This window comes from Chelonia mydas, chromosome 13 (genome assembly GCF_015237465.2).
Source record: "Chelonia mydas isolate rCheMyd1 chromosome 13, rCheMyd1.pri.v2, whole genome shotgun sequence".
Taxonomy (NCBI): domain Eukaryota; kingdom Metazoa; phylum Chordata; order Testudines; family Cheloniidae; genus Chelonia; species Chelonia mydas.
The window spans coordinates 12244521-12306246 of NC_051253.2; the positions used below are offsets into that span (position 1 = coordinate 12244521).

A 61726-nucleotide genomic window follows, 5' to 3' on the forward strand; every position below is an offset into this window, starting at 1 on the left:
CAGTGGTCAGATGATAATCCCTTTCAGCTGGTGATGACTTGGGCAGTATTCAAACCAGTGACCTAGTAATTTAAATGTTCATAAATAATTCATGCATGACTAACAAAAGAGAAATTGTAAGTACAATTATAAGTGTATACTTGCATGAAGATATTGTACTCTGCTCTGAAGTATTCTTTGTTGGTTTTAATATGACTAATGCAATGCAAACATGCTCTGAGCCAAGTTCTCCTTTCACTTATGCCAGAGCAATCCAGGGAAGTCAAAGGGGTTGTAGAGGTGTAAATAGGGTGACCAAACAGGAAGTGTGAAAAATTGGGACGGGGGTAAGGGGTAATAAGCGCCTATATAAGATACAGCCCCAAATATCAGGACTATCCCTATAAAATCGGGACATCTGGTCACTCTAGGTGTAAATGAGAGCTGAGTTTGTGCCACTGTATTATATATGCATATAAGTAATTGTGCATGCCAGTGGACGTCTTGTTGTTTTAGAAGTTCCTTTAGTGTTCTGTTAATATTTCCATTCTCAACCTATTCATGAGGAATTTAAAACTTGTCCATAAAATGTGCTCTGGAATAAGACTAGGCATACAGGGACCCAGTCTATGAACACGGTGTTTTGTTTTTTAAATTATTTAAATTGGTATTTCCAATAACAGGAGGGTGATAACATGGTTGTGTGAAGAACTGATTCTTTTCCACGCACTTTGCTGCTCTAAAATGCTGTCGACATGAGTATAGACATTTTGTTAAGCCAGTCAGCACCTCTGGACGGTTCACTTTTAAATGAAATCATCTGTCTTCCTGTGGTTGATATATTTGGGTTTTTTAAAAAAGCTTATACCATGTGTTTGTTCCTGGGGCAGGTAGGGGTTACAGTGTCCATTGCATATAGAGATTATACTACACATACAAAACAATGTGAAGGAAAATTTGTGGTTCTCTTGAAACGTACCATCTCTAGTGATAAAATATGGGGGATGTGGATTTTTAGGTCATTTAGTTTCATCTTATTGAAACACTATGACAGGGAAATACAAAAAAATTCTTAAGGTTTTTACACAGCATCTATACTTCTAGATTGGATGCCCCAATGTGATTGACTTGTAATCCAGTTCTGCATAACTAATCTATCTTTTCTGGTGTCTGGTAAAGCTGTGTTCATATATCCTCACAATCATTGGCATGCTGAATTTATCCAGTTGCTTGAGGAAGCCAGTAGAAAGCTGGCGCTCCCCAGACTGCAAGAAGATTAAATTATTAGAATCTTACTCCTACAAATGGGTGTGCATGGATGGATTCTTGCAACCACCCAGATTCCTGTTCACTTCAATGGGACTTTGAACTGGCATCAGTGTTCACCTGGACAGATCCCTTTGCAAGGTCCGGGCTTAAGGGACCAGACCTGCAAGTACTTAGAATAACTTTAATCATATGAGCAGTTCCACTAGTAAATGTTCCACTAGTGTAAATGAAATCAGTCCTCAGTGAGACTTCTCACATGTGTAATGTTGCTTATGCACTTACAAGATCAGGCCCTCAGAGCCTCCAACTGATTCCCATCATCTAAATCTGAAGATCTTTTTAATGCCTCAATAACAAAATATTGGTCAGATCTCTCTCTCTGTTTATGTATTTTGGTAAAGGCATACATGCAATCCATCTCTGTATGTGTGTGTTTTTGTCGGGGTTAATTCACTGTGCTACAGATCTGTAAAGAACAATTAAATTGGAAATTATAAAATTTCAAGGGGATTGGTCACCTTGCAAATGAGTATAAATAAAATACTAACTAACACAGGTGTTCTTCGTGTGCTTGTCAGGCTTTACAACTGCTAGGAGGAGAAGAGAAAAAGCAGAGCCATTTGCTAATCCTTCCCTTTTGTTGCTTAAGGGAAATTTCAGTATAAAGTAGCAATTTCCATATCATTTGAATGGCAGTTGCAACCCATTGATGTTTAAAACTAAAATGTGCAACTACTATAATCAGCGAAATGTATGCAAATGTCTCTTCCTTTAAATGTAGCTCTTTGCTCCTTTGCCATCTCAAAAATATCTTGGCATTAAGTTTAGAATGGAAAATTTATGAAGACACTTAAAAAAACCCAACCCCCCTTCTTTAGAAACACAGTTTGTTTAAATGTAAGCAATTCATGCAGTCACAAATGTCATTGGTTTAAATGAAGTGAAAGAACAGACCTCAACATATGCTATGGACTGTTTTATTGCTCTTTGAGGTAGGGTTTTTTTTTATATTCTGCTCACACTGCCCAATCCAATGACACCTTGATTAGGCCATGTGAGTGTTACTGTGATACCAGGTTTCAGAGTAGCAGCCGTGTTAGTCGGTATTCGCAAAAAGAAAAGGAGTACTTGTGGCACCTTAGAGACTAACCAGTTTATTTGAGCATAAGCTTTCCTGAGTTACAGCTCACTTCATCGGATGCATTCAGTGGAAAATACAGTGGGGAGAGCTCTATGTATATAAATCTCCCCACTGTATTTTCCACTGAATGCATCCGATGAAGTGAGCTGTAGCTCACGAAAGCTTATGCTCAAATAAATTGTTAGTCTCTAAAGTGCCACAAGTACTTCTTTTCTTTTTACTGTGATACCAGTAATTATTTAATAATAATAGAAATGAATAACAGACTGTCAATTTGGTTTTAAGCTAATACCGTGTTGCAGTTCCATATAGGACACTGGACAATAAGTTTGTAGGTACCAATGTCCACAGACACTGCCATTGCTTTGTGTTTTAAAACCGTTCCCCTGAGGGCTTTTTGTTTGTGAAAATGGCACAATGGTGTTGAATGCAGAGCTTAATTTATAATTCACATTACTGAGTTGAACAATGAAAACACAGTGGTGACACTTTCCCTGGCTTGGTCCTGCTGGCTTAACTAGAGCTGGTCAGAATGATTTTCTGACAGAAAATATCCTTTTTGCAAAATCAAATTTTCTTCAGGAAAATTTCAATTTTCCATCAGGGAAAATTGAATTATAGCTCCCAGACTGCCCTGCCTGGAGGGCTCTTGTCAGTTTCACTTTATGCCTGCAAGGAAAAGTGAAACTGAGGAAAATCTTCTGGGCAGGCATGGGGGAGCCACAGTCAGGCTGGGAGGCTGTAGGCCTCAGCTGTCTGGCAGCTAAGCTAGCAAGGAGAGCTCATTTTCAGAAGTGATTTACACATTTAGAGCACAGATACTCAATGGTATTTAGAAGTATAATTCTCAGTGAGGTCAATGGGAGTTAGGTACCTAAATACCTTTTAGGGTCTGGACCTTAGGATCCTAAGTCTCAGTGAAAGTCATCTCAGCGCTTTTCAATATTTTACCTGAAGTTTATACTACTCCGCTTCAAAAACCAAGAAGCTCACATTGTGCACAAAGTAACTAACCAGCAGCTGTGACATAAAGGTAAAGAGCAATGTGTGTATGACCTACCTGGTTCATGATGCAAATTATGTAAGGTGCAAAAAACAAATAAGCACAATAAAACATCATTCAAAGTTGTACTTTATCTGGGACTGCAAGGATTGCAGACAAAACTTAATATAAGTACTTATTGTTATATTCAGTAAACATAGATAATTCCCCTGGAAACCATGCATCCCAAAACTCCCATGTGGGCCCAATCCTGCTCCCCATCAAGCCAAGAGGAGTTTTTGCTATTGTCTTTGGTGGGAACAGGATCAACTTTTACATTCCTCGTGTGGGAAAGACAGTTTGGGGACCAGAGTACCAAGAATGCTTAAGGAGAAAATACACCATGTTCTGAAAACTATATCTAGAGTAATACGTCATCATAACCACTGTCTAATTAGTACATAGCATTAGGAAAAAATATAGGATGGAAGTAAGATCTTAGAGAGAGATAAATCCCATACTTTGCCATTTACACCTCCCAGGAGAATGCTGTGTTTACACTATTTATTTTAAATGTGAGAACTTTATGTCAGATCAAGCCATTAGCAACTCTCCAGGGAACACACAGTAAAACGCTCAGCAACGCTCTGGTCACTGTGAAGAAATACAGTTTCTACACTCTCACATTTCATCACAGGAAGAAAGCGACAAGAAGAAATTAGCAAGAGGCAGAGAGAGAGAAGAGAAACAGACAACCTAGCAGGAAAGGAAACAGCTGGGTTTCTCCAGCCTATTCATGTGTGACTGTAGATGACAAATCAGGAAAGCAAAACTGGCATGCACTCTGGGCGCTTGCACTCCCACAAAATCATACTGTGCTGTTAAGTCGTGACAAACATTGTGATGTGAATCATAAACAATGATGATCATTGCCTGAGGAAACTGATAGGAAGGATGGGCTCCAACCGCAACATTTAGATCCAGACTTTCCTAGTATTTCAAGTCTGTTTGGATCTGAGGTTTTGGGCTGGAACATTATAAGGATAGGAAATAGCCTAGGTGCAGTCACAAATTTCATAGCTTTCTCTAGAGTTTGAGGGTGTTGGTCCCTATCTGTAATTATTCTGCTACCACCAGCATTAAGCACATAGATTTTAACTTCTTTTTTAGGAGTTTTGAAGTATAAATGGGAGTACATTCTTGCTCACAAGCACGTGGTTAAATGGATCACTAAATTTAGGGACTCTGAGAGGTGGGAATTTTCCTCCAAGCCCCAGTGGTGAAGTTTATTCCCTTGGTCAAGATAGGTGGGAACATTCCATAGTCAGTTTTGTATGATTAGATTTCGTATGGTTAGATCTCCTCACCATTTTGGAATTGCTGACTAGTTGGTGCCTTGGAAAGAAGTTTAATTATTTAGTATAAATATACACTATGGGTCAAATTTTAAATATGGCTGCAACAGTGAGTCTGGAAAAACACACGTTTGCTTCTGTGAACAGGCTTACGTGTGCTAAACTACCAGTTTGTGTGCACAGTCACCCAGTTTGTGTGGGCAAATGCCCATTGGTTTATGCAAATGCAGGTTTTTGTGGGTGCATCTGTTGTCTCCAATTTTGAAAAGCTGGCCGCATGCAAATAAATGCACTGCATATATAAGTCCTTCTCTATCCTGCAGGCCTGACGAAGTTGGCCTTGTAATGATCCTTCCCGCTTCCACGCCTGTACCATCAAACACTGAAGAGGAAGAGAGGAGCACTTTGTAAGAAGGGGAGGGGAAGTGTCTTAAGTGGCGGTGAGCAAAAGGAGTGGTGATCTAGGCAACCCTGAGTATAAGGGGAGATGCCCATGAGACAATGGGCTGTGCTATGAAAGTGAAAAACTTTCATCTAGCTCATAATTAGATGTCAGATGCTGTTACCGTGGAAGCTAATGGCAGAACTCCTACTGTCAAGGTATCTCCTCATCATTTCAATTTGGTTTCCACCTTTGCCTAATGAATTCTAAGTGTAGTTTCAGAGTCCCCAGCCGTAGATGATAGAAGTGTGGAATGATCCGCTAGGGGGAAAGAAAAAGTAATTTGGTGCTGGGCAGATTACTAGGGATTCAGCTTGTGGAAATCATTAACAGGTGGCAGCGTGGACAGAAAAACCCACTAAAACTGTAAATGCACCACTTAGATGGTTTTGGAGCTAAGGGCTGGAACTTCCTTTTTCAAAGCTTCTATCAGGAGCTCCCAGTGGGAGATGACAATGTTCAGCCACCCAGCAGGACTGACTCTGAGGCCCACTGAAGTCATTTCTGTAGCTTAGAGACCTGAGACACCAAGGCTGGGGTGAATTTTTTACTGTTTACACAGACCCATACCTCTTTGCTATATGTTCCCTAGTAGCCACCCTGAATAGTGGCTCTGAATGTTCACCACTTCATTGACTTCAGCAGGGTCAGGATTTCATCCAGGAATCCCAACATGTCATTCCTATGTGCAGCTCCAATTGTTTCTATTTCCAGAAAAAGTCACTTTTTTTTTTTTCAGTTCATAAACCACTGACGAGGTTTTCACCATCAGGGTCCCAGCCTTCAGCAATAAATAGCCAAGAAATAATGGTTAATCACTAATAATGGATTATTAGTTCACGGCCTCCGGCGAACCTGAAATCATTAACAGTCTGCTCACTGTGCTAACGACTGATTTTTACTAGAGGGTATAATTTAATATATGGTAACTTTCATGCTTAATTATACTTCTTCTGGAGGAATTGATTTTTTTTCTGCATACATTTATTTAAGAATGTTGGAAGCTGAATGATTTTGTCTGCATGCTACACCAGGCTAAGCATTAAACCAGGATAATTTGTCTGAGATTTCAGTACAGAGATGGGTATTTGCTTCTTTGCTGTTTCGTTCAATAATTCCATCTTCAAGTGTTTGAAAAATAACTAATGGAGATGAATTACTGACATTTTTAAAGTGACAACATTTCATGCCTCATTGTGTCTCACCACGCCTTTCTGGGGGAGGTGAAAAACCAAGGTCCTGATGAATGGGGTCATTGTCCCATGGAACTTTGCATATGGACAAGGTTGTTAAACCAACGTCCTGGCAAAATTCCAATTTGGATCACTAGAGTTTACCCACCTAAACATCCCCACTACTTTCAGTTGGATACATTGTTCTTCATTTCCTGCCCTAGACTGTTGTGGAATGTTGCCAAACGCTGTGAAAAAATTACCATGACTCAGCCCAGAGTGGGCTGCATTTCAGTGCTGGGTGAAGCGATTGCTCTATGTATAGAATGGGGCTTTCAAAAGTGCTCAGCATTAGCCTCTGTTCCCACTGAAGTCAATGGAAATTTGACCGTTGACTTTAATGGGAGCAGAGTTAGGCCAGTGCTGAATGCTTTTGAAAATCCCACCTAGAGTTGATATGTAATGCTCGTAAAGCACTTTGGGGTCCATTTGGATGAAAGGGGTTATGCATGTACGATCCTTTTCATTGGCATCCCGAACCCATTCCTGTATCACTGAAAGCATATTATAACATTGTCAATCCTAATAATTTTTTAAGATGGCAGCTGATTGACGATGCTAATAAAAATAAATTTGATTTTCTCCATGTAAGCGCCAGTGTCCCCTTCGTGGAGATTAAAAATTTCCCTATATTGTTTTCAACTCCAAAGAGCAAGCAAAGGATAATCTCCTGCTTGAATACACTGATACTGTTTCAATCCACTAATAGGATTGCCATAGAATTTTGACTTCACAAGCAGTGGAAGAGGATAATCCTGTTTGTTCGGCCATCCAGAACACTGATGATCTGAGATAATCAGAGTAGAGGGGGGAGGCGGAAGGGGATATATGAACAGCTCTGTTCTCACCAACACCAGTTTGCCTTGATACCGTCTAATGGGATGAACCTCCTAAGGTGCCACAAGTACTCCTTTTCTCCTAGCTTTGTGGCATTTATTGCTCCCATGACTGCAGCTCTGTTTTACAGCACAGGCACAAGGGAAGCCATCCAAACATATCACAGCATCCCTCCCAATGCAAGCTGTTTAGAAACCCGTCAGTAGGGGAGAAAACTGGTTGAGTAACACTCAGATGTTGCAAAATGATTGGGTCTCTCTTGAGTAACTATAAATAGCTTTTTTTAAGGCCAGATTTAACAAATGTAAATATCCAGGACAGGACCAGTTCAGCACCCAACCAGCTGGCTATGTGCAGGATCAGACACCTTGATTTTCAGGCTCATGCTGAGTATTTGCACACGTAAGTTAGGTCTCTACAAATGTACATCTTCAGAAATCGGTCCCTTGCAACACTCTCTGTGGTGATTTTGGTGTGTGTGTTTTGAAATGCGCTCTCATGAGGTTTCTTGAGAAAGGGAGTTTCTTTTTCTGGTCATGCAATCATTAGGACTTTGACTCCTAATATTATATCCCAGTCACTTGGCATTTAACCTATTAGATAAGGTTACTGGGATATGCTACGGCTCCACTTCTGCTTGATCTATACTGTCATGCAAATTTAACAGTTGTTAGCTTTCCATCTCAGAAATGTTTGGTAACATTAACTCTTGCAGCTGACACACACTCTGTGGATTAACTTCAAATAACTGTGTCAGTCTGAGAGCTTTATCTTCTGACCTCTGAGCTGTCACAGTTCATAATGACAGGTTTATAGGGTTTGGCAGGCTGGCAACAACGGCTGTGCGGTAAGCCCTTTAGGTTTTGTAACTAAAGCACCGTAGCTGGAGACAGAGAAACTCTTCACCATGGTGACACTGACAAATATTGAACCCAGCAAATGATTCATGGGCCCCAGTATAATTCTTTCTTTAATGAATATTTCACAAGATACTAACTTTATTTTTAACTTCCAAATGTGAATGGACAGGGGAGAGAATCCAAAGAACAGCATGAGGCCATGTAACATTGATAAGCCCTAGTGGCTGTGAGCTTGTTTTAAAAAAATAAAAGGTTTTGCTCCCTATTCTGGGTCCCACACGTGGCTCTCATGGTTCTTTCATATCTTTTATGTGCACAATTAAAGAAATGGGCTTTGAAAAGTAACACTCTAGCTTTAGTTTTCTTCTTCCCCCTTTTTCATTCCAATACTGTCCTCTCAGGCTCGGTAAATCCTTCGTGACTCGTTGTACAGAGGGTGATGTCTTGTGCCAAAGCCCCAGTGCAGGGTGATGTGGCACATCAGTCCCTTTTGGATATTTGGTAGTACACTCTCCGTGCCCCAAGCTGAGGGGCAAGCCCTGCAGCCACTGTGAGCACCAGACTCTACAGCCTCGGTGCAATAGGGAGGTAGGAGGGTAACCTGGCTGTATCCGGTTTCTCAGACGTAATGGCTGGGGTCAGTCTACGAGAATGCTATTGGCCTGTCGATCCCACTGGCTGGAGTTCAGTCCCGTCATCAGTAGTTGCATTGGGGCCCATCTACTCTCTCCACCTGCCATCCTGCTGAAGCGGTTGCCTCATGGTTGGCTACCCTGACCTTCCTGCCACAGCCAGCTAACGGGGTGCTGCCTCCAGCCCACTCTGAGCATTGGTGGATGGACTGATCGGTCACTGTTTTGAACATGTCCTTTGGTATATGGGGCCTAACTCTGCTTTCCTAGCGCCCAAAGTTCCCAATAACACTGAAACATGAACAGTGCCATCTCCCAGCTCTCTCAGTGCCCAGTCAAAATCAGCCCCTGGGTGAAAAGCAGCTGACTAAAGCTGAGCCCAGGTAAGACTGAAGGGTTGCTGGTAGGAGAGTGCAATACTTTGAGGAACTTGCCTCTTCTATACCTTCTCCCACCCTTCTTTTGAGACCATCTGCCCTCAGCTTGTAGTCACTCCACAGCCTTGCGGTTCTTTGGACTCCTCAGTGCTATTGGGTGTCCAAATAGCAATGGCTGCAAACCCTCTCCCCCTCCCCACTGGCACCCCCCAAATCTTCCACGTACACCTGGCTATAAGATTGCAGCCTCATCCAATCAGATACAGACCGGGCCATCTGGGTCCATGCATTCAGGACTTCCAACATTATTGGTGCCGTTCACAGTGTTTAAGAATGGAACCACATGCCCCCCAAAAGGTTCAAATTGATACAAGCACAGTGGCCCCTCTACTTAGCAACACACATCACAAAACCATATCACTTGGGTGAACTGCCTTCTGCACAGGTTTCCCATTGACTATAGAGTCCACTTGGAGGCCTCTGGCCTGATAGTCAAAGTCCTCCAGGGTACTGGGCCTAGCTACCTGAGAGCTCACCCCTCTTTCTCCACAACCATGAACTCCCACTACATTCTGCTGGAACAATGCCATTGTTAACCACCAGGGGTCTTGTGCGTGCAGTAACCAGAACTGAGGCAGGAAGTACATCTCTAGCAGCTGACTGTGGAACTGACTCTTGAGATAATAATGACTACAGAGCTCAGCATTTTGAGGGCTAGATGTAAAACTCAGTTCTACAATTTAGCTTTCCCCCAATAATTTCTTCACACACAAACTTGAACAAGCCAGCAACTAAACATCCTGTAAACTAACCAAGCTATTCTTCCTTGAGGGTGGGAAAAAGAGAATCTTATTTCTATCTTAAAGTTTTATATGATTGCTCATCATTGCACCGTAGTGTCTGATGGTCTTCCATATAAAATCAATGGCAATTGTGAAGTCCCTAGTCAATTTTATGGAATCTCTGGCACTTTCTTTCCCCCTCTGCTCCTCCCCCGCCCCGCACCCCATTTTAAGTATTTCAGAAGTGCTCCAATACCACCCTGTAAGTAACTAGGTACAGTAAAATCCTACATTAGAAAAAATTCTTACGTGTGTTTCTATAATATTACCATAGTTTTCTGAAACTGTTTTCAAGTCCAATTTACTTTTCACTGTTTGTTGTTTTTACTTTCTGAATTTCTTTTCACTTGGACAATGGCCAGTCAGTTTCACTGCTCTTTATTATCAGTTTCTAGTCCATTTTCTGTGACACTCTTTGCCAGAGGAGGTTGTGAAGGCCAAGATTATAACAGGATTCAACAAAGAACTAGATAAATTCATGGGGGATAAGTCCATCAATGGCTATTAGCCAAGATGGGCAGGGAAGGTGTCCCTAGCTTTTGTTTGCCAGAAGCTAGGAATGGACAACAGGGGATGGATCACTTGATGATTACCTGTTTTGTTCATTCCCTCTGGGGCACTTGGCATTGGCCCCTGTCTGAAGTCAGGATACTGGGCTAGCTGGAACTTTGGTCTGACCCAGTATGGCTGTTCTTATGTTCTCTTTCTGGTTTTCATCCACTAGCACAATGCTGAAAATATTGTCTCCCAAAATGCTGCAAGTGCATATTTATTTGTTTAAATAAAAAATCTTTCTGAGTTTATTTGAAGTGTCATGGAAACATTTTTGTCAGTCCTAGGTTTTTGTTTGTTGGTTCATTTTATTAAAACTCTGGGACAGATTTGACCTGACTAACCCTTGAAGGAGCCATCATCTTGATTGCATGATAGCAGAGGTTTATTTTTCTTTCCAAAGTGTTCTTTGGATTTCCCTCACAGAAAATAGTGACTGAACCATGTAGATGTGGGCCATGGGTCCTCTGAATCATTGGAGGATAAGCTCAAAGGATATCTTGTGTGATTAATCTTGACAGCTTCAGTGGGACATCACTTGTGGACTTTGTTCCTCCCGCTCTTCTATGGACTGTGTTTAAAAACCCTGTATTTTTTATTGGTCAGTTACACAAAGCAGAGGGCTGCATGAGTGACCTCCTCCACTAGTACAAGGGGGTTAATGTTGGTCAAAGTTCAAATCAATCAAAAGGTCAAGCTTGTATAAGGGGCCATTATCAGAGCAATATATGATAGGTGAGAAGACAGCTCCAAAAACTCATTCTCAGAAGCTGAAATAGAACCAGCCAAGCTGCAGAAAAAGCTGCAACCATCTACAGACCTTTTTGGTGCTTGAAGTCCTTGGTGATAGGCGGAATTACCTGTGAGTTCAATAAGGGAGGACTGGCCCCTGATGTGTAAAGTTCTTGGCCTCTCTCCTGGAGAGAGATTACCGGTTAGTAATGGAGTTAAATCTAGGTGTCACTTCATTTGCCTGAATTTCTCTAAGGTTTTGAGGCAAGCAGTGGAATAGGCTTTTAAAGGGGTATGTGGCTTTTTTGTTGTGGCAGTTTCTCATTGAGGGATGTAGCTGAACATAGCTGTTGAGGTCATTCGCAGCATAGCACTGAATCTCTATTGTTGTCTTTGTTCATATGTAGAGCTAGGCAATTTATTTTTAATTTTTTTTTTTGGTCAAATGGTAAATTCACTGGAAAGCTCAGATTCAGAGCAACCAAAACTATTCACGAATTCAGGTTCAATTTGGTGAATAGTTTTGGATGCATAAAACTGAAGAAACCCCCTCTGAAAAAGTTGAAACAGTTCATTTTTGACATTTCTGAAACAAACTATTTCATTTTGAAATGTTGTTTCCAATCAATTTTTTTGTTTAGAAAATATCGATTTGAACCAACCCCAACAAAATATTTTTGGGTCTTGCTTCCACAAGAAAAAAATTTAAAAAATCAGGGTTGGTTTGAAACCAACCAATTTTGTTTGGATTTGTTTTGGTTAGGCCACCCAACCAAAAAACAATTTTTTGCTCATCGATATTCATATGGAATTAGTTATGAGAAAGAGATGCTCAAAACCTCCAGCAAATGAGGCAAAAAACATTGGAAACTGATTCAGCCTGAAAACCAGAGGTGGCAGGTGAGGGGAGAGGGGATTTGAATCCATTCTGAAATATACAGCACTGTTGTATTTAAGATGAATATGTAAGATGTTGTAGCATTGCCACACATTAAAAAAATAATGATTTAGAACCCAAGAAATCACAAGATTGGCTTTAAAATCATGAGATTTTTTTTCTTTAAATGTTGGGTGCTTTTTATTTGCCTTCTGGTTTTTGACTCTTTAGGCACCATGTTTTCCAGCTTTTCTCTACATCCATGAAGAGGGGTGGGGTTTTTTGCTCCCCTCGCCCTCTCCCCAAAAGGCAAGATTCTCACATTATCACACAACCCCAGGAGCTGGAACTGGCAAAGAAACACCAACTAGCACGGAACTCATGATAAAATGATGAGCCCTGGCAACACTGAGCTTTATACAGAAACACAGGGCCAGGGACTGAGGTCCCTTTTGTCTGTTCCTCCACTTCTCAATCTAGGCACTTAGCAGAACCCCTTGGCTACATAGTCTGAGCAAAAAGAAAAGGAGTACTTGTGGCACCTTAGAGACTAACCAATTTATTTGAGCATAAGCTTTCGTGAGCTACAGCTCACTTGCTCAAATAAATTGGTTAGTCTCTAAGGTGCCACAAGTACTCCTTTTCTTTTTGCGAATACAGACTAACACAGCTGTTACTCTGAAAATAGTCTGAGCACTTAGGCAGTTGAACTGTGTCCTTCAGGTCAATGCAGGTGTGCTTAATTAAGGACTGATTAACATCTGAGGCCCCCTAGGGACTAATCTGCATAGGGAGAACTGCTTTACAGGAGGGATTAGGAGGAGAGCAATAAAGGCTTTTATCAATCTATTTTCCTTTATTAGTGGGGTTGAAGGCAAGAATTCCCAAGAGTCTGCCCCACCCAATCCACAGAACTGGAACCAATGAAAAACCTTTCCGGGAGATGGGCGAAGACAGAATTTCCCCTGTCCAGACGTGCAGGCTATCCCTTTGTGCACAAATACATAGGGACGAATGGGCTTTGGACAAAGGTTAGGCCCTGATGTCACCAGGAGCTGCAGGTGTTTCTGCACCTCTCGGGTTTGGGTCTTGCAGCCATTATGGGATTAACTCTACAGTCCACCTGAGAATGGCTTGTGGTGGTGGTGGTGTTTGTTAAAGAGGACTTTCTTATGGTATAGTCAGGTCTTTGAGAAATGATGGAGGGCATCACCAAGGCATTAGAAATCCCATTAGGCACCTGGCTGTGCTTTCATACACTTGCAGGTGGTGGACTTTTTTATTTTAATCAGGGGAAATAGTCCCAAAGGGCCAAATACGTAAAGAACCCGTGGACTGATCTGTCCAAATTCCCTATTATTGACACAGCAAGGAAGTTTTTAATATTCTGAAATATAAGATTAGATTTCTTATATTTTACACATGTTCGTAATTTATCCAGGACCAAACCGCCAATCTGACTGAGGGCCAGATTCTGCAACTTTAACTCCCATGGAGTAGTGCCTTACTTGGCACGTAATCCTACCGGCTGATTGCTGTGGGAATACTCATCAAGTACGGCAATAGTCAACATGAGCCAAGGTGGCAGACTCGGCTCCAGCCCTTGCTATTCATTTAAAGTCCTTGCATTTTAATTTGAGTTTTGCCTGAGGAAGGACCAGCTGCACCCCGCAGATCCGTGCGTGGAGCCTCACTCATGTGAAAGGGAGCCAATTGCCTCCCTTGTAAGGCGTACCCCCTGCAGGGCCGCTGATCCGCCACAGGGGAACAGGTGGGAGTGGGGTTGGGTCAAAGGATTTCCAATTCTGTGGGAAATATACTCCAGCTTGGGGTTGTATTACCTTCTGGACGGGGTTCCCTTCCCCCCTCCAGGGTGGTTTCCTGCACAGCGGCCCTACATCAGCGTGCATTGCATTTAACAAGCAGCAATAATAGTTCATAACAATATCAAGCTCTCTGGCTACCCAGCTCTGCAAAAATGCCCGCTCCCACATGGTGCATTCCAGGCGCCGACGGGTTTTCCGCCTCACACTGTCTTTGCTGCTTCTCAGAATGGTCTGTGATACTTTGTGCAAAGGACGCTGTAGTAAAGTGGTCATGCTAGGGCTAGCTGGGCTAACCGAAGAGTTCCATGCTCCACCCCTCCCTTTACTTCCAGTTTAATCGGTTTACTGCCATCCCGCCTACTCTGTTCTGATGCAGTTAAATACAGCAAGTTCCCAGCCTGCAGTCTTGTGAGTAGACCTCTTTTTATTATACTGAGCAGTCTCTTTACAAAAGGAGCAAATATGTTTGATCGTCATGAGAGCGTGTGGTATTCTGTTTACTGGCTCCGGTTCTCTTGTACAGTCAAGCTGTGCTCAGCACAGGAACTAAAAGGTATGGCCTTTATCTCACCTTTGCACTTCCCATATACTGGGGCCTCAGAGCTGTTCTAAGCTTGCACTTGATTGCCTGTGACGCGCTTTCTCTGAGGGCTAGGTCTCCTTCCCCAGCAGCGTATTGCAGCCGAGAATTGGGCCCCTCTTTTTCTAAGCTCTGATTCATGTAACCACATGGATTGGCTTTTTTAAAAGCAATGCACTTCTTTGCAAAATCATCAGTCGCCAGATATCTCCTAAATAGCTGTACTTTAGTCAGAGGTTAAATCTGTGTCAAAACAGTCACTGATAAGAATTTGTATTACTCTTTAAAACCTCCCCAGGTTCCTTCAGCTTTTTCCACTGATAACTTCTCTCATGAAAGTTTTATAGTTTGCAGAGGGCTTGACACCAGCTCAGTCCCTGATCTACTGATTAATGTTTTTAATGATTAACAGTTGCAATGTCTCTGCACTTCCAAGTGACATGGATCACATCTGCCAGACAAGTAATAGCCCAGTGTATTAATACAGTCATAAGCATTGAATTCTAGTGGATTGAATTCTAGCCTGAGCTGTAACGTCTGGATCCAAATCCAAATTTTCCCAAAGTCTAGAGGTATTCAGCTCCCAGGCTTTGGTTTGGGCCCAACCATAAACTCATAGGAACAGAGACTCATGGGACTTTGGGGGAATTCCAGGATCTTGCACTTTGGCAGGAATCCCGGAGGATAGAAAGAATGGAAAGGTTCAAATATGGGTGTGTGGCTTCCTTTTTTAATTGCTCTTCAGTCCTAGCCTTGGTTGCCTTAACTGTTGGAGGGTCATGCTCTAAATTAGTACTGGATGCTCATTTTGGAGGGAAATTGCAGTGAAGAATGCTTTAAAAATGCTCAAGAGATCAATTAGATTAAATAGATTAATAGATTTACAGAGATTTAAGGCCAAAAGGGACCATTATAATCATCTAGTCTGGCCTCCTGCACAACACAGGGCAGCAGCTATCGGGTGATAGACTGAATAAAAAGCGTGCTTTCTTTTGTTTTTAAAAGCACTGAAAGCTGCATAGTGCAGTGTGTGAGTATGCTAGGCTGGAGACCTGCATTACAACTCTGATGTTAGCTGAAGACAGGTTTCAGAGTAGCAGCCGTGTTAGTCTGTATCCGCAAAAAGAAAAGGAGGACTTGTGGCACCTTGGAGACTAACACATTTATTTGAGTATAAGCTTTCGTGAGCTACAGCTCACTTCATCGGAAAGTGAGCTGTAGCTCACGAAAGCTTATGCTCAAATAAATTGGTTAGTCTCTAAGGTGCCACAAGTACTCCTTTTCTGTTAGCTGAAGAGTAATTCATCATTTCCAACTCATTCCGGATCATCATTACCAGCACTGACCAGAGATAGGGAATGCAAACACTGGTTATTTTATTTTTACTGTTTATTACTTGTATTGCTTAAGAATCCCAGTCATGGACCAGGACTCACTGTGTGAGGTGCTGTACAAACACAGACCAAAAAGACATTTCCTCCCCCAGGAGCTTACTATCTAAGTAATGCAGGGGGAGGGAGGATGGGTATTAAGCTTCTGTTTGTTTCCTTTTTTGGACACAGGAGAGGCCCTGGGAAGTACCATAAGATCACATACATTCATTACTTACAAAATAATCTCGAGAAGGTTTTTAGTGCTGACATCACATATGAAAAGCTGCGTCCTCACTGCACTCATTTAACCTTGTGATGTTGAAGTTTCATTTCTTTTTCCCCATTTTGTGGCTGGTAAGTGAAAGCAGATGATAGCCTCAGTCTAAACTTTAGCTGCTGTTGGTTCCATGTCACTGGCTGGCTTGATTAGCAATAAATTCTTGTCAGGGCAAGACAAGCCCAGAGAGTGTTGCAGATCAGGACTGAAATGCACAAGTGTAGATACGAAGCTTTAAATCCCTGATCAACATTAGATAAAGCCAACTGAAAGTGTGATGCTTGCTATATACTATCTACTTGTCATTTGGCTAGCGTCAAAAACACATGGAGTGGCTGGTTTTGTCCATTAGTTGTATTTAACTATAGTATAGTTGAGTTCCTCTGCTCTCCTCTTAAGACTGACATAAACACTGTATTTTAAATACCCTTTAAAAACTGTGTAGGTAACACGTTAAAGTAGAATAATTACAACACTACTACGGTAATGAACAAAAATATATGTATATTGTGTATATATATTATAATAAATTATATGTATAATATGTATATTATATAGAAAGAAAAGAGAGATTGATAGGCTTTTCAAGACCTAGGAGGACTAACATCATTCATAATACTAAATGATACTGTGCACTCCTGTAGTGGTAATTAGTAGTTCACAGTTGCTGCCTGAGTAAGAAGGAAGCTTTGAGATTACCACAGCTTTATGATTAATATATGCTATGTATCCTGGCATTTTAATCAGCTGATGGAACTCAGCTCTGCATAGAAACTGATGCCAGGATACGATCCTTTGTGTCTGACTGAGCCTAAAACATGAGGATGATTTTAGATAAAATATTTACAAGACATTACAGTCTTGGATTGTAGAAATCATGCCTCAGTAAGCCAATTTCTCTTCCTTTTACTGTATCCGTGGATCATGCTTTCTCATGTAAAAATAAGTACTCAAATTACTACTTCAAAACTGCTAGCTTTGGAATGTCCTTTTATGTCAATTTCAGATCAGCGATTTATTTAAGCTCCATTTTTCTGGGCACACTGAGGATCTCGCCTCGAGGCATCCAAAGAGGCTGTTAGCGGATTTGTTGCCAATCTCAGACAATGTTTGTAGTTATAGTTTCCAGCAGGGTGAGCTATCTTGCCCCACAGTCTGGAAAAAGGAGGAACAGAGAGGTGAAATACAGCTGCTTCTGAGGACAAATGAGGAGCAAGTGGCCCAGTGCTACCTCAGCCAATCCCCAGGCACTTCAGCTCACCAGTGTACTCACAGTCCTTTCTCATGGTGATGCTAGTTTCTGAGCTTTCCATTTCTGGGTCTGGCTAGGGAAGGAGCTTGGATGCTGAAAACCTAAGCCAAATGTAAACTACAAGGGCAGCTGGCTCCGCTTGTACACAGGCTTTATTTCTGAGAGGAGTCAGCTTGCCATGTGTATATGGTGATGACTTTTCCTGCTTTTCTTTTTCTAAGAGTTCATTAGAACAAGCCAGAAAATGGGGGACATTTTGTGAACCTTGTCTAGATTGTTAAGGCCAGAAGGGACCATCATCACACCTTGTAGTCTCACCTCCTGTACATCACGGGCCCTGGAATTTCATACAGTTACTGAGCCCCATCGCTTATGTTATGAAAGCGATTATATGACACAGTTATCTGTGATAGCAGGGGACTGAATTCATTGACCCAGGGGGTCCCTTCCAGTCCTCTGTTCTTGTATCTTTGACTAAACCCTATTTTTGATACCCCAAAATTGTCCTTTTTCATCAAAAATATTTGCATGTTGCCATTTTTCGACCCGTTTGGCATTGTAGGAATGCTGGCAGTTGTATTACAGGAACATACAATTCCTGAAATGTTTCTCATTGCTGGTAACAGGCTGATGAGAATCAAGAAGGTATGCATCCGATGAAGTGAGCTGTAGCTCACGAAAGCTCATGCTCAAATAAACTGGTTAGTCTCTAAGGTGCCACAAGTACTCCTTTTCTTTTTACGAATACAGACTAACACGGCTGTTACTCTGAAAGAAGGTTACAGTATTCTGTCTCCAGTCTGTGTTTTTGAAACGGTAGGTGCAGCCACAAGTAGGATCGAATCTGATCCCCACCAGTTCATTTTTGACATAACATATTCCTTTGCCTCATCAGGCTAAAAATGAAAATGAGAGAATCTTAAAGGTAAACCGCAAAGGATTTTGAAAAACTTAGGCCGGTGCCATCATTCCCCTTCCCCTTCATTATGATGTATAGGGAGGGCGTGACATTTGTAAGGGATTTTTTTCCTGCTTGTTTTTTAACTTAGAAATATCAGGAATGGTAACTTGTTTTTTTGTGTGTGTTTTTATTTTGTTTTGTGGTTTATTTTGCTTTTTGCTGGTGGCGTTGTTGGGGATCTTATTGTTATCGCTCATATCATAATTGAACGGGAACGTGTATTTGGCTCTTTAACCAAGATGACTTTTCTCCAACGTGTTAAGCAGTCATTGAAGTGTTTGACTAAAAATCCCTTCATCTGCTCCCTTTCACTCTCCTGGTTTTTATCATTTTCTTAATACTTTAGTTACTTGAAGCCTGCAGCTGAGATAGGACCTGAATGTAAAAAACAAACAGGGAAAACCAAAAATACCTCAGGTTCTTTATATATTATAACAAAGAGAAAAATAAAGTAAGGCAAACGGCTTTTCCCCTTTCCCCCTGCCTCCTTTGTCAGTCACCTTCAGGTAGCTAATAAGAGTCCAAACTGGAAAGTGTCAGGAACTCAAACCACTTATTTCCTATGTGGCAGGCATGGCACACAGATGGTGAGGAGGGGCTGCAAACGACTAAGTAGATAATAAACATTTATTATTATTATTATTTATATTATGGTAATAGTTAGGTGCCTCAGTACCTCACTGTGCTAGGCGCTGTGTAAACATAGAACAAAAGGACAGTCCCTACCCCAAGGATCTTACAATCCTACAGTCTATTTTCCTTGCACCGCCATCCTTTTTCTACAAGACACATGCAATGCAGGTTCCATCTGCCCCACAGCCCGGGAGAACCCAGGCTCTAAAAATATCCTGCAGAGCCCCAAGGCAAAAATCCACTCGTGTAAATGATTTAGTGAGACTCCCCTGAAGTCGGAAACATCTGCTGCCAGTCTACAGTGGCCAGGGTAAGTCAATGGAAGTTGCTACAGATTCACACTGAGAGAACAGAGGTCAGAATTAGGTCCAAAAGCCACTGTGTGGCCTGTCTAAAATGGCAGAGTTGAAAACATCCTAAAGCTTATCTTCCAAAAGACCTACAGCTAATTGAAAAGGGGCATGATGAGTCTTAAATAGCAGTCAAAGGTCTGCTAATTGTTAATCAGTTAATGCCAATTGAGATGCATTAATGAGAGTTACTTGATACAAGTTGCCTCAACTGAGACAGCTTATCATCCTCAACTGAGACAGCTGGTCTTGGCTAATGTACTTCAGCAATGCTCCAGGAAATGCCTTGTTTGGTCAAGGAAGTAGATATGCCATTTTCACTCTGTTGAACAAGATTTACTCAAAGTATAGATCTGAGTCATTTCAGCAGGAAGCAGTTCCCTCCATCTTTGGTATAAAGCAATTATTTTGTCCATGTGGCATGCGGGGTTCTGGCTGCACTGTAAGAAATGTAGAGTGCAAGAAAATAAATCCACATAGACATCTGCTGTCCTGCATGCTCATAAACTAAGAAGGGCCCATCGCAGCTCTGCAGCTTTAATAAGGCGGCAGCATCATTTCCCATTGTCACAAGGCTGGAGCAAGCTCGTCAGTAACGGAGCTGGTTGAAGAAATTTCAGTGGAACAGTTTCTGTCAGGCAAAACTGCTTTGCCAGAGTCAAGATACATCACGGGAGCATGTTGATTTTTGACAAGAGTTTTCTAAGAAAAGTTTTCAAACTGATTCCAATTGAAATGGAGTATTTCATTTCGACTGTCTCATTTGATTTTACATTTTTAACTTTTTAACAATTGCAATTGATTTTAATAGTATATATTATTGATGTGTTGTATTTATATATAGTCTATAATAATTAATATTTGATGTTATCATGTTTGGGCATTTTTGAAATGAAACATTTCAATAAGGTCATTTCAGTGTTTCTGAAATGAAATATTTTGGAATTTCCATTTCTCTGTAAATTTCAACATTTTGTCCCGAATTTAGGATGAAAGGAAATTTTGAAATGTCAGAATTTCCCGCAGGACGGGAATTGTGTTTTCTGACTAGCTCTAGTAATACAGATCTGAGGGGCTGCTCCTTGGGGCAAGTCTACTCTACAAAATTAAGTCGATCTAAGTTACGTCGACTTGCAGCCACCGCAGTAATTAAATCGCGTTTGCATGTCCACACTATGCTCCTTGTGTCGGCGGTGCATGCCCTCCCCAGGAGCACTTGCACTGATCTGACTATCAGTGTACAATATTGTGGGACAGCTTCTGAAAGGCAGCAACAGCCGATGTAAGCAACGCAGTGTCTGCATGGACACTGATTTGACCTAACTACATCGACCTAAGCGCTACGCCTCTTGTGGAGGTGGAGTTATTAAGTCGGCGTATTTGGCGACTTACATCAGCGGGAGCTACATGCTAGTGTAGATGCTTACAGAGTTAGGTCAACATAAGCTGCCTTATGTCCATCTAGCTATGTTGTGTAGACCAGGTCTTAGTAGGGGATAGTTTTTGCCCTAGGAGTTCCCAGATGTAAGAGAGGGGTGTGGAGGGCCATGCCAAAGATGCACCACTGGGAGAATTCTGTCTAATTTTAGGACTCCATTATGAGCTCTCTTTTTTTATCTTACCTATCCTGTGCTTTTTGGGGTTTTCCCATAAGACTCCTAGGATTCAGGAATAAAACACCCGGCTGCTTACAGGAATATGAGAAGCATTTTGGTAACTGCACCAAAGCCCTGGAATTTCAAATATGCGCTATGGTGATTCCACTTTATTCCTTTTTCTTTTTTATCAAAATATATAAACAGCAGCTGTTTCTTTTCCTGATTGAAGGAGCCACTTCAGTGAGCAAACTCAGAGAAAGCCCCTTCTGCACTTAATCATATGCTATCTAGCACACCAGCACAAAAGCATTTTCATTTTAAACACTGAATGAAAATATTATTTTAAAAAGTTTTCTTAAAAACTGTTCCTCAGAATGTGTGCGCACACGAGCACGGAATGTCTACACTATGGAGACTACCCCAGCAAAAGCTAGGCCATTATAACCCTGTGCCGTAGATGCCACCTATATCAACAGCAGGAGTTTTTCCGCTGGTGTAGGAACACGACCACCCCAGAACTAAGGGAATGTTTACTCTACAGACACTATGCCGGCACCTCCCCAAGCAATGGTAGCTAGGTTGACAGAAGCATTCTTCCATCAGCCTAGCTGCATTTACACTGAGGGAAAGGTAGCTCTGTTGATGGAAGCCCTCTTCTGTTGACATAGCTGCGTCTACACTGGGAGTTACATCAGCATCGCGACATGTTTTTTTCACACCCCTGCAGACATAGCTATGGCGATTTCCATTGCAGACCAAGCCACACACCCGAACATTACTCTCCATTGCACAAACCAGCATCTCCCTTTGGTGATAAGCTATCTGCCCAGCGTGGCTGAACGTTGTCCAGGGCATTATAATGAAACGTCAAAGCTTGAACGTCAAAGGTTGATCGATTGAATTTAGGCCACTCCCTTATTCTGTAACCACCCAGAACATACTGGGCTGGACCTTCAGCTTGACTAGGCTAAGGTGGCTCTACACCACCTTTTCCCCTCCCCCATTCCTGGGGCTGGCCTAGGCTGAGCAGGATGTGTATGAACAGTTGCAATGCTGACCTAAGTTAGCCTGGAGTAAGTTCAAAGGCTCAGGATCATCATAGTGCAGGATGCTCTGGCTCCACTCTGAGGAGCTCCTTCTACACCGAGAGGCAATGGGTGGGTAATATGGGTCATTTCCCATGTGACCCAGGACTCTCCAGCTACTCCTTTAGGGTAGTTTTAAATAGAGCAGGTCTGGAATATTTGGACAAAACCGTTTTTCATTGGAAAGGTCCAGGATGGAATTTCTGGCCATACACACAGAAAGAGAGAGCAAGAGACCCCCAGAAAGCCAACTGGTCAAGGCACTCACTAGGATGTGGGACACCCAAGCTCAAGTGCCTGCTTCAAATCAGGCTAAGCAGGGACTTGAGCTGTAGTTCCCCCACATCCCAGTTGAGTGCCCTAACCACCAAGCCACAGAGTCAGAAATGGAATGTGTGTTTTCTCACCAGCCCTAGATTTAAGACCCCTCCACACCACTGAAGTGGCATAAAGGGGGAACAATCTGTGTGGAGCCAGATATCTGCTGCATTGTTGATGGTGGGGTGGAGAGAACGGATGTGGGATTGGTGCTCTCTTTGATTCCCAGGTGCCTGGGCAATGTGGAAGCTGCACAGACTGGCCTGTACACTGTACAGTGTGGTGCAGTGGAACCAGCCTTCATCTCTTATAAGCACTATGTAGCATGATTTCATTTCACCCCAGAGCAGGGGAGGGAGATGGTGTTCCTTCTGATATAATGATGTATTTCTCTGGAGAAGATGGTCTTTTAAATAGTCCATTAAGGTTTTTACAGAATTAGCACATGGTTTTTTTTGTTCCCTTCTTGGCTGCCTACTCCCGTCCATCTGCCAACTGCGTAATCTACCACCTCTTATCTCCAGCACATTTTGCTTCACCTCCTGCTCATTTTCATTTTATTGCCTGGCTAATCTCATCCTCTTGCTTTTCTTCTAACTGCTCTTTTTCCTCCCCATCTTCTGGAATTGAAACCCCTTTCACTTTTGTTTGCGTAACTCAAAATTCCTTCACTTCACTTTCCCTCTGTGATGCGTCTCCAAACTCCTGCTCTGGCTGCACATTGCAGTTTATCGGGTACAAAGGTCTATCATCATCTTCCTTCCCACTTTACCTAGACTCGTGGGAGTCTTCTCGTGCTGTCTTCATCCTTCACACTAATGCCCTGATCCTTAGGTCCAGCTGAGCTCAGCATGGTGCGTGACCCATTGTGGGGGAGGTGGCTGTATGCCTCTGATCTCCAGGGGAATCTACAGCTGCTCACATAGGAGAACTTTGTGCCTGCATCAGGGCCAATAAGAGAATTCTTATTAGTGGAGATGGCCCCAAAACAAAATCCCAGACTAGATCATCTCCAAACTCTGGAGAAGTTTGAAGCCAGATCTCAGCTTGCAACTTGGATCCAGTTGTACTGATGACTTTATTCAGTGTTTCAACATTACCACCAGGATTACTGCTTCTTTAATATTTAAAGAACCAGGAGCACCTGATCAGAATCAAGGCCCCATTGTTCCTCACACTTAACAGGATTCTCTCAGTGCTCAGGACAGAGTCACCACCCGCAGAAAAGCATCCATTCTGGAAGAGGCCTCCTTATCAGCTGTGTGACAGTAAAGGGTTTCTTCTGCAAATGGTGGCTCTGCAGAGCGGGAACATGCGGCCTGGCATAATGAGGAAAAAACAAAGTGCAAAGAGTGGCAGGACTGAAATATAACGGAGGCCTGGTTTGCACTAGGATTTTTCAGACCGATCTTTCCCAACGGGTCTGGATCCATTAGGGATAGCTGCAGCGGTATAGATAAGGCTCAGACAAGGACAGATGTTTTACCACCATGCCATCTAATCCAGTCCAGAGCCTGTCTGAGTCTTGTATATATGACAGCTTCCACCAAACATTATCAGTGACCGGGAATCGGTACCTCTCATAATGTTGTCTCAGGTTCTGATCCAAAGCCCATTGAAGTCAATGGGAGTCTTCATTGACCTCAGTGGGCTTTGATTCAGACCCTTAAATTACACCCTGCAGTTTCTGGATGGACCATTTCCTTGTCTCACTTAGCAGCCCTGTTTGTAACACCACTGAGCGGTGATGGATTTATCATATCTTTCGTGCAAAACTTGCTGTAAATAGTCAGCTTACTGACCCTGGATATCCCCTGTACAGACCTTTCCATTAAGAAGAGACCCATATCTCTCAAACAAAGAGACTGCCACTCCATCTGTTCTCAGAATTGGCACAGGATACCTTGCATCCATCACAGATACTGCCTTTCCAATTTGCTGGGTTGAGAATAAAATGTGTCAAGCTGGAAAATTCTGTATTAATGATCCCCAGAAGAGGCCTGATTCTGTTTGCCTTACTCACGTGAGTAACTCCATTTGTATGAGTAAGTTGGGCAGGATTTGTACCTGAGACAGCAGAAATCGATAGAATACATCCAAGCACCAGAATCCTTGTTTAACTGGCGCATCTGTCAGACTACGTACTGCACAGGGTCATTATTGCTATATTGTTATTTGTGTCAGAGTAGCAGCCGTGTTAGTCTGTATTCGCAAAAAGAAAAGGCGTACTTGTGGCACCTTAGAGACTAACCAATTTATTTGAGCATAAGCTTTCGTGAGATGAATGCATCTGATGAAGTGAGCTGTAGCTCACAAAAACTTATGCTCAAATAAATTTGTTAGTCTCTACGGTGCCACAAGTCCTCCTTTTCTTCTTGTTATTTGTGTTGCACTAGCACCCAGAAGACCTCATCAGGGATCAGTGTATCATTGGAAATAGGAAAGAATGTCTGTGCCAAAGAGCTTACAATCTCAGCTTATGACAAGAGATGACAGTCATAGTGAGAATGATTAGGAGCAATACAAGAAGTAGCAGACTTCAAACACCAGCTGCTTATCCAATGTGGAGTGTTTTGTAGGTGTTAAAGGGATCCTCCCTAACTTTGGGGAACACTAGTGCATCTAGGGCAATGCCAAGATCAGCCCTTTAGGTTCACAATGCAAAACTTGCTTCACTCTCAGTCAGGTTGGTCCCACCTCCAGCGTTTTGCCAGGAGTTCCAGATTTGAACTTGAAACCAACCCCCAAATTCAAAGCACAATCGTTGAGTTTGACCAGGTTTGGTGTCAGAACCACTGTATATGTGCTGAAAATAGATTTTCAGAACAGCTGTTTAGAAATCCCTGGCACTCTTGCACATCCCCACAACTGGGAGTGGGGCGGGGTGTCCCTCTCAGTGAATGCTGCCATTTTACCAATACTTCCTGTCGGAATGTCCTGTCTAATGATGTACACATTAGGGCACCCGGGCACTGATCCCAACTTCACCCCCATTTACACTGGTGCAATTCCACTGACTTCAGATCAGAATTGAGACCAGGGGTCGCGCCTGTCATTTGAACGCATGACAGAAGCAAGAGACTTTCAACGTTGCTTTAAGGTGAGAACTGAGGATCATTGGTCATGGGGCAGGGATGGGGAAGTTTGCATAATCACTGGAGTAGGACAGAGGACTTCACTCTCCAGAGCTGTCAGTCCAGTATACTGCACAAGCACTAATTCCATTGTGTTGGTTGCATGGAGTTGTGATGCTAACATACCAGGCGAATGTTGAACTCTGAAGTCCTTACTCAACGAAAATGTCCTTGGACTTCAGCAAGAGGTTTTCCCTTGAGCCGAAACTGAGCAAAACCTTTGATATTTGACCCAGGATGACCCAGAGTTTATTCCAGGGAGCACTTAGGTACTTTTTCTTGCACTGGTTACCCCAGCTCCTCCCTAATTCTCAGCTTGCACTGCCAAGCTTGCCGCATTTAGCCTCTCTCTCCTCTCTGCTTTTATCTGCCAACGTGTTTAAGAGTGTGAGTGCTGAAAAAAATGCAGGCAGCTTAAGATAAAAGCCAGCAGTGTGCTTTTAAAAATAGCCTCTCCAGCACTGTTAGAGGTGCCAAGTACATGGGTGCTCAGGAGAGGGATTGAGTGGATTTAAAAGACACTGTTTAAACAGAAGGTAAATAAGTGGCAGGAGGAGCTGCAGGTCATTTTTTTCCCCTTTCGTATTGCTCAGATAATGCAACATATCAGCGGGCAAACTCATTATAAAAATAGAAGCGGCTCTTGGCTTTCAGTGGGTGACACTCAGGCTCCAGCTCTGGCAGACCCTCCCATAAAGCATGCGTGGGAGCAAAGCAAGTGCATGCTAATGAAATGCACATGGAGACATTAAGTGTTCAAAACCAGCAGCAACGCTAGCCCTCGGCACTCACACTTCCTTAAGAGACTGCCCTTTGCAGCGAGCAATGTGTGCCTTTGTATTACCGCGAGCTGTGTGGCACAGTAGAAGCAGCATAGAAATCTGAGGGCTCTGGCAAACATATCACTGAAACATCCCTGCTTGCTCGGACAGAGCCACAAAGACGGCAACCTTCCAACACCAGTGATTGCAGCTAATTGGCAATTTAGTTTTAAAGTGTACGGTCTGGTGTCGAATTTTACAGAAGCAGAATTTGTGAGTGGCATTAGATTGATGCAACAAAACAATTGCCCTGAGAGCTTCCTTGGAGTTTTACTGGTGTTTTCTATTAGCTAAATAGACTGCAGAGGACTAGAGGATCTGTAGCCCTGAGCAGGCATGTAAATAGGGCTGGGGGAAGGAGCCTTTCCTGCTCCACCCATTGTGCACTCATATAACCCCATGGTGAGTGTGTATGCCTATCCTCTGGATTGGTACGGGGGCCTGTAACACTCGCTCACACTCAGTCACAGCTCCTCCTTCAATACTCCACAGCAGTGTTCCTGGTAGCTCCAGCTTTCCCAGAGGTAGAGCTGAGGAGGCGTGGGGACTTGAACTTTTGACACCTCTTCCAAGGACGTTCCCAGAGAGGCTGTGTTTCAATCAGAAATGTGTTGCTCAAAGCCACTGAAAAGTCTCCCTTTCTTGGCCAAATGGAGCTCCGTCCTCTTTCTTATAACTATAGAATTCTGAAAACCCTGGCCCATTTTCCTCCCCAGACAAGCCTGGTGACATATCTTTGCTGTCCTTCAAAGTGATGCTCTTCCACCTGTCTGTTCAGTAGAGGCCAGAGAATGTCGCTTTCTCTAGCAGCTGTACTTTGAAACAGTGCTTGCCCAGCCAGGGGTGATGGCCCTTAGGAGCTTTGCTACCTGGAGAGCCAAAGAACTGCTGAAGAGGAGCCAGAATAAATGCTTATGTGTAATAAGTAGGCCAAATTCAGGCTTCAGTTGGTTTGGGTTTCTTGTCCATATTGAATTGGACAGTGCTAGAATCTGAGAACCCAGCTTTATTTTCCATTCTCCAGCTTTCATTTTTAGGTGTCAGGAAGTAACGTGGCCTAGCCTGAGTATTGTGGCCCCTTGAAAAGCATGTTTGAACAAAGACACATTATTTAATCTTTCTCAGGCACCCTTTACCCGGTCTAAGAGGAGGCAACTCTACCAAAGGCCATAAAGTTGACCCCACTTACCGCAGCTCTGACTTTGACCCGTTGTTGTTATGGACATGTAAAACCACTGTTAAGCCAAGAAATGAGAGAGAAAAGTAAAGTGACCTGTGTTCCTAATACAGTGAGTGCTACCAGCACAGGATCCAATCTGGCAGCATCACAACAGTCCCTTCAACAAAGTGTTGGCCCCCTAGTCAGGAAAGTACTTAAGCACATGCTTAACTTTAAGCATGTGCTTAAATCCCAGTGAAGTCAGTGGGTCTTAAGCCTGTACTTACATGCTTTCTGCAAAAGGACTTTTGTTGTCGCATCTCATTATAGTCTTGTTATCAGCAGTGCGTCCCATTCCCTGCACTGCCTTTTCCCTGCGCTTCCTTAGCTTTCCCATGCACGTATCCATCCTCTCTCCTAGCCCAGGAGCCACTGATTTGTCTAGAGGTCTCTTGTCATCTCTGAAAAAGCCGTTTCAAATGAAATGGTTGTCCCTCTCTGCAAAACCTTCTCTGTGTTGAGTAAGGACATCTGGCCAATGAGTTTAACTGAAATGGCATAGCCGGGCACTGTGTTTTCTGAAGAGGGAAGTTTAATGTCTCTCTAAAAAAACAATCTTGCCCATTGGGATAAAATATAACAAGGTCTCTTAAAACACATTTATGCGTAATCCTGTATACACAGAATCAATTTTTTTATCTCCACTGTTTGTTTTTTAATATCCTGCATTGGTAATATTTTCCAGACTCTACTGTCTCCAACTTATTCCTATAAAATTTGCCATGGAATATTTCTTGTGCCAAATACCATGAAGAAGCATCAGTGTTAAGGACTTGAGTGTCATGTTGTTCTAGTTAAACACAGCAGAGGGCATTGTTATTATTATACAGGATCATCCAAAGACTTTTACTGTATATATTGAAGGCAAAAACGTATGTTGATGCAATCTTAAGGTAACAACTTTAAACATTCCATAAGAGAGTGGTCTGAGCCCTCTTCAAGGATTGTTAGACATTTCCCTTTCAAGCCAAAACCTGAAACCAAGGGATTTTTTTATAGTGTTAGGGCTCAGCCCAATAGCCTTCAACAGTTGTAGGGGTTATTGGACATCAGTGGCAACGAGACTTTGGGAGAGTGCCCCTAAAGTTCATCATGGCCCCAATCCAGCAAAGCATTCGCTTCCCTGTAAGTATGCGAGTCGTCCCACTGAAGCCAATGGGGCTACTCACATGCGTAAAGATCCGCATGTGCTTACGTGTTTTGTTGGATTAGGGCCTGCGCGATGGGTTGCTGGTGAGATCTGAAGATTCGTTCCCTCTCTTGTTGGTGCAGTTTGGGTGTCAGTCCCATATTTGGAGATGCGGATACATACACTGCATCATCTGGGAAAGTGGCTATTGCTGGTCTTTCTAAACTGCCTCAGAAAAACATAAAGGGATGTTCATTGTAAACCCCAAGCTGGCTCTGTGGCTTTGAATTGTCCTTCCATAATGAATAAGAGCCAGATTTTCAGAAGAACTCAGCATGTTCTCACTAGGAGCTGCTGGATGCTGAGCACTTTTGAAAATCTGCCAGTTTCTCTTTGGTGACAAAATGGGAGCTGAGCAATTTTGAAAATCTGTCCTTAAAGATGCATTTTTGTAACCTTGTCTACACTAATCTTCCCACCATTGCTTCCCGCAGTGCAGTCACAGTGGTGGTAAGAATAGCAGGAGCTCTAGTCTAGTCAAGGCACCAGCAATGTTTTAACCACTACGTTGTCTAGAGCATCTCCGAGCAAGGTTGATGACACAGTGGTCAGTAGGCTGGTGCCCACCTGTGTCTCGTCTACATTAAGGTTCCCATCATTGCTCTCACCAGTAGAGCTGCAACTGGGGTGGCAGCAGCAGGCAGGGTTTTTAAAAACAAAAGTCAAGCGCAAACACTGCCTCAGTTAGCAGAGGGCTTAGAATCCAGCCCAGCGCTTCATCCCATGCATCAGGATTTCTCCACAGCTCTTCGCAATGCTTCCGAGTCTCTGGTCTGCGATAAAGCCCTTCATTTTAATGCAGGATGAATGAACATTTTTAGCAATCTGAGGAGAGGGGGCAGGGCGAAGCACCAGCCTTTATGTAAAGGTTTTCCAACAGCTACTCCATGGAAGGCTTCTGTTTGGATCCTGTAGGGCTGACATCCAGTCCCAGAAGACTTGACAGCAAGGAGATGAGCCACATGTCAGCAAACCTGGGAGTCTGGACGCTCCAAACAAAAGGATGGGAAGGAGTCTAAACACAGAGACTGGAGTGATGCTGGAAGGCTGGCAAGTGTCAGTGAGAAAGAGATTAGCAGAGCTCTTTGGAATGTGGATCCTCATTAGCCGTTCCAAATAGAACTGCAGCCCTGTTGACTTTTGCTCAGCCAGTCAAGAGCTCTCACACTCCTGTTTGCCCTATTGAATGGGAGAATGGGAAAGCAAAGTGTGAAATAATCACAGGGATTGTGTTGTATTCTTGCTGTTCTCGTGTCCTCCGCGGGTTGAAATGCATGTGTCTGTACAATATCGCCTGCGGTGTAGTTGTAGCCGTGTCGGTCCCAGGGTATTAGAGAGACCAGGTGAGTGAAGTAATATCTTTTATTGGACCAACTTTTGCTGGTGAGAGAGAGAGAGAGAGATGCTTTCCAGCCACAGAGCCTGCAGAAGAGCCCAGTGTGGCTCGAAAGCTTGTCTCTGTGATTATTTCACATGTTGCTTTTCACATTCTCCCAGGTCGGAGTGAGAGCTCTGTAGCTCGGGCTCAAACAGAAGTTGGTCCAAAAAAAGCTCTTCCCTCACTCACCTTGTCTCGCTGTACAGTCTTGACATTTTCCTTTGTGCCATCAAAACTCAGCATTCTGACTGTTAACACGGCTAACGAGGGCCCGAGGAATTGCCAAATATTACATGAATGTCTTTGTCAAAACTCAGGCTGCAACTCTGTGTAATCCAGCTATTTGTTTACATTAGGCCAAAGCAATAAGGACCTTATTTGGTCATGGCCTGACTATTGCCAACTTTGCATTCAGATCCTGTGTCACTGTGGTTTTTGTTTGCTTGTGTTATTGCTGCTTCGGTTTGGGTCTCTTTGGGACTATATCCATTAGGGCTCAGCATGTGCCTGTGGTCAGGTTCCCTTGTTTCAGTTCCTTTTTTAAAAAAATGTATGCCCATCCACTGGAGTAGGGAATCAATAAAAAGACAACCGTGCAATATGCCTGGCTCCCATGCACACTTACATTGAGCTAAGATGGAGAAATGATGCATTCTGTATTCTGCAAGCACTCTTCTGGGCCTGGGAAATCCCTAGCTTTTGGCTATATATGGCATGCAGTACCTCACTGAGTATTGTTTAAAGAGGGTATGTGGCAGTGGGCATCCAGGAGGATTCTTGTAAAAACCTGGCACAAGAAGTTGTTTGACAGAGTCTGACAAACCAAAGCCTTTACGAGAAAAAAAGAGAGGGGGAAAGAAGAGAGCGATTCAAACCACAGCGTATGCAGTGCCAAGTGCACGCTCTGTCTGTTTGGAACATAGGATAAAGGGCATTTAGCACTACATCATACAGTAGGCATGTGGGAATGAGGGTATCAGTCACTGGTGGTCCTGAATTCAAAGCTTTGCCAATCAGCAGTCACTCAGGAGGAAGTGGGAGCTTCAGCAGAGATTAATACTGCTAAAATCAGCAGATTAGGATCCACTAAACTACAACATGGGACTATAGACTTTCTCTGTTGAAAAAAAAAATGGAGAGTATTCCCATAGATAGCTGCTATTCTAATATTGTTGTGCACTGTTAAACAGCTGCCATGCTTCACCCAAGAGGTAGCTGCATTCCAGTGTTGGATCTCTGCGTAATAGTTTTCAAGCCATTGGTCACTGTTGTAAAGCACGTAACTGTTATTATGCCTATTTAGTATTTCAAATGCAGTAGCATCCAAAGGCCCAAATCAGGAACAGGGATGGCCCCTGTGCATGTGTAACCCACTGGTCAGAGTTCCCTGTGTCCCTCTCTGTGCCTGAGCTATAAAGTATGGGACTCTGTTACAGACCTCCGCCTGAGAACATGGCTCTGCAGCTCAAGGCATAGCAATACAGGCTTCCAGCTCTGAAGGCTCCCATTCCCTCCTGAATGGAGACTGTGATATACATGGAGGCTTATCTAGGATTCAAAGTGCGGCTGTGGGCCTCAGTCTTGAGATGAGCTTCCACTGTCCACAGTAAATACGTAACTCACTGGTCAGCGCGTGTAATGCACCCCCCTCTGTGCCCAAGCCGCAATGAGCACATGAGTCTGTTTTAGCCTCCAGCTACTGAGGCTGGCTGGTTAGCTCAAGCTGTAGAGTTTTATGCTCTCAGCTGCAGAGGTCCGCAACTCAGTTTCAGGTGTGTGAGCCAAGATAGCGGTCATCACACTAGGCACTGTCCACATACCGTCACATGGCCCTTCCCTTGAAGACTTTACGCCGAGATTGTTCTGGTTGAAAGGTGCTACCCCAATGTAGGATCATTAGCATATATTTGTTAGGATGTTTTCGTAAAGCGCATCCCACCCAAAGACAAGATTGATTTTAAAATAGAATTGCAACAAAAGGTAGCTCCAGTCCCGTCTAACCCTATGGTTCTGTGACTCTATGGCTTGCTTGTTGGCAGTTTTTGTTTGTATATTTTCGGGGGTTGTGTTTGGTTTTGTTTTTTTAAGGCACACCACGATATTTTTCTTCAGTTCAATAGGTATTTATTATAGATATAGGAGGTCATGCTACCTATTTTAAGTACCATAAAAACTGATATTTAATTTAAGTGGGTTTGTTTAATTTTAAATTGTCTAATATATTCTATATTTAGCTGAACCTGCGATGTTTAATGGGGGGGGAGAGGGGAGAGAGGTGGAAAAATGTTTCCAGTTTATCCCATCTCTTTTTCAAAGGGTACAATACAACAGAGAGTTTTCACCAAGCAAATGAGTGCTCCAGCCAGTGTCTGTTGTGTGCTGGAACTATTTAAAAGGTTTTGAAATGACCTTACTATTGTAAAATATGTATCGCTTTTGCCTCACAAACTTCTAATATAGCACTTCGTACTCCAAAGTTTGCAGTGCATTGGCTGACAGAATTGTTTTGACTTTGCTTTGCAGCTTGAACAGTGATGTAACAGGTCATGTCACTACATTAGTCATGATGTTGGAACCAAGGCACTGGCCAAGATGGGATGTGGGAAGAAAGAACCCAAGGTTCTTCATCTGTCACTTCCCTTCACTACTAAACTCCATGCAACAACCAATGCCTAAGCACAACTGGAGTTTCCACCTCCCCTCCCCAGCACAAAGGTCTCCCATGAAGGACACAACACGCTTCCCCAAGGTGATATATAGGCTGGCTTGGTGTCCATACCCTGCTGTGTAGGATGCTAATGGATTAAACCCATGACTAGTGCATAGTAGCACATCACTTCCATGGTTCCTGAAACTCTATTGGTCAGATGATATAAAGGGCCAAATTCTGCTCTGTGACACTTGTGTCAATCAAAAATAATTCCATTAACTTCCCTGGAGTTACTCCAGATTTACACTGGTGTTACTGTAATTCTTTTCCTGAAAGCTGCAAACAGCTTCTCGTCGTCCCTGGCGGGAGAGGAGGGGAGAAAGTGGGAAGAAATACTGCTACAAAATCAGCCTCTGAAGGGCTTCAGAATACCAGGCTCCTTCCCAATAAGTGAGAGACAACCCCATAATATATTTTAAGTCCTTGCACCATAAAATAAACTCCTACAAAGCAATGGAATCATAGGGCTTCTGTTTTGCTTTTTCTCTATCAGATCCTTTGCTGAACTCAGCTTGCATGGAGAGCAGGGAGCTAGCCCGAGTCTTGGAGCCTACCAAGTCTGGGTGTTGTTTTCCCCTTCGTGGGCTTTTATGATTTGTAAAAAGAACAGCAGCCCAAACCTATTAATGCAAATATTTAACATCTCCCATCCAGTAACAAATGACTGGGAGAACCAACCGCCTGCCCACCCACCTGGTCACCATTAACAAAGCAGGCCAGGGGAGAAAATAAATAGCAACAACTCCATAGGCTTTGTAGTCAGTTTCATGAAGGAACAAATGCTGAGTCGAGAGAGCAAACAACACCTGCTCAGAAGGAACTAAAAGCAAAGCGGCTGGCTAAACAAAGAGAGCGAAGCATGGCGGGCAAAGATTGTTTGTGCAGCCATTAATCTGTGGGGCAGGTCACCTGGGAGAGGCAGGAGGGAGCTGGCACTCGTGTTTTTAAAAACCAGTGTGAATGCTGTGCTCCTGAAAGGGGCCAGGCTGAGACCCCTGGAATCTAGTACAGGTACAGCAGAGATGTGCTTATGATTAAGGCACTGGAGTGGGACTCGGGAGATGTGGGTTCACATACCATCTCTGTGTGATCTTGGCCAAGGTGTCTGACCTCTCCATGCCCCTGTTTGTAAACTAGGGATAACAATCCTTCCTTCAACTGCCTTATCTATTTAGATCATAAGTTCTCTGGGGCAGGGGCTGTCTCTCACTTTGTGCAATGCCTAGAAGAGTGGAGCTCTGATCTTGGTTGGGGCCTCTCAATTATACAGAGTACAAATCATATAATAGCAGCATGGGCGGCAGCAGGCCAAGCTTCCTTCACTCTGCCCTGCCAATGGGCCTCAATCCTTGTGAGTGAGGTTACCATAGCCCATGTAGAGGGTACCTTCTACAGTGTGGGAGGTATTTCATTTTGTCCCACCTTTATTCTCTGTAGATCACTGAGGAACAAAAACAGCCCTATAAATTTATGGAAGAGGTGAATTCCTTCTTGGGTGACCAGATGTCCCGATTTTATAGGGACAGTCCCAATATTTGGGGCTTTTTCTTATATACGTGCCTATTACTCCCCACCCCCGTCCCGATTTTTCACACTTGCTATCTGGTCACCCTAATTCCTTCCATTGTAATAGGCACCCCTCCAGCCTGGCGCAGCAGAGAACTGCAGCGTGTGTAGGAAAACAAACCTACTGCCCTGTATCCTGATGCTGCTGCCTTTCACAGAACCTGGGGGCGAGATTCTCAGGGAATGTACACGGAGAAAGAAGGGCAGAAGCATTCCCTGCAGAGAAAGAAGATGAGAGAGCGAGCGAGAGAGAGAGCACAGAAAAGCAGTGGAGCATTCAGGCTCTGTGGGTGTGGATGGCTTAGTGATCCCCTTCCTTCACTGCCATCTGCACTCCCCCTTGAGAAGTTGGTGCATGGTGACATGAGGCTGACTCCCCTACAGTTGGCTGAACAATACGGTTCCCACAGTATCCTCAGCCCCAGCAGGCTTGGGGAGCCAGAGGGCAGGTCTGAGAACCATGTGGTTCATGTGGTGTTGCAAACCACTAAACCACAAGGTCATTAGACTGGCCCCAGAGAAGGTTCAAGCATGACTAGTTTTAGGGACACTGTAGACTATCCGCTGTGGGTGCCAATGAGGAAACAAGAGTCATGCTCTTTGAACTAGAAAGTAAGGGAAATGGTAACATATTTTAGCTGTTCCAGCTAGAAATATATGCGCATGCCAACACACCTGTGGCCTGAGTTATCTGCTTTGGGTGGGTTAAGGGTGTTTTTTTACTGACTCTTCAGAAAACAAAAGTCAGATTCACCAGGTGAAAATTATCCCACACCTTAAAGACAGCCACTTCTCTGTGAAACTGAAGATTTGGAGTCAGACAGAATCACAGGAGAATTTCACTTTTTAAAAAAGGTATGTTTCTAGCTCTCATCTTAGCAGAGAAAAGCTTGACAATGTGACTCTTAAAAGCTCAAAGACCAGAAGGCAAATAAACAGCACCCAACACAGGAGCACTGGAACCAGGGTGCTGAGGGTGCAGCAGCAGCCCCTGGCTTGAGGTAATAATAGATACCAAATGCATGGCTTCCATCCTATACAGCGTTCACAGGTTTGTTCCTTGGCCTTCAGCACCCCCACTACACAAATTGTTCCAGCATCCTGACCCAGTGTTTATTATGTTTAAAATCTTGTGCTTTTAAAGTCAATCTCATGATTCTGGGGGGACCCAGCGTTATCTTTCAACGCTTGAAATGGACAACGCTGATAAATACAGTCAGGAATGTCCTCGTAACTTTGGGTCTGTATTATAGGCAACACAATTGGATTTTTATTGGTACTACTGCCAGGGAAGAATAAAGAAGCAAACCCCAGCAATTAATTACCAATATACCCAAGCCTCTCATCTCTTTCTTTGAGTAGGAACTCTTTCTACTACCTCTCTGTTTCTGTCTCTCTTTTAAATTCTTTACAATCAGAAAGAATCAGAAACCTCGCTTCAGTGAGTGGAATACCATATCATTATTGCAAAGCACGGAGTAACTTGGCACCTCTTCAAAGGAAGCTTTTATCAACTGCTTAGTGTTATGTGACAAACTGGGGAAGTAAGCCATTACTCTGATCCTTCCAGATCCTCCCAGCTCTACCTTGAGTCAGCTTGTAAGAGAGAATTCTTGCCAGTATGATCAAAATGTGCCAGTGTACGTCTTGTTTACAGTTGTACTGTGTGTTGTGTGTTTTCCTGTACATGATGGTAACAGTGCACTCCCAGTTTATGCCAATAACGAAGTCCCATCTCAGATGGTGGATGGCATATACCTGCCTTCTTAACCACTGACAGTGAGAAAGGTGAACTCCAGCCTGTGAGGATAATCTCATTGGAGGCACTGATGTGCTTAAAGTTAAACATGTACCTATAAGGCCTGCTCCTAAGTCAATAAAAATACTGTCATTGACTTCAGTGGGCTTTGGATCAGGCCATTAAATTATACACCCGTCAGGGCAGGGACCATATTCTCGCAATGTGTATATCAGTGTGGCAGCAATGGGATGCCAATCGCAGTTAGGGGCGTCTAGCCACTGCTATAGTACAACTAATAAATAGTAATTAAGAGAGACTCAGAAAAGTGAAAATTAGACCCAGGTGAAATTTGCATTCCGTTTTTTGCCATTGCAGTTCATCTGATCTTTCCCCATCCCCCATATTCTGAATATTAACAAAATTCATCATTTTGTATCTACAAGTTGTGAAAATGTGAGTTTTCACATATTCAGAGTGACTGGGATTTTTAGCTGAAATATAGGTGCCCTTCACTTCATTGTACTTGGGACTACCTGCATTTTTTATTCCAAAACAGACCTAGTTTCATGGGCTATAATATCCATTTTTGCTTAATATAGAGAAATACACATACATATGTTGGTGAAGTTTCCTATGCAAATGGGCCTGTTTTTAAGTTAATCGGGAAATGGGAAATCTTTGAATTTCAGGTATAGCAGCTTTACAATTTGTTGTTCATGGTTTGCATAGCTCCAGCAAAATCTATAGAAGGAAGACGGTTTCTTTTCCCAACCATTTCCTGCCCCCTCCAGTACATTCTTCCTATGGGTTGTCATACCTGTAATTCCCTGCCCATTGAACCATGTATCCCCAGCTCCACGTACCTTTTCATCTTCTTTTTGCTGTTCCATTTTTTCCTGCTTTTTATTTGCACACGAGACGCTAAAAGAATCTAATTCAGTCATGGAGAAAATCAAAATTATGATGTCAACTGAGCTGACTCATTCTTTGCGCATGATTTGTCTGTTATCTCTGAAGTCATTCACAGTGCTGAAGGTAACAGTAGGCCACAGACAAGCAGCTTGACTCTGAGCCATGACACCAAATGAGATGCAGCATTGCAGATGATTATACACAATCATCTGTCTATATGAGCATTTACCGGGGGTGGCCAAACTTCCTGACCCAGTGAGCTCTATATGACAATCTTCAGAAGCTCAAGAGCCGGGGGCCCATCTGCTGGGGCTCGGGGCTTCAGCTCTGCGGCGGAATGGTGGGGCTGAGGGCTTCTGCCCTGCGGGGTCAGAGGTCTCGGGGCTTCTGCCCCTCGGGGCATGCCAGCCGGGCTCAGGGCTTCAGTCCTGCTCCTGCCCTGAGCCCACCAGGTGCTGCAGGGCTGAAGCCCTGAGGACCCCCCTCCCTGCTGGGCAGAAGCCCCAGGCTCCACCACCCTGCCACAGGGCAGAAGCCCCGAGCCCCCCTAAACGGTCTGGTAGGTAGAGAATGGGAGGGGCATGGTGGGCTTCGAGAGCCACCTTTAACTGTAAAAGACCCACATGCGGCTCATGAGCCACCATTTGGCCACCCCTGGCCTATACTCATAAACAGCATGAGGCTGATCTGTATAGTCACTGTGATACACAGGAAATAGGGCTGTAACACTACACATAGAAATAGGTTCTTCCAGGCCAGACCTTGGCTACTATGTTGAGGCAGATCCTGGTTAAAATTCTTGTTTTGCTTTGCCCACCTTTTGTGTTGATGAAACTCTTTGACTAAAGCTAGGCCTAATCTAGATGGAAGCTTTCGGAGAGAAGAACTGGTTGCAGGTTTGTACACACCCTGGATTCTGATGGCTTTGGCTTGGGCCAGATGAAAGCAGGGTCACAACAAAATGTGCATTGTGTGAAGAGGTTCCTATTGAGGGATAGCTCTACCAGCGATGTCCCACTTGACTGAGACATGTAGGCTTCTGAAGACTCTTGCACAAGCTGTTCCCTTGCTTGTTCATTATGGAAGCCAGATAACTGAGGCACCCCCGACTGCTCCCAGCCAGAGCCATACATGCTGGGCTGGAACATCCACCTGTCTTGGTGCCTTAGCTTGATTGTTCGGGCTATGGTGGACAACAATTTTTAATCCTTCTTTTCACACTGCTACGTAGAGCAGGAGGTGGAACATATGGTCTGTGCTCCCCTCCCAGGACTCGCAAACTGCTCTGTCCTTGCAGCTGCTCAGGGTTACTCTCCTATGCCTCCATGTCAGAGAGGTATGTGGGGATGATAGCTATATTATGGTACAAAGGGAAGGGCCACATGGTGCCTGTCCCTCACGTGGGAATGCAGAGGGGAGGGGACAAAAATCCTTGCACCCCGCAGAAGAGCCACAGACAGTTATAATCTGAGAGCTCACAAACTCTTCTGCGCACTGCCCCAGTGGGTGTGGCAAGGAGCCATTGTCCGCCCCGGACACCAGCCTCTCTCAAGCACAGCCTCTCCCTGAGTTCCCCTAGGGCAATGCAGCTCCACACCAGGCCCTAGGGGTGTGGCTAACCTAGCCCATAATAGGCTGTAAACTCCTCTGGGCAGAGACTGGGGAGCAGCCGATCTATTCCCAGCACAGTGTGAGAGGTGCAGTAGGCAGATCTTTGGTTCACCAGGCACAGCTCAGCTGCAATTGACAATTGAGCCCAGGGTCGCACATGTCTGAACAATGCTTGGTGGGAGCAATAAGGTCCCTTTGTACCTTTTGCAGCTGCTTATCATCATAACATTCTTTCCTGACACACTCAGTGTCTTCCTGTTCCATTAACTCTCCATCGCATTGCCTGTTGATTGTCCCACAGTGCTCCTTTCTCAGGGTCTGATCCTGCCCCTACTGAAATCAACAGGAGGTGTGCCACTGACTTCAGTGGGAGTAGGACCCCATTCTCTCTCCTTCTTTCCTTCCACCCGACTTCCCCCCATCTCGTACAATAGCCGCCACTCTAATGCTGGACACCATCTGCTGAGTTTCAGTTTGTCTCATCTCACCAACTGTCGCTCCTCTTGATCCTGGGCGTAATGCACTAACATTTTACATCAAAGGCCCCTAAAATATTAGCTTTTGTAGACTAGCTGGGCTGTAGGAAAGGAGCCAAACAGTTGGCACTTTGTAAGCAACGAGCATTAATAAAAGCATTCGAGTGAGTTTAGTGCCTCATTAAAGTAATACTAAAGAACTTCCTGTCTTCCAGAAGCATGAACTTTTAAATAATATTTCCTCCTCCTAATTTTATGTAAGGGTTAATCTTTCCAATGAGGCAATATTAAGTTTTCTGGGCAATTTCATTGTGTGTAGGACCAATTCTGCAGTGGAGTTACTCTGGAATTCACTGGTGTTACTGAGAATAGAATGTGGCTTACAGATTGCAATACAATAATACAAATGGTGCAGAAAATATATACAGCCATATATCATTATAACTGTAATGTATTCAGTGCACTGTTTGCTAAACAATGGGCCAGATTCTGATCTCACAACAAAGTAAAACTGACATCTTCATTAATGTCTGTTGTTAACTTCAGAACAGTCAGTCCTGATTTACACAGATTTAAATGAGAGCAAGATCAGATCCAACTTTTTTAGATCCACTACCTGTATATTTATGATGGGTTGAACCCCAACTCTGGACCCAAGTGTCCTTAAATCTGGAGTGTTCAAACTTCAGCTCTTAATCCAGTTACCTCCAGCTAGCACGTGGCCCCGGCCAGAGCCAGCCAGCATCAACTAGGATGTTCTAATTGGGGCCAGGGCTACCATAGATCTGACCCCAGGATCAGCAAGCTTCAGCCAGCTCCATTCATTGCAGTTCCCTTTTCAGCTGTGCCGGAAGCAGGTGCAGCCGGGAATCTGGGCTTGTAGTTTAATTGTAAAGCTAGGCTGAAATGAAAGAAACTAAATTCATGTTTCGTTGCTGGTTAGGCTCATCACCTATAAGTTCAGGCAGGAAGAATTCCCATGTTCCTTTTTGTGCTTGATCCAAAACCCATTTCACTCAATGGACTCTCATTGACATCAGTCGTCTTAGGATCATGTGGCATGGAGAGTATTTAAGCCTCCTCCAGGTGCATGTTGGGTTGGCTTAGGTGCTATTTATGGATAGGTTTTTGCCTTCCTTTCAAACATAAGGCCGGGGCAATGCTGGAGGCAGGAGACCTGATCCCAGGGACCTCTGCTTTAATTTGGTACTTCAGTTCAACAGGAACTTTATAATCAGCTAGGACCAATCCTGCAAGGTGCAGAGTACGCTCAATGTACTCAGAGTGCTCAGCAGCTCACGGGACTGGCTCTTGCAATACGGATTAATCTGCAGCTACACAACAGTTAGATGTAACCCTTTAAACAGTCATCAGTTAAATTGCTCAATTTCTATTTAAAAAATGTCTTGACTCTGTTCCTGGGCAAATATGCAGCGTGGTTCCTCGTTGTCACCAGTATTACCTTTGTCTATCGAATGTAAATGTCAAACGCATAACAGACAAGGCGCACAAAGAGAAAATCTCTTTATAGCAATGACTTATGGTTAGGCAAGCAAGCTGGGGCATGTCCGTGAAGAGCGGGCTAGTGCTCTGTGTGTATCTGTTAATGCAGGGGAAATAAATGTGCCTGTCTGTTTAGAAAGAGCCAGAGTGTACTTAAAAACAAATAGATAAAAGGAGCCAAACTTGATTGCAACATTCAGGAATGACATATTCTTGGCATGGAAACACAAAGCAACTGCCACCCAGGTTTGGCTCTGACCTGCTTCACTCCCATGTCATTTTACACTGGGGGAGCTACCCTGATTCACACCCGTGTAGGTCCTGATCTTGCAAACCTTTATGCACATGCTTCACTGTACTACCAGGAGAAGTCCCATTGTTGTCACAGTAGCAAAGCAAGGCATGTACGTTTGCAGGGCTGAGACCTAAATGAGAGGCAAATGGGGCCCCTGGTGCTCACAATGAAGGAAACATTGCACTTGCTAGAGGCAGTTCCTCAATGGAGCTGGACAAAATTTTTCAAAGGAAATACGTTTCATCAAAAAAGGCCTTTATTTAAAATCAGCATTTTTACATTTTTTTCAACAAAGCTGGAAAATGAAAACATTTAGGGGTGGGGTTTTTTTGGAAGGGTATTTATCATTTTTTCCTCTCCCTGACCTTTCTCTCCTCCCTCCCACCGCTTTTTCAGTGGCAAAATGGAAAAGGCATCAAAAGGAAAACTGAAACACCAAAAACTGGTGGGAGGGGAGAATTGCCACTGAAAATTATCTATATAAAATTTCCTGACAAAATTTGAATAAATAAAAATTTGATACTTTTTGTAATTTCGAAAGTTTTCACGGACAACGTTCTCCATTCTTGACCAGTTCTGTTTCTCATTCACTTCACTAAAATGGCTGGATGTAGACATCAGAACACCAGGACGTTACCTGGTTCAGCTGGGGGATAAGACACTTGAGTCTGAACCCAGCTGCCCTATTTGCTAGTGGATTCTCCTGCTGCCCTTTGCCGGTGCTTGAAAGATAGTCACCACCCTTTGTGCGAAAACCATCAGCCCAAAGGTTCCGTTTCCTCTGCAGAGAGCTCCTCCTCCTAGGAGAAGTCAAGGACGTGTAGGAGAACCTGGAGCTTGCCTGTGTGCCCCTCAGTGCTGGCTAGCCTCAGTTTTGTTCAAGCTAATGCTGTTTTCTATGTGAGCCCCATCCTTCCCCACTGGTGCTGGTTTGTACTTGATTCTGGCTTTGAATTTTGAGAGGGGGACAATTTAACCCCCAGACTTTGAGTGAAACTTCAGCTGTGAAAGGTTCCTATGCAGCCCATGCAGACCTTGCTCAGCTCTCCTTGTCTTTCAGTGTGATTTCCAGAAGGTAAACATTTTAGCATGAAAAGGCTCCGAACCGGAACCCCAAACCCAGCACTATCACCCCTCCCAAACTTCTGGTTCAAAGCCTGAATGGGAATTTTGCAGCTGGCCCTCACCTCTGTCCCAGGGCAGAACAAAATGCCCCAGGACTTTGGGAAAAAAGAAAAGGAGTACTAGGGGCACCTTAGAGACTAACCAATTTATTTCAGCATAAGCTTTCGTGAGCTACAGCTCACTGCATCGGATGAGGCTTATAGTACAGCTCTGGATCTGAATTGTGCAGCTCAGTCTAACTCAAGGACAAACGAGCCCATGTAATGAGAGCAAGTAAACTTCCCCAGGCTGTGGTCGTAGGGTGACCTCAGATGCTGCCATTACCAAAAACAAAACAAAACAAAAACAAAAAACACCAAGAAAAACCCCTGTGACTTGCCTGGGTGTAGTTCCGTTTCAACCCTCCAAGCTTTAGGAAACAGCAGGGGGACATCCTTAGCGTAAGTCTGCAGCTGCTTTGGGCTCCATCTGATTCAGACAGTTGCTGCAACAAGTTGAAAATAAGACAAAAGCACAACACTGAGGCCATTATGACAACAGGAGCTCCCCAGGGCAGAGCAGTGAAACAAGCTTCTAAATATAGGGGGAAACAAGTTTTTTTCAGTTAAAGGAAGTGGTATCTATTATTAAAACATTGGACTTACTTCAGACCCTTCTTAAACCAATCCCATCAGGCAAGGGGGCATCCTAAAAAGAGCTGAGCTGCTAGATGCAGATAGAAGCAGTGAAGCCAGTTTGGCTTTTCAGCTTGTGGACTGGATAAAAATCAGGTGTTAATGGCAGAACCCTGTTTGATTAGAGATGGGCCAGGTCTGGATCTGGATGTAAACGTCCCCAGAGCTGGGCTGTGTTGGGACCTGGCATTTTGGACCATGTAGTGTCAATGCTACGTACAAAGGTCCTGATTTTCCAAAGGCTGGGGCCAGGCACAAAAATGTGAGAGCGAGCAAGGTAAAATGAGAGCAGATATTGAGCGAGGAGAGTTTCTGGGGTGGAGCCTGATCTCACACCACTGTAATCCAGGAGTAATTTCACTATCATCAGTGGGATTACATTGGTGTAAAACCAGCACTAGAGGAGAATCAGGGTACTGGACATGGATCCTGGCCCATGCTAGGGCCACTTTGCACCACTTTCTGCAAAAGATCCTTGCCCAGACTCTAAACATGCAGCTGAGTATTCCCCTAGTGTGTGGGGAATGGCTGGCTGGCATACAGCCAGCTCTGTGACCCCCGCTCTGGCAAAGGAAGTCTGACAGGGTAGGAGAAGGCAATCCCCAGCCAACATAATGACCCCTTCCTTCGAGGCTATTATGTTCTCCTGAGCTCTGGAGCAGCTGAGGATTGGGGCTTCTAGGTCCAAATGATATAGACCGTGAAGCCTCTGTAAAGAAGTCACAGATATACCCAGTGGGGGCTCTCGTATTTGCCCACCCAGGGATCAAAACTGTGCTCTCTCCGACTGATTTTAAACATGGTTGCTGCTATCAGGGCTCTCTTGCTGTTGCCCTGTCTATAGGGATTGTTTACTCTGAGTACTATGTGAGCCAGACGGTGAGGCAGTCTCTACCCCTCCTTAGGCTTTATACGATGGTTATAAGGTGGTTTTTGGGGAAAAAACAAAAACAGAAAATTCTCCATAGCGAGTCCTAGAACCCAGCTGTCAACACTTGGAGCTAATAGAATGGCAGCTGGGGAGTGATGGCTGGAATGCTGGTACCATATGAAGCTAACCTATCTACACGGTTTGTGTTAATCCCTAGCTACAAGGGGTCTATCTCTGAAGATGATTAGAAGCCATCGATTAGAAGCCACGGTGACTAATGCTGGGATTTTCAGTGGGAATTGGGCACCTAACGGCCCTAGGCTACTTTGGAACTCTCAGTCAAACTAAAGCACGCGCGGCTCCGGTGTATTGGTTACACTAACACCCCTGAATGACACTGTACCAGCAGTACAATGGTGGGAAAGAGGAATGAAACTAGTGTACACCTAGGGCGACATTTTCAAAAGTGCCTGCCTGACTTAGGTACCTAACTCTCATTGAAAGTCAATGGGATTTAGATTCCTAACTTACTTTTGAAAATGGAACTTAGGCTCCTAAATCACTCAGGTGCTTTTGAAAATTTTACCCCCCCCCCCCCCGCCTAATTTGATGTGCTAAAGCACCCCGTGTAATGGCTATTTATTTCCATTTCCTTCTTGATCTTGTTCTTTGAAACAGGAGCGAAATCCAGAAGAGTTAACAAACTTTGCAGTCTCCTTCCCATAGCACATCCCCTGGTAAATAAAACTAATCTCTGCTTCAAATCTTGGGAAGATGTAAGGGGGGAGGTACATGCTATAGAAAATATAGATGACTGAAAAGAACATTGGCTCCAGTACTGGAACCTGCGGGGCTGTTTAAAAGAGAGTATTTCAATAAACCACAAAAATGAAGAAGTGACAAGGGGAAACGATGCATGACTTACAAACGGAAAACAATGGAGCGCTTACCGGAGAGACCTTCCTGCAGTTCGTTAACATTTATGTTTGTTATTTATAGATGTAGCTATCAGATGCGGTTCTCAAACTGTGGGTCGGGACACCAGAGTGGGTCGCAACCTTGTTTTAATGGCATCACCAGGGCTGGCGTTAGACTAGCTGGGCTCAGGGCTGAAGCCCAAACCCCACTACCCAGACCCAAGGGCTTCAGCCCTGGGTGGCGGGGCTCAGGTTACAGGCCCCCCACCTGGGGCTGAAGCCCTGGGGCTTTGCCACCCACACCCCACTGCGTGGGGAGGCGGGGCTCGGGCAGGCTCAGGTTTCGGTCCCCCCTCCTGGGGTCGTGTAGTAATTGTTGTTGTCAGAAGGGGGTCGCGGTGCGATGAAGTTTAAGAACCCCGGTAAGCTGCAGAGCCACAATTCTGTGGGTTGACTCTGCACTGGAGGATAGCATGTCTGTTCCTGCCTCTGCATTGCATACAGAGCTTGCCCCAGGAAGAGCTCTGGTGTGCTCAGAGCAGCTCCAAGGTGGCCTCCAAAGTTCTGCAGATTCCAGTGCAGAGCTGGCTGAAGGATGACAGTTCTGTTTTGCAGCAACTTTCAAGGTTTTGAGAGTTGTTTTCCTTTCACTCCAGAACAAAAACGAATCTTTGGAACATTTTCATGCATACAGAATTGTGTCAGAATGTCTGTTTTCAGGTCAAAACCTGAACTTTTTGATTCAGGAAGTGTGTGTGCTGGAGCCTAGGAGACCTAGGTTCAAGTCCTTGCTGTGTGATTTGGGATGAAAAGTTCAGCTCCAAATCAGGTGGAGCAGGGACTTGAATGTGGGTCTCCCACATCCCAGGCTAGCGCCCTGGTCACCAGGCTCCAGAGAGTGAAAGTCTTGCTCAAAAAAATGCAGATGAAAATGTCATAAAAATCGGTACCTCTCCATGAAACAGCATCAAAAATGGTCCAGCCAGCTCTATTCCAGTATTTAAACCAGTGCCATGGTTGAAAATAGCGGCTTTCTAGGTTGTGTGAGAAACTCAGCATTGCCCCGCAGCTCAAAAATTCAGAGGTTCAATTCTACCTCTGGTCTTGGACCTGGCTCTTACAGTGCTGACACTGCTGTGCAGTTGTAAAGTAGGAAGAAATCAGAGGTGATGAGTTACACAATTCTGTTCTGCCTTTCCAGGCAAATCCTAGAGCACAGCTCAAAAAGAGCAGCTGATACCTTGAATGTCTTGGCCCACATTCCCAACGGAACACGTTCAAATACCCAAGGCTGCATATGACTGCTTAGCTCTTGCTTGATTTGTCTTCATGATGTCAGCACTACTGGAATTTAACTCTTAATTTTATAGGGTGCTTTGTGTTTGAAAATTGCTGTAAAAAATCAAGTTCTGTACATTTTAACCCTTATTCAAAGCATATATTTAGACTGCAAATTGTTTGGGACACGGGACATCTTCCTATTCTACAGGCTAGCTTCTGACTCAGGTTATGTGCCCACACAAGGAATTAAGATGGAATAAGAAACTAGAACTGTGTGGAGCGTGGAAGTTTTTTTTTTCAGGAAGGATTTTGAAATTTGGCTTTATGAATGAAAACCGAAATTTTTGAAATTCTCTGCAAAGGATATTTGTTTCTAAAAAATGGCTTCAGGTCAGTTTAGACTTTTCTAATGTAATATATTAATAAGATATAATACAAAATAAAGACAAAAAATCATTTCAAAGTGAAATATCAAAATATTTCCTTTCAAAAATATCAGCACAGGACATTTCAACATTGTCAGATATTTTTTTTCTGTTTTTCTTCAGTAAAGAAATCCTGGTAAAATCGACCTGATTTCACAAAGCATTTTGACTTCAACAGAACTGTGTATTCCCAAGCAATATGGTTCCATCAAAATTTCTCTGACCAACTGTGTAAGAAATGCTTTCATACCTCTGCACAGCCTACAGGAGCAGGAGGGGCAGGGAATGTGCAGAAATTTGGCTCCACCCTCCAGTGGCTGACCAAAGTAGCTGAGCCAATATGGTACTCCCTGCAGTGAGGGCAAAAGTGCACTGTGCTGAAAAATCTGGGACTTGCTATTTAAGCAGATGCTATTTAGAAACTCCAGATGACTGGATGTGAAATCTACACATTTTAGTTTTGTTTTAAGTAACAGAAGCAAAATGTTTTTTCCTTTCTACTGGGAAAAAATGTATATACACTCAAAGTAATAAAGGTGTTTTAGCTGGCTTGAGGAAAAGCAACAGTCTTCTCTGTAAAACTTCTAGGGGCTTGATTAGCTTTATTATTTGTATTGTGGTTTCACCTAGGAGCACCAGTCGTAGACCAGGATGCCACTGTGCTAGGAACCACAGTAAAAATAGCCTTGGATTTATAGAGGCAGTAAGATATTAGGATATTTTCTGTCTTATCTATCCCTTTCCTAATCAGAGCTAGCACAGGTATGTCTACCTGAGCTGGAAGTACATCTTCTAGCTACAGTGTAGACATACCCAGAGAACAAAACAAAAGCTTTCACCCTCTTCTGCTACCATCAGTTAACAATAGAGCTAGTCTATATTTTTTAAATAACCTTTTGCATCAACATGAGGGGTTTAAATAAAAAAGAATTCACCAGTTTTTCCTTCACAAAATATTTGCAACAATTTTTATCAGAAATGAAACAGTTGTTACAATTTTTAGTTCATCCCAAACTGGATTTTTTCATAAATGAACATTTTAATATAATTTTTAATAAAAATTTAGAATACATTATGAAAAGAAATGAACACCCCCCCACTCCCCCCAAAAGTCAAATGCTGTGAAACTTCAAACCCTGCAAAAAACTTTTCCAATCAGCTCTAGTTAACAACATGCTGGCAGCCAGGATGGGAGAGAAGTCTGTAAGTGAGGTGTTGGGACTGGATACAGAGCTGTATCCTCAGCCTAGAAGGAGTTGCAAGAGTCAGTTAAGTATGCTTGCTGTACCCTGCTAAAAAGTGAGGAAGCCTCATTTGTTATGCAAATATCCACTTGAGCCTGGCATATGCAGTGGGAAGCTCTTTGAATTATTTTAAGCAAAGGACAAAAGTTCTTTCCCCTCCCCTATCATCTTGGATCCTTGAACAAACAAAATAATAATAACAATAATAATAAAAAAAGAAAGCCCTAGCTGTGTGAACCATCTGAAAATGACAATCCCTCTGCTTTCCTGGCAAGAGTCTGTACAAGCAGTTGAAACATAGAACAATTAAAACAATGTATTGCAGGCGGTCTGGGTTTCTTTTTCATAATGACAGCATAAACTAGTCATCCGATAGCTTTATCTCCAGGATTATGCTGGAGCAGATCACACACTTTAAAGGGATATTCCAGTGCTAACAGGAAGACAGTCACTTCCGGACTGCACGTGCACTGCGTACCCACCTGAATGTTTCCAAGTTTGCTTCTTGTTTGAAATGAGGATCTCAGGGCGATGGGGAGAGGTTAGTTTGGACAAATAAAAAGCACTGGACTAAATGTTCCAGCCTTGCAGCCTAACAGTTGCCAACGATCCACATTTACAAGTTGCACCCACCATTTGCAAACATGCAGGACAGAAATTTGAGTGCCTGAGTTCAGTTCTTTTGTACAGAAGTTCCCAAGTTCTGCGCCAGCAAACTCCTGGTTTGAACATGCAGATGAGTGGTTTATGGGTGCCATGGTTGCATGTTGTTATTGCTGTTCATACAGTGTGATGATGGTGCATGGCATCTAAAACTGACGTCTTTCCCTTTTGGAGCAGCTTACAAGATGTGGGCCTGATCCCGCTCCCATTGGACTCCAGAGCAGAGCTTCAGCTGATTACAACAGGAATCAAATAAATGAGGCAAAGGCATAATCGGAGGCTGCAGGTCAGTGGTAAGAACTTACCATTCCATTAGTGATGGATTATATGACAAATGCCATAGCACGTTTACCAAGCAACCCGTTCCTCAAGCTGTATCCACGCTAGCCTTTTCATCCACCGGGATGTCTAGACTTGAGCAGTATTTCAGGGCATGGTAGTTAAAACAGCAGAAACGGCCCTGTATGGTCCAGTGTTCCCACCACTGAACCCACAAATTGCTGCAATGGTGGAAAACAAAGGCCAACGTAAACACAGCCTGAGTGCTCTGGATTCAATCCTAACCCACTCTTCTGTTCCTCATGGCACATGTATGCAGCTCAGTTTATGTCTGTGCAATAGCCCCTCAGAAAGTCCTGTTCTCCTTCGAGATGCCCTCTGCACATTCACACTCTTGGGACACTGATGGTAGAGGTTATCTCAAAGAGCTTTGGTTTCAAGCGAAAACCCTTCATTTCGGCAACTTGGTGGGTCATAGGAGGGAAAGATGGCTGAGCCTAGAATTCCCCTCGAGCTCAGCAAGGGTCCACAGACTCAGGGCTGGCTCTAGGTTTTTTGCCGCCCCAAGCTCCGAGAGCGCAACTGCCCAAGCAAAAAAAAAAAGGGTGGCCGGAACGCCGCCCCTGGCATTGTGCCACCCCAAGCACGTGCTTGCTTTGCTGGTGCCTAGAGCCGGTCCTGCAGTGACCTGTTCGGTTTAAATATTACATGGTGTTTTCTGGTTTTCTCATCATCACTCAGCTTCCAACTGGGCTGGGCTAATTTTATTTGTACTTTGCACTTTGCTGCCTCGGCGTTGGCTGTGAAGTTTAGGACTGGACGAACTGGTTTGGAGGAAGTAGGGAAGGATGGTCTTATGATTCAGTCAGAGAACTCCAGGGCTCTGTTCTCAGCTCTGCTGCTGACTCGGGCAAGTTAGGGGTCAGCAGTAATGCCTTTCTGCATCTTCCACATCTTTACTTCCACATCTTCACTTTCCACATCTGCAAAATAGGAATAACAACATCCCCCTTGGAGGACTGTGATGCTAAATCCATTACAGCTAGACTCTGGCCGCTCTTGCATGGATGAGCAAGGTGTGGGGAAGGGGCAGGATACAAAGACACATAGCCACCCCTTAGAGTATGTCTTCATTGCAGAGTTAGCCCAGGCTCTTACCTGGTTGTTGTCCTTGTCCCCCTCCCGTCTATGCACAAATCACCCAAGTTCAGGGGTGCTTTCAGCCCAGGCTACCTGGCATGGCTGTGGGTGTGGGTTAAAGCCCAGGTGTTGGTAACCCACCCATTCACTTTGCAGTGCAGATGCAGGCTCAGTTACTCAAGAGCTGGTAGTCCTCCAGTGTCTTCCCTCAGTTCCGTCTGCATGCCCAGAAGGAGAGAGAAATTATCCCACCATTCACAGGAAAATACTCGTCGAGCAGCTCAGGCTACTGCAGCCCAAAGGACCACAGGATATGTCCCCAGACGTCCTAGCATCACACGTGGAGAAGTGCAGCACCAGGGAGCACACGGGTAGGGCTTTGCAGTGTGGCTGCTCGTGTCCAGGCTAGGCTCCCACCTGGGTGCTGATCATCTGAGTTAACTCGGCAGTGGAGACATACCCTGCTCCTCCACCTGGCACTCTCAGCCCAGAGCCGGCTCTCAGGGTAGTTCAAGGTGTGGCTATGGTTACAGGGTACAGCAATGGCTGCTCCCATGCATGTTCTCCCCAGCATTCTGCCTACCTCTGCCCTTCCTTGGCCTACGGGAGTGAGGCTGTCAGTCCTCAGCGTACTTCTGGCCTGACTGAAAGCCTGAAAGTCTGCAATTCTCATAAGAGAGCATATTCCTATGAGATTTCCTGCCCTATGCACTCCAGGGCATTTCAGAGTGGGGATAAGCAGCTGTCCTTTTGGCCTGTTCTCCCAGCAGAGCTTGTGGAGTAATAATAAAATTGGGGGAAATAATCTTTAAAAAAGATATCTGCAATGGAGGACCAGGACAGTAAGACTCTGTTTCCCTGCATTAACACTTTCTGAAGGCTCGTTAATGAATTCAGCTTCACAACCCTCTGGGTGGTTGGTAAGAATTATTATTTCCAGTTGCAAATGGAGGAAGCAGAGGTACATAGCTCCTGCTGTGAGCTGTGGCAAAAATCCTTGGGACAGATTCTTATCTCGATTACACTAGCAGAACAGAGATCAGGATTTGGTTGCTGGGGTGGTGTGAGGCTTAATTAATTAATGTTTGAGACCCTTGGGTGCAAGGTGCTTAGAAATGCAAAGAACTATTCATTACTATTGCTTAGATCACTGTCTGGAAATGAGGGGGGAAATCTGTCTCTCCTGTCTCGGTGGTGAAGTGCAAAAAAAACCTTTCCAGCTTTATACACATATGGCCACCGGGTAGGTAAAGTTAAGGCAAAAATGAGATTTTTCCTGCCCACCCATTTAAGCCTCTTTTGTAGAAACTGTTTCCCCTTTGTCAGATAAGCATCTTGATTTTACAGCCACGCAGCCAAATGTGGATGTAGTAGAAATGGTCTTTATTAATGTCTTTGGCTGCATTCCCAAGTTAAATTTATGCTGTCATGAACCAGCATCTCACTGAATTCCCTTTGTACAGAGTTGCAGGCTAAAAGGGGAAAGCCTCACTTTTTCCATATGACGAGTGTTATACATGTAGCCCTTTCTGGAAATTCCTGTGCCTGGTTTTCTCACAGTCCAGTCATGCCTCTCGCTGCTTGCACTGCATGTGCAGACCTACATAGGCAGCCCGTTGAACCTCTTGGGGACAGCCACTGCCCAGCAGAATTCCACAGCTTTGTGCTGTGGGGAGGAACGTTAGGAGCTCTGCTTATTTTACTACAGATGCTGTTCAATGGTGTAAACAAGTCAGTGGAAAACTCAGAAGAGGTCCCTGTCCATGCCAACCTCCCAGCCTTGATTAAGAACCAGATTTGAACTGCACGTGGTTTCTGCTCAACTAATTTATAACAAAGTGGCCTGGTTTACACTGTAAAATTGTACCATGTCTGAATGCTTGTGTTAGCTGGCATGATGCTGAATTTAGTTTCTGCCGGCCAATGCTGACCACAAACCTGGGCTCAACATTATTATTAATTATTATTATTGTTGTTATTTTATTATTTATTATTACATTAGTGCTGAGCAGCCCCAGTCATGAACCAGGACCCCACTTGTGCTAGGTGCTGTACAAACACAGAACAAAAAGACCCCCTGCCCCAGCAAGCTCACCATATGAAGACAGGGTAACATTTTGTGCTGTATGCCAGGCCTGATTGCTGGTAGCAGCCTGCGTGGATGGGGCCAAACCTTGTCAAGATTAGAGCTGGTTGACATTTGCAAAAATTTCATCAACCTTGTTTATTCTTGGATAGGGGAGGGGGTTTCGGGTTTTTTAAATCACAACTTAAAAGATTTCTCTTTTTTTAGTTTTTTTGTCACCCTTTCAGAATTCAAAGAACTGCGACAGCTTTAGCTAAGCCCGTTTTTAAAAGCATGTTCTAGTGTAGGCTAGAGCACCAGCTGGCCAAACCATCCTACAGCATGGCTCTGTGGGAAACATTTAAACACACTTCTTAAACGTGCCTGTGAGAAAGGAATAGATAGAGCCTAAAACTCCCTTCAGAAGTAAAGAACGGTAGTGTCAGTGCTGGCTGGATGGCTAGAACTGACTTGTCACCAAAAGATTGGCCTAGCGTGCACTGACTGGTGTGAGGTACCGGCAATGTCTTTTGAAGCTGTTTCTAAATCACTAGTCCCAAAGCCAAGACCTAGAATAATGAAACTTTCAGGAACTTTACAGCACCAAAATTAGGGACTTTTCACTGTCCGGGCACAGCTGGAAATAAAGCTGCAGCTTTGTCCATTTCTTTGCTAGAAACGATTCCTGAGAGTTCAGAGAGACCAAGGCGCAGATTCTCAACAGTGTTTTAGGCTCCTCGCTCCCATTGCTTAAAATATCTTCGAGGATCTAGGCCTGAGAGTCCCTTCCCTCCCATCCATCCAGCGGAGTAGCTGACTCTCGTTTGTTTTGTGAAAGAGATGTTCTCATGTCATGTCTGCAGAGAGGGAGACCCTTGTCGCATCCTACAGGATCTGTATCTCAGGTATCTTTATAACAGATACAGCTTTTCGCTCAGAGTTTAGATGAATTTCAGTGTCAGTGGGCTCCATCTCCATGTGAATCCTGAAGCGCGTACACCACCCTAGGAGTTTAGGCAGTGGGAAGGGGGGTTTCCAGCCCATGTTTCATGGGGAGGATGTGTCTATGGGCTGCAGATTTTTTCCCTGAAAATATGCAACAGAGTGATTAGACAGAGCTTACCTTAGGGGAGTTCCTAAGGTCACCAGATGTCCCAATTTTATAGGGACAGTCCTGATTTTGGGATCTTTTTCTTATATAGGCTACTATTACCCCCCACCCTCATCCCGATTTTTCACATTTGCTGTCTGGTCACCCTGGGAGTTCCTTAGTAGTGAAACTGACCCCCTGGGTGCGGCACCCACGCAAGGGGCAGTATCATGGGGTAGCTGTGAGTAGACATGGCCCAGCACTCCTGTGTCAGAGCAGGTTGGCCCAATTCAAGGGGGCCAGGCTACACCTGGGGTTAGTGAGGGCTGTCAGAGGGAAAGCAGAGTTATCAGTACAGGCTGTGTCTGGGGAGCGGAGCCACGGAGGAGTGGAGCTAACACCTGTCGGGGGCCCTGAAGCAAGGGGCCAGGTACCCAAGACCCGCTCTTCCAGAAGCATAACAGAGCCAGTGGAGAGCAGAACTGGCTGACTTAGGGTGAGCTGTGTTTGTTTTGCTGATGTTTGGACAGAAAGCCTATTTAAAGGTGTCTGGGGTGGGGGAGGCAGAGTATGCATGGAAGCTGGGCAGAAGCCCTGCCCCAGGACACTGAGTGCTGCGGTATTTCTCACCATGATGAGGGCATGAGCAGCAGCCACCCAGAAGGGCCTACTAACTTCCTGAGTGCCAGGGGGTAGCAGTTCATGCCAGCTCTGAACAGGAATGCATGTGGAGAGTGCCGGGGAGAGCACCGGGCTAGTGGAGGAGCTGCTGCTGCCTCTGCGGTGACATGGGAAATGCTGCTGCTTGCAGGGAAAACGAGTAGGAAATAAAGAGCGGCAATGAGGGACTGGACTGGGGCTACCTGTGAATTGTTGCATGAATTTCATTTCCACAACCCCCTGGCAGGAGACCCACAGAAAGTCCAGCTGCCTGAGCCTTCTATGGAATTGCAGAATGTCTCCTTAGGAGTGTTAAATGGGGGTTGGTATAATAATAACACAAGCTAGTTCTTATATGGTGCTTTTCATTGGCAGATCTCAACAGCAGTCAATCTCCTTATCCCCATTTTACAGGGGGGTGGAATTGAGGCACACATAGGAAAACCACAAGGAGAGAGGTGTAGAACGCGGGTGGACTGAGTTTCAGTCCAGTGCACTCTCAGCTAGTCCACAGTTCCGCACATAATACGTAGCTCATTGTGTTCAAGGATCACACACTTTTTGTAACTAAAGAGGCAGAGAAGTATTATTATATTGCTGTTTTTATTTGATTATCTCACTATGACACATGAAGAAGCTGAGGGATTAACTGACCAGCCCAAGATCACTCAACAAGTCAGTGGCAGAGTGAGGTCTAGCACCTCAGGACTGCTAATTCCCAGTTGCGTGCTGTAACCACTAGACACATTCCCTGGCCTCTTGCATAATCTCTCAGCAGTGTTGTTTGTGTATATGCTTTAGGAAGAGTCTTAGAAAAGATCCTGCATAATAATAGTTAAGGCAGATAAGAATGAAAAGTCTTGTTGCAGCTAATGTGAGCTAATTGAAACAATGTGAAAATATTTTTCATGTTTATTAAAATAAATTCAAGAGATGGCTCTAATAACTGACTGGCTGCAATGGGCTGAAAGAGCTTACTGTTATAACAATGTGCCTGGTGTGATGCTACTGAATCCTGGGTGATGTTACCATTCACCCCTATAATTCCCCCTTGTTATCAATGTCTCCCATGGTACAGGTACCAAGCTGTAAGGCTGGTGTAATAAGCAAGTCCCAGTACATCAGTTTCAAAAATATGGAGTGCATTGTGTTAGTAATATATCAAGGTGCTGGGAGTAGCTTCCTCTGTTACAGGTAGAGGCTTAGAAACAGGTTTGTCTACATATTGTAATGTAGAAGCTTAAAAGCCAGAATTTTCATAACAGCCCATCATCTAGTTGAGAGACCCACGCAAGGATCAGATTTGCAACAGGACTCATTGTGACTTATTCCCAGCTTTTCAAAGCTGCTAACCCAAAATGCTGAATTCTTCTGAAGATCTGCCACCACTTGAGGGTACTGAGGACTGGCCGCACCTTTCTAGTTATTCTCAGGCTTTTCCCTCTCTGGATTCAGTTACAGTTGCTGTTTATATAACAACATAAGCATAGCTGATGCTTCACAAATAGCTCTCCTGCCCTGAGGAGCTCACACAGTCTGTCCAGGCTCGGGTGGTTCCTGAGAAGTCTCTGGGAAATTATTTGTGTATATCCAGGGGGAACTAAGCCAGCTCACGGCTATTTGTATCTTTACTTAAATGTGTTTTTCAGGATGTATAGCGCTGAAAATGACTGACAGGAGACTGGCATGGGTCAGAAGCTCTATGGGCAGCTCTTGAAATACATTCTAATGATCACAGCGATGCTCCCTCGCATTCAGAGAGGCGCAATCCTCTTGAAGTCTCATTTGACACGGCCTGTAGTTATCAAAAGAGACACACACATTGATCTCTTCCCCCGCGTTCTGTCTCTCTGTTTCTGTCTCACATCATATAAATAGGGCAGCTAATGGTGGAGATTAAAGGTGAAGTTTGTAGGATGAGACTGGACTCCCAGTAAGACATTCGTGAACATGAATGAGAGCACGTACCACATGGCAGACAAGTGGCTTTGGTATTTCATCCAAAGCCCACTGAGTCAATGGGAGTCTTTCCACTGATTTCAATGCTCTTTAGAGCTGGCCCTTAGACTCAGAGCCCTTTGGGGAAGGAATAACCTCAAACTAATTCCCAGACAAAGGCAGAAATATACATGGCCAGAAGTGGACATGGGACCGACACACTTTGAGCTAGAGGTTTTATTTCCTAACGCAGGAAAGCATGTCCTTGCTTGAGATCACAGGCTATGTTAAAACATGACATGGTATTCTGGCAGCTCTTAAACCCTCTGGAGAAAGGACAAAGAAACGACGATCACCAGCTAGGATACTTAGGCCTTAAATTATTTACAGTCAAACTAAATCTAATGCTTTTGGATTTATGGTAGATCCACATTAGCAATCCCAGCAGCTACCAGAATGCAACCAGCATGAGCCACCGTTTCCCATTCACAGGGCACAGAAGACTCGGCTGGACACAGGTGCTGAAGTGCTTACTTGACATGAATGCTTAAACCTAATCCAGCAAAGAGTGATTGACTGATTTCTAAAGCCACATGAAGGCTACAGGGTGGGATGGGAGAGCAGCAGTGTTCCATGTGCTAAGTTATCCTGATCCGTTTCTTTTCCATGTTCGTCACAGAGTTCTGCAGTGTCTACCAGACCCGCAGACAAAGCATTTAAAGTACAATACCACTCTGAAAAGGGACTGTAGAAAAAATGGCACCTCCTTACTCAACAGATCTGTTCCATTTGCTTCTTCAGGGTCACCTCAGCTGAAGCTAGTGCTTGCTGAGTCTCACGCCTGCTAGCCCTCCAGAGCCAGCACAGGTAAGACGGAGGATTCTATGCGATCTCATGCACCATCAACACAAATGATTCCAAGTTCCAATCACCCAGACCTGTGTAAACCCAGCGAAGGCAATGGGACTGCACAGATATCACCGAGACATCATTTGAAGACAATGGGGGTGCAGAGGTGTCCGTGAGCACTTTTTGAACCTTTGGCATGGGTGATGGTATGTGGGATGAAAGAAACCAGCCTGACTGTCAGAGAAACATCTTCTTACTTCAGGTTTCAGAGTAGCAGCCGTGTTAGTCTGTATCCGCAAAAAGAAAAGGACGACTTGTGGCACCTCAGAGACTAACAAATTTATTTGAGCATAAGCTTTCGTGAGCAACAGCTCACTTCATCGGATGCATACTTGAAACCGAGCACAATCAAAATGTGACAGTGAGACACAGTGAGCAGGGAGCATTTTTGCAAAGTCACCTTTCAGAGCAGCACCAGGCTTTATGCAAAACCAGAGCGCAAACACAGAAATTCATATGTACGCTCCAGGTTCAGTGACTAGCCTTATTATAGATATGAGCTGGCCGCTTCCACTCATCAGTGGCAATATTTAAATGTCATAAATTCTGCTCAGGGCAAACCCCATCTGGAGTGCCCCACTCACTTCAGAGCAAAGTTCCATCTTGTGAGTCAGGGGGGAGAGAGCAGTTTCAAAAGCCATTGCTTGAAACAAAGACCAATTCAGTTAGAACCCCCTTTCTGAAGTTCATTGGAAAAAAGAATCTGATTCTGACCTCACGTTGTACTGAGGGAAATAAGGAGTAAATCTGCACAATAAATCTGGTGAGAGATGAGGCTCTGACCCTCTCTAATTGAAAATGTATTGTGTCTCAGATTATTCCCCACCATAGGCAATATGAGTGTTTGGTTTTAATTACATCCTGGTGCCCAGTGCACCATCAAACCTGGTGCCCAATAATAGGACAGGGATTATTTGCTCAGGGGCAGTGAGATGACATGAAGGCGAGAAGGAATTGCTTCCTGAAGCTGCCTTTATTTCTGGAAGGTGGCAGGCTGTATCAGGCTGCTATAAGTCTCCTGCTTGCTAACGTGGAGAACAGAACTCTGGGTGCAGTCACAGCTGACGTTTCATCTGCATGCATTTTAAGCACGTAGTATGAAAATGTCTTCGGGGACGTTCCCATGGCAGCCATGGGTTTGATCTGCAGTTGGTGTAGACGTCCTCACACTAGCTGAACTCTAGCTAGCTCACTAAAAATAGCAGTGAGGATGTTGTGCCATGGGCTGCACCAACACGTACAGACCTGGGCGGGGGGTTGGGGGGGGGGAGATGGGGTTGTGCAACTTGCACTGAAGCCTGTGCTGCTATTTTTATTGAGCAAGTCAGATTAAAGCTGGCACTGGTATGTCTACATCAGCTGCCATTCATGCCCCCAGGTGCAGCATAGATGCACCATTAGTAGAAGGCAAAAGAGCTAGTGTCAAATGAGGAGTCAATCCATTTGAGGGGCTGGACAGATGAGAAGATCAATAAGGGGCCCAGAGCCTGTGAGCTCTAGATCATGAGATAGTCATTAGCACCCACCTTAGCTTTATTCTGTCAGTCACTAACCTCCCTCTGGAGCAGGGGTGGGCAAAGTTTTTGGCCCAAAGGCCACATCAGCGTTGCGAAACTGTGTGGAGGGCCGGGTAGGGAAGGCTGTGCCTCCCCAAACAGCCTGGCTCCTGCCCCCGATCCGCCCCCTCACACTTCCCGCCCCCTGACTGCCCCTCTCAGAACCCCCAACCCTTCCAACCCCCCCGCTCCTTGTCCCCTGACTGCCCCCTCCCGGGACCCCCTGCCCCTAACCCCCTAATCCAACCCCCCCTGACCCCTGACTGCCCCAACCTCTATCCACACCCCCGCCCCCTGACAGGCCCCCCAGGACTCCCACGCCTATCCAACCCCCCCATTCCCCGTCCCTTGACCGCCCCCCCCCCAAAAACCTCTGCCCCATCCAACCGCCCCATGCTCCCTGTCCCCTGACTGCCCCCTGGGACACCCTACCGCTTATCCACCCCCCCCACTCTCCCCCCCTTACCATGCCACTCAGAGCAGCAGGAGCTCACAGCCACGCCGCCCGGCTGGAGCCAGCCCCGCTGCACTGCCCGGCAGGAGCAGAGGGCCAGAGCGCTGGCGGCACGGCGAGGTGAGGCTGCGGGGAGGGGAAGACAGCGGGGGAGGGGCCGGGGGCTAGCCTCCCTGGCCAGGAGCTCAGGGGCTGGGCAGGACAGTCCTGCAGGCCAGATGTGGCTCGCGGGCCTAGTTTGCCCACCTCTGCTCTGGAGGGACCTTCACACGTTATAGGATGGGCCCTTTGGAGGGGCTGTATTGGGGAACTTGCTGTGTGGATAAGCAAAAAGCTCCAGTGTCCAATGCTGATGATCTGGCTTTCTTTTTTGAATGCTAAACTCACTTTAATAAAGAGACATAATTCTTGTTCACCATGATCCATACTTCCCGCTTCTTGTCCTTGCTGCACGTAGTCATACAGAGGCTAATGCTGATGGCTTGGTCTCTGTTCTATTATTTGGGATAGAAATGTATTGTCTATGGATGTGCATGGACAAGATTTTTTTAAAGCAACTAATGATTGTGGGTGCCTAAATATTTGGATGCCGAACTTCAGATACCATACATGGACCAAATTTTCAGCCTGCATCAAGCACTCACCCACTGGAAATCAAGTCACTTTGCAATGTCTTAGGTCAGGCATCCCAAAAATTGAGGCACCTGATGTATGAGAGACTGGACTTAATATCCCTGCTGTCAACCAACTAAACTGTGCAGACAGATGGGAAAAGGAGGGCACCACTCCCCCACGCCTACTGCCCCCTCCAAAAAGCACATGTGAAATGCTCAGTATTTCTTCTTCTTTTGATGGCTGGCCAGGCCAGATTAGTGCGATTGGAAGTGGAATACTATGCCTTCCACCTGCAGCTCTCCAATTGGAATCCAGCCTGGGTTGGTAGTAACTGAATGTTGTCACAATCTGGTGGCAATACAGGGCCCCATGCAGAATCGGTTTGGTGGCTTCACAAGGGCTATCACCATGGTTTTTACTATTTGGCAGTCTCAGCAGCGAGGCCAAGGACTGAATGGGAATGGAGTCTGAACTACCTACCTCATGTCTAGAGGTAGCCTCTGAAGGCTCAGGGATAGGTGCCATGGAGTTTGTACTCCATGATGAACAAGATGAAGTTTGTACTGCATGCTATACCCACTAGGTACTCTCACTTACTGTTTTTAAGCACTGACAATATACTTGGAGCTTACTTGGCACAAAATGAAGATAGCTCCTGCCCCAGATTGTGCACAGTCTCAAATTTACAAACGGAGAAGATGGACATGGGGAAGACCAGAGCAGAAGGAACTTGGAGTGATGGATTCTGTGTGATTTGTTTCCGTGTCTTTTGGGCATCAAGGCAGAAGTGAGTCCCTAGACAGTGGTCTTGAGGTTCCAGGGGTGCTAATGCAGCACTCTTCACCAGCTCTCAATATTAAAATCATTATTAGATGTCCACGAATCAACAGGAAGAAACAACAAATGAGTACAGTAGAAGGGTATCAAAACATACCAGACTTTGGGGGTTAATTCAGTATGTCCACTTCTAATTATAGGAAGGAAATAAAGTCCAGTGATTTTCATTCATTATGTGGAAGAGCTAAGCCCAGTTTAATCTGCCCCAGGTCTGTTCCATTGTCCTTTTCTGGAGCTGTTTCATCAAGCAGGTTTTGGGTATAATGAAGATGTGACACACACGAGTGCTGGCAAGGGAGAATGGTTTCATTTTCTTTTGGCTGGGGCCAGGAAGTAATGTCATGTGGCAGGGGTCAAGACCCCACTGACTCCAATGCTTTCTGTTACAGGGAGCTAAATGGTAGAATAAAAAGTATCCCATCTTTTTTTCCTGATGCTCAGAACTTTGCTCAGTTGGCCTGGTCTTTAGGAAAATTTCTGCAGGTATGCAAACTAACCAGCTGTCTCCTTGGGCTCAGAATAGGCTCCAGCTGTCTTGTTGTTAGCATTGGAATGAAATTATTCTCCCTGTTGCACGGGAGGATTCAGACCGCAGATCCCTGTTTGCAGGTGCAGGGAGCAATTTTGCTGACTCAGCCTGGTTTCCAGACAATATGAGTATCCTCATCTTAATTCAGGACCGTGAAGGCTGGGAGTTTCTCTGAGGTAAGACAGAGCCAAAGGAAAGGTCTGTATGGCCTGCAGAGAGAATTCCTCATCCACATACATACATATAGGTACAAGGCATATGTTTGTAAGTCCTGTCTTGCCCCTGGAAGTGGAGGCGTGTTTGGGCACCTCCATTCTGTTGGGTGTTGTGTCAGGAGTGGAGTGAGGGAGGAGGGGCCCGTCAGGGTCTCACCTGCAGTTAGCAGGTGAGAACTAAATCATTGTAACAGACTTTCCAGAATCAGCATCCCCACCGCTCTAGCATAAGGCAGTGCTCTGGGGAATGACAGCGCTGTGTGTGGGGAGGGGTACGCCATGTGTAGGTACTGGCAGTCTCACAGCTGGAAAACAATCCAGCCTCCACTAACTAGATTTTGCAGGTGGTATCTGTGCCCTCTCACAGAAGGAGCCAAGTCCCCGGATATTAGTGAGCACCTGCCTGGCAGGTAAGTTGCCGCTGCCTGCAGATAACGCTGAGAATTACTGTTTAATTACATGTTTGTGACCTTCGGTAAATGCACAACAAAGTAAATGGAGCACCCCGTACTTGACAGCACCACCGCTAGCAAGTGGGTCGGACTCCTATCTCCTTGTTGACATGGTATAATTCTGCTGTGACTAATGGAGTTAGTCCAGATTTGCACCATTGTGACAGAGATCAGAGTCTGGGCCAAGGAGTGCATTGCCCTCAATGGAAGTACTATTGCAAAATAAAGACACTTTGAATGAAGGGCAATTCAAATTCTGGTATTACAAAAGTCACGCTTTGGCCAAAGTTCATCAAAATATGAGCTCTTTCCTCTTGAGTGGAAGGAAGGACGAACCCCAGAGCTGATGAACTGTTTCACATGTCTCATGTGGAATGATACAGCTAAGGAACTTCAGGGAACATTCCACAGAGCTCCTCCTAAGGCAGTGGGTCTCAAACTAGGGCTGCCGCTTGTTCAGGGAAAGCCCCTGGAGGGCCGGGCCGGTTTGTTTACCTTTCACGTCTGCAGGTTCGGCCGATCGCGGCTCCCACTGGCTGCGGTTCGCTGCTCCAGGCCAATGGGGGCTGCGGGAAGTGGCGCAGGCCGAGGGATGTGCTGGCCGCCCTTCCTGCAGCCCCCATTGGCCTGCAGCGGCGAACTGCAGCCAGTGGGAGCCGCGATTGGCCAAACCTGTGGACGCGGCAGGTAAACAAACTGGCCTGGCCCGCCAGGGGCTTTCCCTGAACAAGTGGCAGCTCTAGTTTGAGAACCACTGTCCAAAGGAGAATGTTTAGCATTTATATAGCATTCTGCTTTAACAAACAATAATTAGTGATCATAATGCTCTCATTTTTACATGGGGAAACTGAGTCAGAGAGGTTGGTTTGC

The 61726-nt window shown here is 44.6% G+C and overlaps 1 long non-coding RNA gene across 3 annotated transcripts; it reads left to right on the forward strand.

Moving 5' to 3' along the window:
• Nucleotides 1-16096: 16096 nt before the first annotated feature.
• On the forward strand, nucleotides 16097-60431 carry LOC122462811. 3 transcript variants are annotated; one of them, XR_006285624.1, is made up of 4 exons: nucleotides 16097-16242; nucleotides 48295-48403; nucleotides 55969-56156; nucleotides 60270-60431. It is a non-coding gene; the product is annotated as an uncharacterized LOC122462811 (long non-coding RNA). The 3 variants fall into 3 exon arrangements; XR_006285625.1 differs by lacking the exon at nucleotides 60270-60431 and having other exon boundaries at nucleotides 48295-48410; nucleotides 56091-57835; XR_006285626.1 differs by lacking the exon at nucleotides 60270-60431 and having other exon boundaries at nucleotides 56091-57835.
• The last annotated feature ends 1295 nt before the right edge of the window (nucleotides 60432-61726 follow it).